Source organism: Beta vulgaris, chromosome 4, assembly GCF_026745355.1.
Source record: "Beta vulgaris subsp. vulgaris cultivar EL10 chromosome 4, EL10.2, whole genome shotgun sequence".
Lineage (NCBI taxonomy): Eukaryota > Viridiplantae > Streptophyta > Magnoliopsida > Caryophyllales > Amaranthaceae > Beta > Beta vulgaris.
In genome coordinates, this window is record NC_079205.1 from 42,896,579 (window position 1) to 42,968,277 (window position 71,699).

At 36.3% G+C, this 71,699-nt stretch overlaps 6 protein-coding genes, 2 long non-coding RNA genes and 1 pseudogene across 9 annotated transcripts; 2 read left to right on the forward strand and 7 right to left on the reverse strand.

Moving 5' to 3' along the window:
• Nucleotides 1-1,562: 1,562 nt before the first annotated feature.
• On the reverse strand, nt 1,563-2,060 carry LOC104907759 (uncharacterized). The gene has a single exon (XM_010696742.1). It carries the CDS (start codon nt 2,058-2,060, stop codon nt 1,563-1,565), a length of 498 nt encoding a protein of 165 aa, XP_010695044.1.
• A 646-nt stretch (nt 2,061-2,706) lies between these two features.
• LOC130591271 (uncharacterized) lies at nt 2,707-5,178 on the forward strand. Its single transcript, XR_008969070.1, has 2 exons — nt 2,707-3,370; nt 4,391-5,178. It is a non-coding gene; the product is annotated as an uncharacterized LOC130591271 (long non-coding RNA).
• A 961-nt stretch (nt 5,179-6,139) lies between these two features.
• On the reverse strand, nt 6,140-8,554 carry LOC130591150 (G-type lectin S-receptor-like serine/threonine-protein kinase LECRK3). Its single transcript, XM_057394080.1, has one exon. The coding sequence runs from the start codon at nt 8,552-8,554 to the stop codon at nt 6,140-6,142; it is 2,415 nt and encodes an 804-aa protein (XP_057250063.1).
• A 9,542-nt stretch (nt 8,555-18,096) lies between these two features.
• LOC104907761 (cysteine-rich receptor-like protein kinase 44) lies at nt 18,097-20,467 on the reverse strand. The gene is made up of 6 exons (XM_057394309.1): nt 20,290-20,467; nt 19,765-19,892; nt 19,470-19,680; nt 19,138-19,369; nt 18,877-19,027; nt 18,097-18,778 (listed from the first exon to the last, which is right to left on the reverse strand). Exons 1-6 carry the CDS (start codon nt 20,441-20,443, stop codon nt 18,389-18,391), a joined length of 1,266 nt encoding a protein of 421 aa, XP_057250292.1. The 5' UTR covers nt 20,444-20,467; the 3' UTR covers nt 18,097-18,388.
• Nucleotides 20,464-21,324, reverse strand: LOC130591151 (cysteine-rich receptor-like protein kinase 25). Its single transcript, XM_057394081.1, has one exon. It carries the CDS (start codon nt 21,322-21,324, stop codon nt 20,464-20,466), a length of 861 nt encoding a protein of 286 aa, XP_057250064.1.
• A 15,492-nt stretch (nt 21,325-36,816) lies between these two features.
• Nucleotides 36,817-37,534, reverse strand: LOC125496985 (uncharacterized). Its single transcript, XR_007273479.2, has 3 exons — nt 37,333-37,534; nt 37,153-37,223; nt 36,817-37,057 (listed from the first exon to the last, which is right to left on the reverse strand). It is a non-coding gene; the product is annotated as an uncharacterized LOC125496985 (long non-coding RNA).
• A 1,210-nt stretch (nt 37,535-38,744) lies between these two features.
• Nucleotides 38,745-45,452, forward strand: LOC104907755 (uncharacterized). The gene is made up of 7 exons (XM_010696739.4): nt 38,745-39,157; nt 41,764-41,941; nt 43,062-43,159; nt 43,248-43,344; nt 43,953-44,038; nt 44,157-44,243; nt 45,177-45,452. The coding sequence occupies exons 1-6, from the start codon at nt 38,945-38,947 to the stop codon at nt 44,208-44,210; spliced, it is 726 nt and encodes a 241-aa protein (XP_010695041.1). The 5' UTR covers nt 38,745-38,944; the 3' UTR covers nt 44,211-44,243; nt 45,177-45,452.
• A 2,843-nt stretch (nt 45,453-48,295) lies between these two features.
• LOC104907756 (bifunctional phosphatase IMPL2, chloroplastic) lies at nt 48,296-56,384 on the reverse strand. Of its 2 annotated transcripts, XR_008969071.1 has the most exons (10): nt 55,927-56,384; nt 55,741-55,834; nt 55,474-55,568; nt 55,339-55,388; nt 54,800-54,924; nt 52,801-52,867; nt 50,166-50,255; nt 49,964-50,069; nt 48,743-49,857; nt 48,296-48,573 (listed from the first exon to the last, which is right to left on the reverse strand). XR_008969071.1 is itself a non-coding variant. In XM_010696740.4 (9 exons), the coding sequence occupies exons 1-9, from the start codon at nt 56,099-56,101 to the stop codon at nt 49,778-49,780; spliced, it is 882 nt and encodes a 293-aa protein (XP_010695042.2). In that variant the 5' UTR covers nt 56,102-56,384; the 3' UTR covers nt 48,296-49,777. The 2 variants fall into 2 exon arrangements, 1 of the variants encoding a protein (XP_010695042.2); XM_010696740.4 differs by having other exon boundaries at nt 48,296-49,857.
• Nucleotides 56,385-70,264: 13,880 nt separating this feature from the next.
• The window catches only part of LOC125496688 (uncharacterized), a 3,149-nt pseudogene continuing 1,714 nt past the window's right edge, over nt 70,265-71,699 (reverse strand).

Consider the following 71,699-nt stretch of genomic DNA (forward strand, 5'->3'; position numbering starts at 1 on the left):
CATTTGGTATTTTGACTTCTTTGTATATCTGAACATAATATGATGACTGGGTAGGGGGTTTTCGAGTTTTGAGGTGGAGGATTTCGGGTAGGGGTTTTCGGGGTGGATGGATTTTTTGGTGTGGGTGTTATCGTGGCATGGAGGTGGCAAGGGTGGTGGTGGTGCCCATGGTGGTGATGGAGGCAGTTGGGGATGGGTACCCATGGTGGTGATGGAGGGGGCTGCTATGAAAGAAGGATGTAAGGTGGGAAGAGAGAGATTAAATGACATAAATAAATAAAATAGAAATATAACCTGTTAAACATGTTGGAGGTAAGAAGGCTTGTTTTAAGAAGATGCAGGTCAAAGGTGGGATTGTTTCCAGATTTCGAAGATGTGGGATTGTTTTCAGTGGCAAAGGTGGGATTATTAGTTTTCATTTTTTCTTTTTTATAACGCAACAAAGTTGATTAGATATTTTATCATCACTATTATGGTAAACAGAAACTTAATAGATAATATAACTTGTAACACGAGGATATATTAATATATTATTCATTTACTTGATAGGTCAATTAATGTAAGAGTTCAACTTGTGTGTCAATTTAAGAAGCATAATGAGAATCATGTGGGAGCCCAATGGTTAGAGCTCCCACCTCCCAACCTCATGGTCGGGAGTTCAACTCTCATCAACCCCATTCGGGGTGTTTGTGTGGATATCACATGAACTTGTAGATTAGTTGGTTAGAGTATCTATATCTCAAAGGAGAGGTCGTGGGTTTGAGTTTTAACACACATTTTTATTATTTGATTTCTTTAGATTATTCAATTACTATCATATATGACTTACAGATTTATTATCAATCTTACTTTTTCTTTCTTTCACCTTTCTTCCTGACTTGTTGATTTTCGATCTTGTAGCTTGCCATTTGTTTTCCTTTACACAATTTTTTTTAAAACAAACGAGTAGTTATATATATTAGATAATGATCTTACAGACATTGTTCCAAACTTGCCAAACACTAAAGTTCCTTCCACTACATATAGACAAAATTATATATAAAAACATCATCAAAATAGTTAAAGCTCCATCTTAAGTAATCAACCATCCAACGTGTATCACAATCAACCTCCTAAGCTCCTTCAACCTGTGCACCAAGCAGGTCTTTTTCAAGCTCTCCTTAACATAGTCTGGAATGAGTACATGAATTCTCGAATATTCCTTCATTTCTAGTCAAAACTATGCTAACTTGTGAGCCAGCATATTTGCTTCCCTTTTTACATGAACAAACTGGGCTTCAAAATAGGAATCAATTGCAGCTTTGAGCTCTTGTATAATCATTCCCAACTCATGCATTTCATTGTCTTCCACCTCCTTCCGCAATTGATAATGAATGATTAAGGCATCCATTTCTACCTCAATTTTTTGCAGTCCAAAGTCTTTGGCTAGCTCAATGCCCTTTCTTACCGCTAATAGTTCTGCATGTGTTGGGTCCTTAGCTTGGGTTATAAAGGAGTATCCCAAAACCAGCTGCCATCATCCTTTCTGATTACCCCTCCTCTATTGCCTTCAGTAGTTGATTTCAAACAGCCATCGGAATTGATTTTGTAGAAACCAGTCTGAGGAAGCCTCCATATGACACATTAGCTTCTATACTTTGCTTCTTCCTTTTGTCCTGAAAAGAGTTAGAGTTGGCCACCAAATCTGTTGTTAATATATTAAAAACATAAGAGTCATGCCTCATTTTCTGCTGGAGCACTGCCTCATTTCTATTTTTCCATCTATGCCAGACAGTTACCCCAAACACCATCACCCGATCTTTGTTACCTCCAGTGTTAAGCGACATCCAAGTATTCCAATCACTATTCATGAACACCTTCATACTAGGTTGGTCAATATGTCTGTTTGAGTTTAAAACCCTATTCCAAATAGCCCTAGAATTGCAACAGTCCCTAAAAACATGCATATGATCCTCCTCTTTATCAATACATCTAGCACAATTTGGATTAAGATTAGGAATTTTATCTTTTAGAATTGTAACAACTGGAAGAATTTGGTGGCAAAGATGCCACAATAACATGGTGTATTTATAGGGTAAAGCATTTTTTCCAAAGCCTCTTCTAATTAATTAAAGAGTGTTGGAAATAACTATTAGGAGGAGAAACTATTCTATAAGCACTTTTGATATCATACCTTCCAGAACTTCTTGGCCCCCAAGCTAACTTTTCGTTTTTGTTTGTGTTAGAAGGAATAGGTGTGGATATAATGAGATTGATCAAACTTTCCCGTAGATATGGTTTAATATCATCCACCCACCATTGTCCATTTCGAAATATTCTACTAACACTCCAATGTTCTAATAATCCGGAATTTTTTGCACAACACATTTTATTAGCTCCTCTTCTCCTACCCATTTATGAAATCATAATGAAGTGTCATTTCCATTCCCTATTCCATGAATTAAACCATCATGAAGAACATCCCTACCCTTTAGGATATTACTCGACAAAGGTGAATCTCCATTCTTATGAGCATAGTTCATAAAGGAAACTTTGTTAAGATATTTCGAAGTCAAAATTTTTATCCATAATTTTTGTTCACCTTTAATAAAAGCTCCAACCTAACTTGGCCATAAAGGTAATATTCCAACTTTTTAAATTCCTAAAACCCAAACCTCCCCTATGAATAGGTTCTCTGACTTTGTCCCAACTCATTCCAAGCAAATAATGTTTTTTCTCTGTGGCATTCTAAAGAATTTTTTTGCAACTTTTCTCCATGTCATCAAGTATTGAATTAGGCAGAAGTGTAGATTGCATTGCATAAAGAGGATAAATGTTTAGGACATACTTTATAAGAGTAGTTCTTTCCGCAATATTAATTAACTTAGCTGCCACCCCCTAATTTTGTCTTTTGTTTTAATTAACATTGAAACATAATCCCTTTTTTTTTTTTTAACTTATTAGACAAAATACTAACACCCAAATATTTCCCAAAAGAAATTTTAGTAAGACATTCATATTTCTTTATTAATAAAATGCCTATAAAAGGGATTTAGTTTAGGAGGAAAAACAATTTTTGATTTTTGAAATTAAAAAAAAACCCAATTCATTCCCAAATCTGTGCAACACCTCCATTATGACTCCACATTTAGCTACAGAAGCCTTTTACACAACTACTACAATGTAATTAGTGCCAATGGTGATCCAGGAGATCGGAGCACCACCGCTGCGTGCAGCACGCCTGCACCGCTCCAAGCATCCACCAATCAAGCCGCGACTTTGAGTATTTAGATACACTAGTGGTGATCGATTGGATTCAATTCATGTTAAATTGGGTGTTTCGAAAATTACGCACGCAAACTGTTTGTGAAACGAAGTTAAGCATAATGAGGTGACTCTTTTAGTCTTTTATGTCTTGTTTCTTTTTGTACGGTTAATGGAGTTCTGTATGAAGGTAGATGCTTTCATGAGTTTGTTGTGAAAATTCAATATAGTTGGTGAAACAAAGGTTGTTAATGCTTTGATAAACATTTATAGGGAAATGGGTATGCTAGATCATTGCCTGTATTTTGGTTTGATAGCATGAAAGTGCGTAACTTGGTTACTTACAATTCTGTTCTTGCTGTAAATGCTCTTAGTGTGTTATGTAACGAAGTTGCTGTGGGTGTTTATAGCTCAAGCCTCAATGATGATAGTTGGAGTTATGCCTGATCAAGCTATTCGTTGACGTGGTAAATAGGAAAGAAAATGAAAATAGAATTAGCTTCTTCGTCTTTACATAAAACAATATAAGAGTAATTTAATTGTGACAGACATGTTCACTTAAAAAAATCCTTTTGTAGCGACTATGGCTGCTTTAATGTACTGAATTTGGTATATTTAAACAGGCAAGGGTTGTGTAATAGCACGCTATTATTTCAAGCAGCTTACTAAGGAACCCTTAATCTCAATTAGGAAAATCGCAGTGGTTGTGTGAGCGAAACTAGCAAACTCAACTATTCATGTTAACTTCACTCATTTATTAGGTGCTTGAAGTCATGTTGGTTTCATTTCGGAAGGAAGGATATACTTTGAGGATATATTTAGATTTGGGGTTGACCCTAGGATAGATAAGTATTCATGCATGGTTGATCTAGTAGGCTAAGAAAGGTGCGATTAGGCTGATTAGGAGCTTGCCAATGGAACCAAATGCTGGCATATGGTATGCCTTTTTTGGTGCCTGTAAGATTCACAATTATGTAGAACTAGGAAGGAAGTAAATCACAGATACTATAATGCGATGTCGAATATATTCTGGTTCTGGTCAATGAATATATGCTTCCAGATTAGGTCTCTGATCATGAAAGGTATCGGGCTGGGAAACCTGGATGTAGTCTGATTGAACATGGGAAAATAATGTATTGCTTTGCAGTAGCCTAATAGGAGATCAGTCTCATTACTCAGCCAAATCAATCTAAGATCTATGCAAAATTGGAATAAATCATTTGGAGAAGTTCACGAAGCTGGACTACTGCCCCAAAAGAGTTTAACTTGCACAGGAGGAAGTTGAAGTACCTATGATCAATAAGCGCAGCAAGAAATTAGCACCTGCTGTTGGTTTGCTCGTGACTAGCAGTCGCATGCCAATTACAATAATAAAGAACCTCAGAATTTATGGCGACTGTTACTAGGTGATGAAACTTGTGTCATTGATTGAGAAGCCTACTATCATTGTCCGAGATCCAAAACGCTTTCATCATAATTCAAATGGGATTTGTGCTCCCAAGGATTATTGGTGAACTTATTCCTGGATTCTGCAAAAGATATGCATAGTTTTGCTATTATTGGGACGTGAAAGGTTTTCCATCAATAACTTCAATGAGGTAAGGTTGCTTTATGCTCGACTGGGGTATGTCATGTTAAAAGTTGATGTCATGGGTGTTTTGCCATCCACACACTGTCATTTCTGTGATCATGAGTGTGTAGTTCCTGTTTGAATACTCTATATTATGAATCGAGAGAGAGAAAAGAAAATACTTATGGAATTGATCTATTTAATTTCTGATCATCTGAATCTTTCTTCCTTTTTTCCTTGCATAAGTAATGTTTCGTTTCATGGTTGACGAAGATTATATTGTTTTGTACTCTTAAATCTGAAGCATTTTGGTTATGGCTCCCACCATTTCTCTTCAGCTACTTGAGGAACAAGTTTAGCTCTCACTTCTCTGGCTTTCTTTTTCTGTCTAACTTCCGCTCTGCCCTTATCACTTTCAATAAGTTAAACTTAAACAGATATGACAGAATTGGCATAGAAGTCAGCAATCTGGACCACCGGACGCAGCTAGACCATAGCATTTATCACTTCACCTGCTATGATTTTTTTTTTATATATTAGGCTACCTTTGTGTGTATGTATGTGTACGTGTGTGTGCGCATGTATGCATGTGTGTGGAGCTGATGTGAATCTAGACATTAATATGCATACTCAGTTTCGTTCAAGTATCTCTTTCCTAACTTTTCATTAACATAGACTATGATATAATGAATGTATGCACGCACGTTACATATGGTACTTTGTTCATTACAATCAGAAATCTGGACCACAGGAACACAGCTAGAACATAGCATTCATCGCTTCACCTGCTATGATTTCTTTTCTTTTATTTTGGTCTCTTATATGTGTATATGTGTGAATGCGTGTGCAAGTTTCTGACTCTGGAGCTGATGTGAATCTTGAAAGTTGAAAGTACTATGCATACTCAGATCTCAAGTGAATCTGTCTCCCCGAACTTTTCATTAAAATATACTATTAGCTCTAATGAATTGTCTTGCGACCTTGTGTTTCTTGTCCTATGTGACAAAATTGCTTTCTCTACAGCTTGCCCAGAAAAAAGCCCCATGTAGGCCTTTATGTTGGGTGTGGTTCTTTTGGGAGGGGGTTGGGGAGGAGGAGTTCTGTTGGGAATCCTGTTTTATACCAATATTTTGCATTCTTACGTAGATCGTAACTGACTATGGGTTGCTACAAATCTATTTCTGATATCACATACCAGCTTACATGTTTTACGCCATTGCTACAGCGGGGATGGAAATCTACACACAATTTTCAGACAAGATTGAGCATCATAGTCAAATGACTACATAATTTATGAAAAATATGAATGCCTTAACTATTATGGGGCTAATGTTGAAGGTGTTTGGACAATGAAAGAGCCTCCATCCATGAAGTGGAGTATGAGGCTGGACATGGAGGTTCAGAAACTTGAACGAGTCCTTCAAGCATCTCTATGACCCTCCTCATCGCAGGTCTGAGATTAGGGTCATCTTGAGTGCACCAGATAGCAATCTTCACCATACCCAGTAATCTTTGCTCGTCATTGAGAGGATCTGTATCGTCTTTGACAAGTTTCTCAATTGTTCCCATTTGATAACAGTCGAAGGCCCAGTCAGTGAGTAGGGAAACACCTTCCTCTTCATTGTTTTCAAATTGCACATTCCTCTGGCAGCAAATAATCTCTAGTAACAGAATCCCAAAGCTATAAACATCCACTTTTTCTGTGATGGGCATGTTTGTGAACCATTCAGGGGCCACATATCCTCTTGTTCCTCTTGGAGCAGCACTTGTATGGGCCTGATCCAACCTCAGAAGCTTTGCCAATCCAAAGTCTGAAATCCTGGCATTATGATTGTCGTCCAGAAGTATGTTCTGTGGTTTTATATCACAGTGGATGATCCGGGTGCTGCAGTCTTCATGCAAATAGGAGAGTCCCCGAGCAATGTCCTGAGCAATTCGCAACCTCTTCTCCCAGGCTGGCTTAGGAAGCTGGTAGAGGAAGTCAGATAGAGTTCCATTGCTCATAAACTCGTACACAAGCAACCTGTGCTCTTCTTCCTCACAAAATCCTAGGAGCTTCACCAGATTCTTGTGATTCGTGTGACCAATTGATTTCATTTCTATCTTAAATTCCTTATCCGCATCTTGTGATAGGGAGTTTAATTTTTTGACAGCAATAATAGTGTGAGAGCCTGATATGTCACTGAGAACACCTTTGTACACCACCCCAAAAGCTCCCTGCCCTAATATTTTATTGAACTTGTTTGTAGCCTCATCAAGCTCTTTGTAGCTAAAGCAATGGACGTTGTAGCTCCTGCTTATCTTGGGGTTCTTACGATATAAATTATAGGAAAATCCAGTGATAATAATACCAAGAAAAATAATGTTTGCTGACCCCGAGGTAGCTAATGATGATGTCCACACCCTTTTAGATTTCTTATACCGCCTTCCACTGTTGAACCCACCACTAGTTCTAACCTTGATGAATGCTGTTCTTTCGACAGTGCTGGCGCTCTTCCCATTTGAGAGCGGTAGCTTTTTCTTCCAACAGTCCGCAGTTTCTCCACCTTTAAAAATTGCAACTGCACAGAAGCAATCCACCAGGCAAATTTCTCTACACCAATCGATGGTAACATTCTGAAAATGCTCGTAATCTGCCAGTGGCCAGTCTACATCTTTCAGGATCTTGAAATCGAACTGATTCTTTTTTTGTGATGCTTCTTTTTCACAGCTCTGTGGAAGAAAGTTCTGGAAGCATCCACTCATCTCATCATCTAAGTCTACAAGTGCGTAACCTGGAGGACAAATGCATTGTGGTTTTCCTTCATTTCCTGACTTGCAGTAGCTGTTGTAACCACACACCCCGCTACCCATTTGCTGTACAACAGCAGTACAGATGTTATCAGGAACAAAGGACTTGATTGACCAGCCCCTGGTTGAATTAGACAACTGATTTCGGTAGACATAATGTCTTAATACACCGTCATATTCAAGTATCACCCTCTGATACAGAGCTTGGTTTTCAGATTCATCGCCGGGGAACAATTCAGCAAAAATGCTGCCATTTGTGGCTATAAGGTACAACAAGCCAGACTGGTTGAATACCACCTGGTATCCGAACCCATTAGTCTCAAAAGGCCAGTAGTTGCTGTTCAAAGTATTGAAAAGAGGATAATCTGTAGTGAATAAATTAAGATTTCCAGTGTCTTGTAGCTTGAATGTGAACCGACCACCTGAGTAGTTTTTCTCTGTATAACGAGCGAGGAGCTGCCCACCTAGGCTCAGTCTCTGAGTGGGCAAAAGAGTGTCAGTTGGCTCATCAAAGCTTTGCCAGAGTATAGCAGAAGCTTGAGAAACCAGCACAAGGTTGCCAGTGTCGAGCATGGCTGCATAGCTGATTCTTCCTATGCTGTTTCCAGTTGGCAGCTTAGATTTCCATATATGGCGCCCACTTGGGTCAGTGAGTACCAAGCCTCTATCAGTAGTTAGTTCTACTTTTGATCCACATGGTGCTGGATGGTCTCTATTGGCAGACCATGTTATGGTCTTTTCGGGGATTTGGTCGAACCATATGGCTAGGAGGAAATTTCCAGGTTCAATCTCCTGGAACCCAAAAGCAAAGTGTTTAGATGGAGATACCTGTGATGCAGTGGGTTCACCGGCTTGGAGGAATGAACCTAAGGTGATGTTCTTGTTAGTTTGAGCTGTGGCAAACGAATGAAGAAGGCAAACACAGAACATATATGAAAATAGTAATTCCATGGAAGAAATTTGCAGCTTTCCGAACTGACTTTTGGATAGTCAGGAAATTGGAATGATGATGGAGGAATAGGGAGTTTTGTAGCTCAGATTTATTGAGGCTCTTAGTGTTGGTATATATAGTGTTGCAGTCACTAGAATTGCTATTACCTCGTTGATTATTCTCATGGTAAATATTCTTTGTTGATGTTTAAAAAGCTTCCTTGCTAGGCCTTGTGTCAACTCTCATGTCGTTGAGCCCACGGCAGGATCACCGAGCTCAACCACAGGAAGTGAAAGTTTCAAAACTGCATCTTCTTGGAGACTTCTTGTGGAAAGAAAAAATGCAGGAAGGTGTCTACTTTGTTTTTGGTGCTATAATGTTTATTGAAATTTTTACTTCTGTGAGCTTGTTCTTGTTTCAAAAAAAAAACTTCAGAATCTTGATGTTAGGTTTTATTGCTAATACGGTTTTCCTTTACACAAAAAAAAAAAGAGTTTATTGTTTACTTTGATCATTTGATGACTTATTAGCTACGTTAACAGTTTTTTCGTTTGACATTTTGACTGCAATGTTTCTGTTTTTCCTTGCTCTTTTTGCAAAGCGTGGATTATGCACCAGGGTGCACCATGCTCATTGTGCACCCAAAAAAAACATATCATTTATATAAAAGAACATGAGTCTTTTTCGACAACTTTTCTACTTTAAAAAAGAACACACGACTTAAAATTAAAGAACATTTAAATCTGTATTTATAAAAGAACATAGGTTATAATGAAAAGAACATAGAGTAAATGAACATGTACGCTTAAGGTAAAAGAACATGTACCTTTTAAATTCAAATTTGAAAAAGGAATATTTAGTTGCAAAATTTAAGGAAGCAAATAATAACAATTTTAGAAGAGGGTGTACCATGCTCTACGTGCACTTGGGTCCATGTACTTATTTGCGCTCTTTTTGGCCCATGAGTCAAGCGGTAATCACTACCTCAATGTAGCTTAAGAAATGTATGCATGTAACAACTTGCATACACTGAGAAATTAATGGATGTCTAGGGTCTAATATTGAAATGATTTCAAAGGTTTTTCTTGACTTTGTTGTGTTAGCATATAATTTGACTTGATTTTCTTAACAAAGACATTTCTAAAAATAGCAATATTTCAAATTTCTTTTTACGCTATTTTAGAAATCGAAGGACGTAACCATATGAATATGGAAAATACAAAAATTCTACTCTAGCAAGAGAGGAAAATATTATGTACTCTATCTGAAATGAGCAAACAGAATTTTATACTTGATCTAGTTAATACTTGTAGGATTCTCTAGATTTTCATATTGGATGATGGATTGATGGTTGTATGTACAATTCAAAGGGAGATCTTTCTTGACTCTAGATAGTACAATACGTAGTCGACAACCCAAAAAAAATTGTCTTACAGCTTGTTTGGTAGAAAGGATTTGGAAGGAAAAGAAAGGGAGTGGAAAGAAATTTGTTACTTTCCAATGTTTGGTTCATTAAAAAAAATTAAGTGAAAGGAAATGGGAGGAATTGAAAGGAAAGACTCTTTAATAAAATTTCACTTTTCTTTCCTCCCAAAAGTGGGGGTATTAGGAAGGAAAGAGAAAATTTATACCAAACATGGGAAGTTAAGTTTTTTTTTCCTTCCTTTTCCATTCTTTTCTCTTCCCTTCCTTTCTCTTCTCTTCCTTTCCTTTACTAAAAATGAACCAAACACACTGTTAGCCTTGGTAAAATGAACTTTGCTTCTTTAAAGCAATTTAATTAAGCTCATGCCACATTGAGAACGGTAAACAAAATAATTGCAAAACATTAATCTTTTTTGAAACATCGGAAAAGAAATCATTTGCACATTATGTTCTTTATCTAGTTGTGAAGAGATTCAACATAAGCCTAAAACAAATCCACTTTCGAGTTTAGGCCAAGCAATAATGAAGTAACTCGGTATGAAAGCAAAAGCAAGAATTTTAAGTTGATTGACTCATCTTTATATTAGGATACACAAAATGACAAAAGTGAATTTTTTTTTGATCCATATGAGAAACAAAGGCAGTATTAAAGTACAAAGAAGGGGAGGGGGATTCAAACCTGTAACCTATACAGTACTTCAATCTTAAACACCAGGCCAAGATATCCTTGGTTGAAAACACTTGCCATTAATTGGTTCTTAAAATAGTGTGAAAACTTGAGTGACAAAATGATGATTCCCAGTATTAGGGATGAATATGACGGCGCATGATACGATGATGTTGTGGATATTTGAGCTGTTGTATTAATGAGTGAAATAAAATATACAACCTTAACCTAGAAAAGAGAGAGGAATACTATATATATACATGATGATAAAGTAAACCTAAATAAAAGCTGTAGGCCCAATATACAATGAATAGTTACAATAAGTATGGGCCGAAAGGAAGGAATGTGATATATTCCTTTACCCCCCGCAAGCTGGAATGGAGAATGAAAGTCAACCATTCCCAGCTTGGACATCAACTCCTGAAACTGTGAAGAAGGGAGAATCTTGGTGAAGATATCGGCGATCTGAGAACGAGTGGGGAGATAAGTGAGCTGAATGAGACCCTCAAGGACCTTTTCACGAGTGAAATGGCAATCAATGTCGATGTGTTTGGTCCGTTCGTGGAACACTGGGTTTTTGCCAATATGGATGGCGGATTGGTTATCACAGTGTAGAGTGACCGAATAAGAGAAGTAAGGCCCATCTCAGATAACAAACGGACGACCCAAGTAATTTCAGCGGCTGCATGGGCCATGGCACGGTATTCGGCTTCGGAGGAAGATTTTGAAATGGTGCTGTGTTTCTTGGATTTCCAACTAATGGGGGAGCCACCAAGGAGTAATACGTAACCGGTTAAAGATTTCCGAGTATCGGGACAGCTACCCCAGTCGGAGTCGGAAAAGGCTTGAAGGGTGAGGCTGGGATGGCGCGAAGGAGGATACCTTGGCTATGAGTATGATGAATGTAGGATAAAAGGTGATAAAGAGCAGAGAGATGAGCAGTGCGTGGTTTTTGCATGAATTGGCTTAGAGTTTGAACGGCGTAAGAGATATCGGGACGAGTGTGTGTGAGGAAATTAAGTTTGCCAATGAGGCTACGATAAACGGAAGGGTCAGGGATGAGGTTGCCATCATCTTGGCTGATTTTAAGGTTGAGGGGAAGAGGAGTAGCAGCGGGTTTGGGAGGAGGGAGATTGGGCTCAGTGAGGAGTTCATGGGTAAATTTATGTTGTGTGAGAGAAATGCCTTCGGGGAGATATGCAAGTTCGAATCCCAAAAAATATCGAGCTTTCCCAAGGTCTTTGATACTGAAGGTTGTGGCCAAAAAATGTTTGAGATGAGTTATGAGAGTAGAGTTGCTGCCGGTTATAAGAAGATCGTCGACATAGACAATGAGGATGGTGAGATCTTTGTCTTGACGGTGGATAAACATAGAGTAATCATTTTTGGACTGAGAAAAACCTTGTGAGAGAAGAGCTCCGGTGAGTTTGGCGAACCATTGACGACTCGCTTGTTTGAGACCATAAATGGATTTTTTGAGTTTACAAACCCGGTGATGAGGATTAGGGAATCCGTCCGGAGCTTTCATGTAAACTTCTTCGTGCAAATCGCCGTGAAGAAAGGCGTTGTTGACGTCGAGTTGATGAAGGTGCCAAGAACGAGCTGCGGCAATGGCAATGAGACAACGAATGGTGGTCATTTTGACCACTGGGGAGAATTTTTCAGCAAAGTCAATGCCTGGGATCTGAGAGAAGCCGCGAGCCACGAGGCGGGCCTTGTAACGGTCGATAGTGCCATCATTGCGGAACTTCAGCTTGTAAACCCAGCGACTTCCAATCGCTTTCTTACCTTTTGGGAGATCCACCAAGTCCCAAGTATCATTGTTGGAGAGAGCAGTAAGTTCAGCTTGCATGGCTTGTTGCCATGCGGGATTAGAAACAGCTTCAAAATAAGACCTGGGTTCATGGTTAGAAGCAATAGTAGAGACCAAAGCATGAAATCTATTAGGCAACTCAGAATATGGAATAAGGTTACACCAATGACCAGTGATAAGGGATGTGGAAAGAGTAGTGTCGTAATCGTGAAGGTAAGAGGGAGGTTTGGTGATGCGAGATGACCGACGAAGAGTGAGGTCAGGGAGGTGTGAGGGTGAGGAAGTAGTGGTGGATAATGGAGGTGTGAGAGGCTGAGAAGAGGGAGGAATGTTGGGAGGGGGAGAGAGTGGGGCCGAATGAGTTAAGTGAGGAGAGAGATGGGAAACCGTTGGGGAGGAGGGTGAGGTAGTGGGAGAATGTGTCTCATTAAGAGGGGGAGTGGTGTGAGTTGGCATTATGTCAGAAGGATCAGAAGAAGTGGGTATATAAATGGGATCCAATGTGAATGAGTGGGGTATGTTAGAGGTGGGTGGAAAATTGGTTAAGTGAAATGGAAATATATTTTCATGAAAAGTAATGTCACGGCTTGTGAAAAGGGACCCAGTACCAAGGTCCAAAACTTTGTAACCTTTTTGGCCATTTGGATAGCCCATAAAAACACAAGGTGTGGCCCGGGGAGAAAATTTGTGTCGGTCCTTTTTGAGAGTAGAAACATAACATAGGCACCCAAAAGAGCGTAAGTGGGAATAATCTGGGTTTTGTTTGAGGAATACTTCGAAAGGTGTTTTGTGTTTAAGGCTCTTAAGAGGAAAACGGTTTATGAGATAAGTGGCGGTGAGGATGCACTCACCCCAAAATTTAATGGGGAGGTTCGATTGAAATTGTAAGGCTCGGGCTGTTTCTAAGAGGTGACGGTGCTTGCGTTCCACAACGCCGTTTTGTTGTGGGGTGTCACGAATGCTAGTTTGATGTTCAATGCCATTTTCTCGGTAAAATTGTTTTGCATATCCTTCACATAACTCTGAGCATTATCGGTGCGAATAGTTTTAATTTTGGTATTAAATTGGGTTTGAGCATAAGCAAGAATAGATTTGATAATAGAAATAGCATTCGTTTTGGACTGCATTAAATGGGTCCAAGTGCACCTAGAAAAATCGTCCACAATCGTTAAGAAGTATTTGTGGCCCGCGTGTGTTGGATATTTGTATGGGCCCCAAGTGTCGATGTGTATTAACTCAAAAGGTGAATGGGTTTTGATACTGCTAGTAGGAAAGGGTTTTCGGGTTTGATGTGCTTGGGGACAAACATGACAAATGTGAGTATTTAATGTTCCACTTGGCATGCCAGGTATTAAATGCAGTTTATTGAAAGGGAGGTGTCCCAAACGTAGATGCCATAGCAAAAGAGAAAACTTTTCATTTCTAGGAATGTGTGAAACATTACAATATGAGTTTTGATCAGATAAAGAGGCCCCATTACAAAGTTTGTTTGCACTACTTTCCACAAAAGGCAGAACAGTACTATTAGCAACAATATTGGTATTATAAAGATCATCTTCTTTCTTCAACTGTGTATCCACATAATACAACCCATTTTTGTGTTTACCAAGAAGCATAGGCGTGCTCATTGAATGGTCCTGAATAAAACAATGTGAAGAAGAAAATGAGATTTGACAGTTTAAGTGAGAGGTGAGTTTATTTATTGAGATGAGGTTGAAGCGAAAATCGGGTACATGAAGAACATTATGCAAAATAAGATTGTGTTTTAATCTAACGCTACCAATGTGTTTAATTTCAGCTTGATGGCCATTAGCAGTGCTTATGTGATTTTGAGGGCCGGTGACTCTCTTATATGTAGTGAAATGGGAAAGGTGAGGAGTGATATGGTCGGTGGCACCGCTATCCAAAATCCATAAGGGTTGCGTAATAGAAATCATAGAGCAAAGGACTTTACCTGCTAACATGGCGGTAGATGTGCTGTCGTGGTTGTTCGATTTTGTGTTTCCATTGTTGACATTTTGCTTTTGTATCATGTCCATGAGGTGGTTGTACTGATCTTGGCTAATCATGTGTTGGTCACTCGCATTTCCGGTCTCATTTCCTTCTTGGCTTCCATGACAGTAAGCCACAACTTTCTTCCCCTTTCCATTGTTCTGACCATTGTTGTTATAAAATTTGTGGTTTGGTGGGTAACCGTTCAACTTGTAACATCTTTCCGTGGAATGTCCTGGGCATTTGCAGTGGTCACAATAGTAATTATTTTTCTTGAAAGTATTACCTCTGTAGTTTGTGAAGGTTTGTGGGTTTCTTTGGTGGTCATGAGTTTGAGTTTGGGTTTTGTGTTAAAGGAGGACTGAAATTTCTTGTTGAAAGCGGCCAATAGCTGAAGCTTCTGGGTCAATGGTAGATGAACCCGTAATTTCTCGTTGTCTCTCCTCTTCAAGAAGAGCATGATAGGCTTGGTTCACAGAAGGGAGAGGCGATTTCATGAGAAGGTTACCCCTTGTTGTGTTATACGGTTCATTTAAACCCATTAAGAAATGCATGAGATGTTGATCTTGAATGAGTTGAGAAAAAGCTTGCGCAGACCCGCAAGTACAGGTTGGTAAATCTATGGCTTCCATGTATTCATCATGAAGGTATTTGAGTTTGGTGAAATAATTTGTGATGGAGAGATTGTTTTGAGAAAAGTTGGAGATTTCTTTTTTGTATTTTATAGATTTTCGTGCCACTCATGTGAGCGTAACGAACCTCGAGCTCAGACCAAATTTCAGCAGAGGTGTTACAATACAAGAATGCTTGAGGCTATATCCTTGGTCATAGAGTGAATCAACCAAGATATTACCATGTTGTCGCATCGTTCCCACTGGTTCAAGTTGGGTGAAGTGCTACTGGGTTTCGGACATTTTTGAGTAACAAGTCCCAGTTTGTTTTTAGCTTTCAAGGATATTATGCAGGCTCTTTTCCATTGGTTATAGTTGTTGCCATCTAACGGTTCAGGTGATAGGATGTAACTTGGGTGGTCTGCGTGATGAAGAAAAAGGGTATGTGAAGGGTCTATTTTCTGGGTTTCTTCCATTTCACTGGGGAAGATGAAGATAGATAAAGAAAGAAGGAGAAGTGGGTAAAACGGAGATTAATGATAAAAAAAATGAAGGCTTTATCGAGAAACGCGCTCTGATACCATGAAAACTTGAGTGACAAAATGATGATTCCCAGTATTAGGGATGAATATGACGGCGCATGATACGATGATGTTGTGGATATTTGAGCTGTTGTATTAATGAGTGAAATAAAATATACAACCTTAACCTAGAAAAGAGAGAGGAATACTATATATATACATGATGATAAAGTAAACCTAAATAAAAGCTGTAGGCCCAATATACAATGAATAGTTACAATAAGTATGGGCCGAAAGGAAGGAATGTGATATATTCCTTTATAGTGTTTAGTAACTAGTTCTCTCTTCTCTCATAGTATACAAAGTTTTGCACTCTTGCCGTCCTATTTTCCTCGTCAAAATTTTCATTCCCTACATGGGATTAAGGGGGTAAATTATGCAAAAACCTACTATCTCACATATGCTGATATGCAAGCTGCTAAAAGTGTACTCAGGTATTTTATTTAAATGCATCCCCAAGACAAGGAATTTTGCTGGCCTCTAGATCTGCAGCACTACTAACAGACTACACTATGACTAGGAGCTCAACAACTGTCTTTTTTGTGTTGTTAATGTTGGGTGCTTCACCCATTTTATGGAAATATAAGAAACAAGGAGTTGTAACTACTAACTAGATCATCAAGAATTTAGGGCTTTAGCTTTAACTGCACATGCAGTTACTTGATTCACTAACTCGCTCAATGATCTTGGATCGAAGAAACCGAGTCCTGTGATACTTTAAGTGTGATAACAAAGCTGCACTTTCATAGCAACAAATTTAGTCCATCATGATATATAAGACTAAACATGTTGAACTAGACTGTCAATTTTTCAGGGACAAGATATAGCAGATGGAAGCATCAAAACCCCAATATAATCCTTGCCAATATCAGCTAGCTGATTTCTTTCCCAAGCCTATGAACATTTGTCAGCAATCATATATATTGTCCAAGCTTGGTGTTGCTTCCTCGCGCTCCAAGCTTGAGGGGGAGTGCCGAAGTGATGAGATATATGGGATTAATTAGATGTAATTAGTGTCCAACATTTGCTAAGTTGGTGTTTCCATTCAGTCCATATATGCAATTATGTGGTGCTGTGATCATGCATGTGGAATGATATTTGTGCTTTGCTTTGTATATAAGGTCAGGGAGGGCAACACCGCAATGTAAGACTGAATGCATTTATCCAATGTTCAGCAATAAGACAACACTTTCTAGCAATTATTTTGTATACAATAATACAAAGACTTGTTCTAGTCTTCGGAAGCAAATGCTAACAAACGTTTCAGGAACGTTGGTTAAGATAATAAGATCATTATCTGAATCTTCAACATATTTAATCACATCATGACTGACTAGTAGACCAATTTCTATATTTTCCTTTTGACAAGATATACAAATCATGACATACCATTAACAATCCAGTGACCCACTCACCTACCTTCCTTCGTCTGTTCTTCTGACCTTTTCAAACATGGCATAATCCAATCGACACGATAATGCTGTTACAACAAGCTAAATTTTACTTCTTTTTATCTGGTCATGTCAGTGCAGTATATATGTTATGGAAGAGCCAAAACTATGCTTTCAGATTATCTTATGTGTAGCTCATAAAACATAAATTAAAGAGTCAAAACTATGCTCCCCTTTATTAATGCAAGTTTATCTGATGTCAAAAAAAAAAAAAAAAAAAAAAAAAAAAAAAAAAACTATGCCCCCCCCCCCCCCCTAACTAAAACTGGATAGGTAGAAAAGGTTATTGCAAGGAGAGTTCCATATATATGCTTTTGTTGGGTACCCTATAAGTTCAATGGAATACAAACTTCTTGTTAGGAAACAAGTTGTAGTTTGATTTACTGCGGAACAAAATCAATGAAATAATAAAGGTGAGAAAACAATAAAGATGAACAAACAAAGAACACAAGGATTTACGTGGTTCAGTCAAATTTGACCTACGTCCACAGATGGAGGATTAGAGCTTGGAGAAAACCAGAGAGATTAATGCAAGGAGTCCTAAATTTACCAGAGGCTAAAAGTGTTTCTAAAGTTGTGTATATAACAATGTACACCAAGAAGCCCTCTTATAACATAAGGAACCCCGTACAAAACACTAAAAGACAACTCAAAATCGAAAAATCGAAAACCGCGTTGCCGTCCGGCGACAGCCACCCGATCGGGTGGTCGAATTATCCCAAAATACTAATGTCTCGGGCCCGATCAGGCGACGTCCGCCCGGTTGTGTTCATGACGGGCGTCCGATCGGCCGTACCCGCCCGATCCGATCGCACGGGCCTCATGAAACAGCACATGACGAATTTTTCAAGGCACAAAACTTAACACTTCTAACCTTCACAACTACTGTTATAACTTGCATCATTGGCAAGGATGTGAAACTTTATGAAAAAATCTACTCCTAGTACATGATCCTAGTACAATCTACAGCACTCAACTTGATTATATCGAAATTGATGCTCATAGCTAAGGTTGATCAGACAATAGTAATATATTGATGCAGATTATTCATGAGACATTTGTCATCAATCATACATTTTCTATAAGAAGAAACACTAGTAGTACATTTTATAGAAGAGCAACATCAGCTTTATTCAAAGAAAAACTTGTATATCTTCTCTATTAATGATCCAAGGTAGGTGTGCTAAACTTTGAGTTTGCCTTTACATTTGCTGAAGGATCAGAAGAACTAAACTCTCTTTGACTATAGGAGATTAAGATAATGCTACTTTTGCTCTCCAAAGGAATCAAGTCACTTGGAATTTCGGAAAATCATCATCTAGCTGTAGGATATGTATGGGTGAAAGAAACCTCATTAACTGATGAGGCACCAGCAGATGATAATGAAGTCTGGCCATATGTTGGATAATCTGTGTCTGAGTCATTTATCCTCGATACAAGAATTTTCTCCTTTGTTGATACACTTTGTTCATCACTAGAAATCCCCATAAAGTATGCTGGTTTTGAAGGAGAAGAGAGGATTTGTGAACAACCTTCAAGCCTAAGAACTACTTCAGTCATTGTAGGCCTGCATGCCGCTGTTTCTTGCACACAGAGTAATCCTATATGAATGCATCGCTTTATGTCTTCCGCTTGCCCACTTTCCCTTATTAGTATCGGGTCTATCACATCTCCAAGTTGTCCCAATGCCCAACATTTCCATACCTGCGCAAAGTAGTTCTCAGAAAATTGGAAAAAACAAGTACTCTATATTTATTGTTGTCAATCATGTCATTGTTGTTAGTTTATACAGAGTTGCTCACCTTGCTTAACAGGTGCTCAATCCGCTTTGGGTTGCCATATGATGCATTTTTCCTTCCACTAATAATTTCCAAGAGTAACACACCGAAGCTAAACACATCAATCTTTGTCGAAATCTTCCCAAATTTTGCATATTCCGGAGGCATGTAACCACTGCAAAATATCAAATATAGTATATTAAGAAAAATCTCTGCCATACATAAGCAAATAGTCCAGGGCTACTACAAATAAAGATAGTAAATCGTAGTTGATATGATACTCACTAGGTACCAACAATTCTTGAAGCACTTTCCTGGTCTTCAACAAACAATCCAGCTGTCCCAAAATCAGATATTTTAGGATTCATTGATTCATCTAACAAGACATTGCTAGCTTTTAGATCACGGTGAATTATCCTCAACTGAGATTCTTCATGAAGATAAATCAGTCCATGTGTTATGCCTTCAATGATATTGTAACGGATTTTCCAAGTTAGATCCTCCCGTCTGTTTGGATCTATCAAGCATCCACAAGAAATTGAAATTGAATTGACACAAAACAGTATACCATTGGGTAATGAAATAAAGTACGACAAATAAGTTGTATGGTTGAATACCAAATAAAATGTGATCTAAGCTTCCATTGAGCGCCAGTTCATAGATTAAAATACGCTCTTTAGCTCCCAAGCAAAAACCAATGAGCCTAACTAGATTTTTGTGATGAAGCCTAGCCACTAACTGTACTTCATTCTTGAATTCCGCATTTCCATGTGCAGTAGCACGAGTTAGCCTCTTAACTGCAACTAGCTGGCCATTTGAAAGCCTTCCCTATATATATATATGTTGGCATATAATACATACACTTAAAATTTTAGGTTACTCAAATCATTTAGTAGATGAGAGATGTCATACCTTGTAAACTACACCAAAACCGCCTTGTCCAAGCTTGTTGGATTCTGAGAAGTCATCTGTTGCAGCTCTTATTGCTGTAAAGCTGAACTCTAAGCATGACTCGGTGCTATCAACTCCAACTATGTCATCTGTAAGTGTATATTTCAGTGTTACTTGTTATCAGATTTAGACTGATTTTCAGAGCCAACAGTGGTCGTGAGATACGTGAATCTTGTGATCACTAAGAGAATAGTAACATGCACATTAATTTCAATTCAGAATTTTACAATGGTGTACACAATATGATTGAAACTTGCCAGGAGTTCAATGACACGAAATAATTTCTGCTCAATAGAAGAACATTTTCTGCTCCGATTCTGTAAGTTTTTTCCTACCAAAAATTCCACCTTCTTGCAGCATATAATTAATATGATTCTATCTTACTAGTCAATTTAAACTGTATTATTCCCTGCCTTATATAAGAATATAACTTTTGTTAAACAGTTCAAAACTAATGAATCCAACTACTCTATTCCACTTACTCACCTTTCTGGCCGCAACATTGCCTTCTTCTCTTCAAGAAAATCCTAATACCAACTATGAAGACTAATAGTATGACAACAGCAACCATAACTAGGACAATGGTAAACTTAGCTGTCCTTTCTGATTTACGATTTACCCTCTGCACAACAGCAACCATAGCAAGGACTTGTTCATATATTATATTCTGAAACTTCTTTTTTTAACTGATATTAGATAAGCAGCAAACAAACTTTTCCGAGAAGAGGGAGAAACCGGAGGTAATGGAGAAACAGATATTGCAGTGGCAGACTTTTCATAGAAGGGATAGAGTTCATAACGCAGAACACAATTCGCCGTAAAAATCTTAGCTCCTTGCTTTCTGTTACATTTCACAGTACTTTGATTAGCAACGGCTTTCAAGCAGTCAGTACAATCACTCTTAGACATGCTAGGAACACAAAACCCAGCTGCATAGATTGTCAGACGATCACTGAAGTTCGCTTCTTCAGCAGCAAAGTACTGAATATACTGAAATCCAAAAGGAAAAAAAGAAGGCTGAGATCCATCAAGACCAGCTTTGACAGCAAGTTTAGATGTTAAGTTAGCTACTGTATGATCAAACTGAGTTAGGTAATTCTTGGATATAGTGGTAGTATTAAACGAATAATTTAAAGGTTGGGTGGTATAACTGGTATCTGATCCTGAGTATGGGTCGTCGCATTGGATTATACAGCCTGCGTCCACTCCCCAAGCAACAACTGCGTTGTGTGCAGGACAACTGCGGACAACAGTGGAGGCGGTGGTGTTGATGCAGGTGTGACAGGCGTCAGAAGAGATAAGATCTTTACGACAGAGTCCGATACAGTAAGGTTCGTCGTAATCTCTGTAAACACCACCATTGCCCATAACATCATCAGCAAGTGTAAGGAGTTGATCATTTCGCGATGCAAAATAGGAGTTGTTGCTGGCGCAGTAGCAATGGAAGTAAGGATGATCTGCTGCTAATGTTGTTGGGTTGTAGTTTATGATGGCTAACAAGGGCAACAAAAATATCAGCATTTGTGTCACAGAGTTTGTTTTGGTGAGAATGAACCTACAGTGGAAGAAAATAGTTGTTTTTCAGCTCCTTCATTTGATCCTCAACCTGAAGAACCTAGAGTAAGAAAGAAAAATAAAAGATGGTGAAAAGTCGGCATACTCTAGCTGGGTAAAAATTCAAAAAGAGGGACCCCAGAAATCTAGAATTAGTCTCTGGAAATTTTGTGTAAGAGAACAGTCAACTTCTAGCTAAAAATTATGAACTCCATCTTGGATATTCACATACTTCTTCCGTTTTTTTTTTTACTTGTTACTTGTTACTTACACTTTGAGATTTTATACTATTCACAAATTCTACTTTGACCGTCATTTTTGTGATTTATAGTCATTTGAGATATTGTTAGATTCTCTGAGAAGATGACTTGCGAAGGTGTGCTGGTCGTGAGTCGCGACCATCATCACGGGTCGCGACGAGGCGCGTTTCTCGCGTCGCGGGCGACTCGTCGTCGCAAGTCGCGACACTAATCGCGGGTCATGAGCTAGGCTCTATTTGTTCGCGAATCGCGAGGGCGATTTACTTCGTTCGGTTTCTTCTACGACTTACGACTTACGACTTGTATTCTAGACTTCATATAAATATGTTATTTCATATTTAGGGCTTTTTACCACAAATATTAGAGAAAGATTAGTCAAACACACAATAGAGGAGATTAGAGAAAGTCTTTGAGATTCAATTGCATTCAATCGAATATTGGCTATTGTAATTGAGATCATCTCGTTCATAATGAAATAATCTTTCCCCCTGCCTTGAGGACATAGCTGTCGCATTGATAGTGAACCTCGTTAAATCTTGTGTGTTCTTATTTTTTTCTTGTGTTTATTGCTTGCTTAATCGCTTCCGTTGCAACAAACTTGGTATCCAGAGCTTGAGATTAAAATCAGTGTTAGGGTTTTGGGAAGAAGAATACGATGTACTCAAAGATTGATAAGTTTACGGGGAGGAACAATTTCGGGCTATGGCAGATAGAGATGCGTGCTTTGCTGAAGCAACAAGGCATCTGGAAACCTCTTGTCAAGAGTGATAAGAGTGGAGCGGCAGGCGGCCCTAATGAGGCCGAGTTGGAGGCGATGGAGGAGAAGGCTCACTCCACGATTTTGTTGTGCCTGGTAGACGATGTGATCAAGGAGGTTGCAGATGAAACCACTGCAGTTGGTCTATGGGCGAAGTTGGAGAGTCTCTACATGACGAAGTCACTCACCAACAAGTTGCTTTTGAAGCAACAGCTGTTTGTCTTGCGTATGCAAGGAGGTACGTCTCTTAGGGATCATCTAGATCAACTTAATACTATTTTACTTGATTTGCGTAATATAGACGTTAAGATTGAGGATGAAGATGCTGCTTTGATATTGCTTGTTTCACTTCCACATTCATATGAGAACTTTTTTGAGTCATTTGTTGTTGGGAGAGAGATTGTGACCCTAGAGGAGGTGAAGTCAGCACTTTTTATTAGGGAGTTGCGCCATAAGGTGGCAACGACCGAGAGTGGTTGGTGGTAAACTCGGCTAAGGGGAAGGGTCCTAAGAAGAAGAAAAATTCTAAGGGTAAAGGGACTAATCCTAGGAATGTATGTCACTTCTATAAAGAACTTGGCCATTAGAAAAATCAATGTCCCAAGAATCCAAAAGCTTCCAATGCTAACATTGCACAACAGGATACAAAATATGACTCCGAGGAGGACTTAGCACTAGCTGCTGTTGATGTAATACTCTGTATTCTTATTAAGTTATTAGTTATAATTTTTTAAAAGGTTTTATATACAAAAAAGGCTTTTTATTTAGGCCTTTATACACTAGTGGAAAAATGCAGAAGGGCTGCGCTGAAAATGGCATGTAGGGCTGCGCTTTTTGACAGCAATCCTTTCAACAGCAGCCCTTCACTTTTCAAGAAGGGTTGCGCCTGTTAAGTGCAACCCTTCTAAGCTTGAAGGGCTGTGCCTTTTTTACTAGCGCAGCCCTTCTCTTCTAGCTTAGAAGGGCTGCGCTTTTTCCACAAGCGCAGCCCTTCTAAGCTTGAAGGGCTGCTAGCCTCAGGAGCCCTCTAAGCAGGGTGGGCTGCGCTAGTTTCAACTAGCGCAACCCTTTTTCTTTGAAAGGCTGCGCTAGCACAAAAAGCGCAGCCCTTCTAAGAAGAAGGGCTGCGCTTTTTGTAAACTAGCGCAGCCCTTCTCTTATTTTTTTTTTTTTTAATTCCTGCACAGCTAGTGCACACACCCTTGCACCTGCACCCACCCCCCACCCCAGCCCCCACCCACTGCCCACCCCCAGCCCCCACCTCAGCCCCACCCCGCACCCACCAGCCACCCCACTGCCCACCCCCAGCCCCACCCACTGCCTCTGCCCACCCCCACCCCACCCCTGCCCACCCCCTGCCACACCCCTGCACACCCTCCAAGCCCACCCCACCCCCACCACCCCACCCCCACCCAAAACCTCCCTTGGACAAAAAAAAATGCAAATTGCAATACGATAATATATGACAAGTGGAGAAAGGTAATAATTAACTTCAAATATATTTAATAATGTAAAAAGTGTACATAGGATTGATAGAAACTATACATTCGAGCTAAATCTCATCCTATGCAATCATCGGTAATGTGGGACGCCAACTTATCCCGAACTTCATCAATTTCTTCTTTGGTGAAGTTCCTCAAACGTGGTGTGGAATTCGCATAAACCTTGCAAAACAACCAAGGAATAAACACATATAAGAATTCAATCATTTTACCGTAGTTAGTACTTCTAAAAATGACATATACCTTCCCGAAATTCAATAAAATCAAATGCAAGCCTAAAAGTCTACACACTAGTTATAATATATCTCATATAATCATGTTCAAAAAAATTTGTGGGTTAAATGACTTAATAAGTACATTTTGGGAGCGAAAAGGCCAAAATAGGCCGGAAATGGCCTTTTCGTTCCCGAAATGCAACCAACAACAAATGCAAGCCTAAGAATCTACATACTAGTTATATTATGCCTCATATAATCATGTTCAAAGAGAATTTGGGGTTAAATCACTTCATAAGTACATTTTGGGAGCGAAAAGGCCAAAATAGGCCGGAAATGGCCTTTTCGTTCCCGAAATGCAACCAACAACATATGCAAGCCTAAGAATCTACATACTAGTTATATTATGCCTCATATAATCATGTTCAAAGAGAATTTGGGGTTAAATCACTTCATAAGTACATTTTGGGAGCGAAAAGCCAAAGGCCAAAATAGGCCGGAAATGGCCTTTTCGTTCCCGAAATGCAACCAACAACATATGCAAGCCTAATAATCTACATACTAGTTATATTATGCCTCATATAATCATGTTCAAAGAAAATTTGGGGTTAAATCACTTCATAAGTACATTTTGGGAGCGAAAAGGCCAAAATAGGCCAAAATAGGCCGAAAATGGCCTTTTCGTTCCCGAAATGCAACAAACAACATATGCAAGCTTAAAAATCTACACACTAGTTATATTATGCCTCATATAATCATGTTCAAAGAGAATTTGAGGTTAAATCACTTCATAACTACATTTTGGAGCGAAAAGGCAAAATAGGCCGGAAATGCAACAAACAACAATTGGAAACCTAAAAGTTACATACCTTTCGAAGATCACCAACATCTTTGCAATAGTTGACGATATCGAGCATGAACCTCATGACGTAATACCCACACGCACGTCCACCTTCTTGTACCGGACACTAAAATTCACCAAAGATGCAATAAATGACATGTTAGATGTGTATTATGTGTTTCTATAAAAGGATGCAAAAAATTACTCATGTTACCTCGACTAAATACCAAACAGGAGGTTTTGTTGTCGAAGTCCAGATGCAGTAATCCCTTCATCACACTACATCAATACATTATTATAAGATTAGATGTACATTTAATATTTAATAAGCTAAGTGTGCATATAGTTTCGATTAGGCTACCTATTTAACAATGATTTGACTAGTAAGGACCGTATTGTTCCTTTACGCAAAGAATCAAAGTGGTAGACTTCGTTACGTGACAAACATATTGCAATCAGTGTCCAATGGTTCCTACAACAATAAAAATGTTATTATTATCGTAGAACAACAACTAATAGGTCAATTTAATTAAATAATAAAAAGTGAGTTTAAGAAGCATACGATTCAATGTAAGGAAGAAGAATGATCTTATATCCACTACGAGAACATGCGTTCAAAGAATCCTTGAGATATGCTTTCACCTCCTTTTCGTTTTGTACGCAACTGTTATCTCGTACAAAGCTTGGACATAACCAACCAAACATTGGCTGACTAGATTGCCTCAAATCATTGTATAATAGCCTGAGAATTCATATTGATAAAAATAAAACTTACTTATTATGGAAGTTATTATTAGTTGGATTGAATACTACTTAATTAAGGCATATATGTATATTTATTAATTTAATATACTAATAAAGTATTACCTCATGAATGTTTGTATATGGAAACATTCAACTCTTCCCAAGTAAGAATTCTTTAATATCACCTTAGAAATGAAGGTCGATGTTTCCTAATGTAGTGGAATTGGTGGTCCGACAACTTAATCTCAATCATTGCTTCATCGTCTGCATCGCTAACGCACTCATGTAGCCAGAAGCACGGTTGAGTAAGGCCTTGCACCACCTCCATATCCGTAATGAGTGGAGACTTTGCCGTAGACACTTACTTTCTCCACTTGGGCACGTCGGCCTCCCTGAGGTGAAGCTACCTTCTTTCCCTTCCTGTCGGCCTTCCCCGAACCCTAGTAATTAGTTAAATTAAAAGATATTACTGACAATCATATATAGGAACTATAAAAGAAAACTATGTATATAACTTATGTTAATCATTGTACCTGATCTGATAACCGCACCAATGCACGCGGCCATAGAAATAAACTGCCAAGGGCATCAGCAATAACTTACAACCAACTCCTGCATTCGGCAGCGGAAGAGGAAATGCTTCGAAACCGGGCACAATGTCTGAAACGCTGACCACATAGTGAATATCAGCGACTGGCTGGTTGTGCAATCGTACCCGGTCCCTAGGGGGCTGTCAGATCCATAAGCACGATAATGAAACTACCATGACCATCTCCTTGATTTAATAGCTCACATGGTGTCTCTTCCTTTAAAAAAAAACTCTATTCATAGTTAGTCTATGAAACAACATATTTAAGAACAATAGTTGTGATATTAAATGATTACCGTGAACTCCGGATTGGATGAGGTGCGTAGGAACAGGCTGCGTGGAACCATGCCCTGCGGAAAGCACCAAAAGTCGGTAAGCCCATCTGCGCCAAAATGGCGTTGAAATTCTGAGTCATCTCCGCTCTGAGCTCCTCCCGAATTGGGCTTTCATAGCCTCCACATCTATGGCAGCTGCTGAATTGACACTAGAGGCACTGGATTTGACGTAGAGGTGTATTGATCACCATACACCTTTCTCACCCCGAGGCGGACACCTCCTACGCCCCTCACACGTCCATACTGGTCCCGTCCTAGAGTCTCGTGTAAGGCATCAACTTGTCCTCTAGGAGTGAACTCACCAGTTGCCTCCTTTTCCTTCAAGCCAATCTGCATAAGGATAAGAGAGAAATACTCGTGAGCGCACAAGTTATATTATTATGTATACCTTATCAAAAACTTATAATATGTACTTACAATGGCATTAGCTATCTGTTTTGTTCCGGGATCAGGTATGACTCTCTGTCCCTTTGCATCAACCCCATGCATGGAACACCACCAATCGAGCGCTCTATCTGGTTGCCGCTGTGCAACTGTCGTCGTAGAGCTAGTGCCCGATGCGTGGTCGACGCAATCGTGGGGTAATGGTATACATCCACGATTCTCTCGCCTGACCATACGACTGAGAACCCAGATGGTGATAGTCTTCCTAGCTTTTGCATTCGCGCTATTTTTCTCACGAGATGCCTGAAACACACAAATATAAACAAAGGTTAGATATGTGTTATACAATAATATTGGATCTAAAAGTATTAAATCTTAGCTAGTAAAAATATTCTTACAACAGCTTTGGGGTTGTTTTTTGTGCAACAAATGCATGCCACTCCTCAGCTGTGATATGCCTCCATATCTGATATGGAAGCTTGGAGGGCGCCTCAAATGATGTGTCCGTGAAGCCTCAGAAGAAGGTGTTGCTCCCCCGTCGTAGATTTTCTTCTTCTTTGTTCCCCCGACTTTTCTCCGCTTCGTGATCCACCCCGACACTAGCTTGGCCTTGAAGTCTCGGAACCTCTGGGCAACCGCGGATAGAAACACATTCTTCTTCGCTTCATCATTTGGAATATGGAATTGATTCTACAAAGAACGCATTTCACAAATTAGTAAATATTACATAGTATATTTAACTAAAGTGTTAAGATTCTAAACGTAATTGTACGCGAATCTTACCATAGTATCTTCCCAAATCATCTTCTTCAAAGACTGGGGACCTCTTTCCATGAGTGGAGAATGGAGAGCTTATGCATGCAAATCCCAATTTGCATGACATACTTTTGACGCCATTTTCCACAAGGTTGTCCCAAATAATCGTAATCCAAAGTCATTAGGGTGGTTTCCCTAGTGACTTTGTAGGTCCCCTTCCTTTCCTCTTTTTCGTCTCCAAGTTCTTACTTGGTCTTTGTAAACCTTTTTCTTCACGGCGAGCCATAACCAATTGCCGCTTTTCCTTTTTGTAATCGAAACACTCATCATCGGTAGGGTGGGCAGCAGGGGGAGGGGGGTGTGCAGGGGGAGGGGGTGGGCAGCAGGGGAGGGGGGTGCAGCAGGGGGGGAGGGGGGTGGGCAGCAGGGGGGTACTCCTTTTACTAGGTACAACAATTAACCACATTCACGTAGACCACTTCCACATTCATATTCTTCCTCATTATCAACATCACCAATACCGAGGATACTCCTTTTACCAGGTACAACAATTGACCACTTATGATCAGCAGGATCAGTTACAAAAAATACTTGCTTGACTTGTGATGCAATTACAAATGGCTCCCCAGTTTCACGTAGACGACTAAGGTCAACAAGAGTGAAACCACAAGGATCATCGTTTCTTACACAACGTCGATTATTGTCAACCCACGTGCAACACAAGAGGCAAATATTAAAAGTACAGTAGTCCAGCTCCTATATTTCTTGTATTCGCCCATAATAGTTGCTTTCAGCATGTACAGGCGACTTATCTTTCGAGCTTGCATATTGTGTAGACGACGCCACAAGTGAAACACCACTATTTTGTTGCGATCTTGACTTCAGATCTTGACGTTCAGTCCAAAATGTATACCCATTAATATCATAACCCTCATAAGAGCGTACAGCTTCACGAGGACCAAATGTTAACCACTTGACTGTTTCAGGAACACTTTCATCCAAATCATTGAGTACTCGTTTATGAAACCAATCAATGAAAGTCTTGTTATGCATTTGCGTCAATGCCCTCACTCCTTTTCCAGGATTGCTAACACGTAATTCCTCCATATGTTCACTTAAATAAGGATGGACATCTGGTACGTGATGCAATACAAATAAGTGAGCTTGTTTACGCTTTTCTACGGAAGGTGTGATCAATTTTGAACCAATTGTACCCTAGCCCTCAAGTCTGCCCTCGTGTCGGGATGTCGGAAGTCCAACAGGATCAACACTAGCAAAATACTCAGCCACAAAATTAGCGATCTCTTCACCCACAATCCTTGAATTATACTACCTTCTGGTTGTGCAGGATTCCGAACTTTAACCTTCAAAATTCCCATATATCTCTCAAAAGGATAGCACCACCTCAAAAACACTGGACCACACAGCTTAATTTCTTGAACTAGATGGACAATGAGATGGACCATAATGTCAAAGAATGCGAGGGGGGGAATACATCTCAAATTTGCATAGAGTTTCAACTACTCTGGACTGCAAGGAATCGAGGATCGAGGGGTCTAGGACTTTGCTGCAGATTGAATGAAAAAATGAACACAGTTCTGTAATGGTGTGCCTCACATGCTTTGGAAGTATCCCACGAATTGCAATCGGTAAGAATACTTGCATCATGACATGACAATCGTGCGATTTCATACTCGATAACTTCAACTCACCATTTAAGGTAACAAAGCGCTTCATATTCGATGAGTAGCCAGTAGGGACCTTAATGCCATATAATGACTCGCAAAAAATCCGTTTCTCTGCACGCAACATCGTGTAACAAGCTGGTGGCAAATAATTCTTCTCCGAATCCTCCACCTTTTTACTTTTCTGAGTTTCATCATCAACCCTTTCCTCCCCTCTTTTTTTCTTCCTTCCGTCCCTTTTCTGAGCCCACAACTCTGGTCGAATCCCCTCTTTTTCCAGGTAAAGTCGTGACGCCTTAACATCTTTTGTCTTGCCCGGAATATTCATAAGTGTCGCGATAATAGCTTCACAAACATTCTTCTCTATGTGCATGACATCCAAACAATGTCTGACCTTTAGATCTTTCCAATATGGGAGTTTCCAAAAAATGGACTGTTTTTTCCATAATCCTGTAGGTCGATCAGCCTCACTAGCAGGTTTACCAAAGACTGTTTCAATGCCCTTCACCTGATTATAAACTTTAGTACCAGTTAATGGTCTATGAGCAACTTCTTCTTCAATCGTCCCATCGAATGCCTTCTTCTTAAACCGATAGGGATGGTCGCGGCTGAGGAGCCTTCGTGTGCACATATACACATGTTGCAGCCCTTAAGGTGTGTAGATTTCATGTCATCTAAACAAATCGGGCAAGGTTGTTTTCCTTTAGTCTTATACCCAGATAAGTTCCCATAAGTGGATAATCGTTCATAGTACAAAAAAGCATGGCACGCAGAGTGAACATCTCATTAGCATACGCATCAAATACTAACACTCCTTCGTTCCACATCTTCTGTAAATCTTCAACAAGCGGCTGAAGGTATACATATATGTCATTTCCAAGTTGTTTGGGCCCCGATATAAGAAGCGACAGCACCATGTACTTGCGTTTCATGTACAACCAAGGAGGCAAGTTGTAAACCACTAAAACTACTGGCCATGTACTATGCTGCGAGCTAAGATTGCCAAAAGGGTTCATGCCATCCGTACATAATCCAAGCCTCAGATTCCTATCCTCATTACCAAATGACTTATGCACCCTGTCGATAGTTTTCCACTCAGTCGAATCAGCCGGATGCTTGAGCAGACCGTCTTTCTTCCTACGATCTGCATGCCACCTCAAATTCTTCGCATCTCCTTTAATTGAGAACATGCGCTTAAATCTAGGTATTATGGGTAGATACCACAACACCTTGGCTGGTGGTCCTTCACTACCTCCAGCTCCGTCACGCTTGTACCTCGACAATCCACAACGTGGACACTCATGTAAATGCTCATACTCATTACGATAAAGCACACAATCGTGAGGACAAGCATGTATCCGCTCGTACTCTAAACCCAAAGGACACATCAGCTTCTTCGCATAATAATACGACTTTGGCAGTTTATTTCCATCAGGGAGCATCTCAGCTAAAACTTCCAACAACGATGTGAAACTAGAGTCCGTCCAACCAGCATTCGACTTAATGTTGAACAGTGTTACCACCGCGAAAAGTTTGGTGTACTTTGTACAACCTGGATACAACGGCTTTTCAGCAGCCTGAGACATAGACTCAAAAATACGAGGTCGTCTACACGACTGATCTTCAACCTCGTGTATCATCTCATCTACCCGATCCCCATCGTCATCTCTTCTACACGACTGATTTTCAGCCCTTTACATAGTAGGGCTGCACCTTTTTAAAAAGCGCAGCCCTTTTCAAAGTGAAGGGCTGTGCTTTTTAAAAAAGCGCAGCCCTTCTCAAAGTGTAGGGCTGCGCTTTTTAAAAAAAGCGCAGCCCTTCTGTTTTGTAGGGCTGCGCCTTTTTACAAAAGCGCAGCCCTTCATCAATAGGGCTGCGCTTTTGATAAAAGCGCAGCCCTTCTTGCGCAGCCCTTCTGTTTTTTCCCCCTAGTGATATTAAATTATGAGTTTTTCAAATAATTCTAGCCCAAATTATATATTGGGCCTAAGTTCACAAATCTAATCCAAGTAATTGGTTAATAAAAGTAATGGGAATAACAACAATCGTAGTCAATCTGAAAATGGAAAGTCTAAGAGGGTTTACTACTGCAAAAGATGTCCAAGAAACCACCCAGGGAAAGAGTGTGAAGGAAACATGGTAACTTGTCGGATCTGTAGTAAGTTAGGCCATAGAGAATATGAGTGCTTCCAGAAAGACTCAACATCAGCAAATCCTAAGTCAACCCAGAATCAGCAAGTTAGGCCTTTTTTTTTAATTTATTTAAATTCATGGGGTTTTGTCAATTTTTTTAAAAAATTATTTAAATTTATTGTGTTTTGTATGTTATTCTGTGCGTTTCAATCTAAGACCACAATGCACATGGTAGTCTGGAGTCCACCAACAAATTTGCGCTTCATATTGGCACAAGTAATTTCAGTGTGGAAAGTGAAAGTAAGGATTATTCAATTCTTATAAGTGAAATATGGCTAAACTAGAAGTAGGAGTTGAAATGTCAGTTCTATTACTAATTTAAAAGTCAGTTTTTATTTAGTTATTAATGTGAATGAAAAATTAGTAGACACGTGACTATAATGTCAGAACTTACAAGCAGATCATTTTACCGTTAAATTGTGCTTAGGCACATATTGTAGCAATTCTCGTAAAGCATGCGATTAATATAGTTTAGCGACTTTTATCTATTTGTGTCTTTTAGTTGATATGACATATTGGCTGACTGTCTATCTCACTCCCTATTTGCTTCTCCATGCATTTCAGGATTGTAACTTATAGGCGGGTATTGAAATTACAAACTTGCAACTGGTATGCCACTTGATGCATACTATATGGTGCATATATGTGTCTCAATCAAATCAATATAGCGAGCTTATTTTGTTTAGGTCTTACCCCGCATCAAGATCAACTACAAATCGAGTATTATATATGTAAAGGTATACAAGTTAAAAGCTAAAATAATTGTTGGTTATTAACAATCAAAGCAAAGGCCTAATTCATACTTTCACCCAAACCCTAAATATGAGACTACTCACTAATTATATAGAATATATAAACATAAAAATCTGAAATCTATAACTAATTTTGGGTTAAACATGATTTACAAATAATTAATAAAATAAAATAAGTAATTATGAATCTATAAACTATAAGATCAAGAATTATGGAAGAAGAGAGAATAACAAATAAAAGAATGAATAAAAACTGAAAACTTGTAAATTAAATTAATCAAAATACCTTGGAGATGTAAAAATCAACAAATCTTAACCAACTCTTCTAACTTTCAAAAGCAACCGTCTGATGAATGTTGCGGGCGCACCTTAGTAATTGGTGCGGGCGCACTAAGCCCTCTTCCCAAATCTTCCCCTTCTTCTCTCGTTTGGTGTGGACTAGGCAAGACTATGGTGCGGGCTCACCATGTCTTCAATGAGGCCCCTCATCAAGCAATCTATTATCATTTCTCCCAACTTACAACCATCATATATTGTCGCACCTACAATCAAAATACGACAATTATACGATAAACATACATGCACTAGAAATTCGATCAAAAACTATTGTTGTATAATATGAGGACTATAAGAGGGGGGTTGAATTATAGTGAGAGAATAAGCTATACTTTTTGCGGAATTAAAAGTAAACTTGGGAACAAACAATGGGAACACGAGAGATTTAGCGAGGAAAAACTTCCTAGGCCTAGTAGGAAGAAACAACCTCGACCACAAGGGATTTTAAAACAACTTTCCACTATAATAGGCCAAAACAACTCTGATTACAACCTATTACTTTTTTCTCGATTCTCAACTTAAGTCATTCAACTCAAGCTCCCAATGACAGTTCCCACAACTGACGTTCCTATCAAACTTCACTAGAAGTTCCTTTCTCTTTCTCTTGCTTCACTCAAAGCTTCTCAAACTTACTAGAGTTCACTCAAACCCTTTTTCTCAAAATTACACTTTGTAAAACAATGGAAGAGTAATAAACTCGATTAATGTAAGTATGAATTCTCTTAAGGAAAAGGCACTGACTCTTTTAGACAACTAAAACAAATTAGCTAAGTCAGACACACTTTTGTTCTAAGGTTTTAGGCGCCTATTTATAGACAATTAAGACAAGACATTTATCCACTAATTAATCCACTATCCCATGATCTCCATGACTTTAATTAATTAAACAATTTAAATTAAATATTCCTTGTTAGATAATTAACCCACTAATCCACTACTTAACTAAATAAGAGAAGCAGTAACATATTACGTGATTTTACAAACTTGAGGAATAATTAAACTTATTTAAATTAAATACTACTTGGGAGATAATTAAGTAAGCCACTAAATCCACAAACTACAAAAACATGTAGTAGTAGCTTTAGGCGTGTAATCTCATTTTTAGAAAATAAATAAATTATTTACTTTAGCTAGATTTTAGGAAAATATCTTTTAAAAATAACTTTAATAAAAACAAAAATCAGTTTTATATTTCAAAACGAAATCTTTTAAAATCGGAAAGATATTTTATTTTGAAAACAAACGGTTAGATATTATTCTAAATAAAAATCCGAAAATCAATTTTAAAATCTTTTCCTAACAACCTAAAAACAAATTCCCTAAAATAGTGGATCTTAATTAAAACAGCCCTAAAAACTCTAACTAACATATTAGGCGCACACTTAGAGTTAGGCGCACAACTTTAGAGTTATTTTAGGTGTTCCGAAATCAGTTTTAAGTCTTGTTCCCTAATCTTGTTCCTAACAATGCCAGGTCTGCTCCTGTCATGGGAACAGAACCAAGTTAATTCCTTTGAGAATTCACCACGAACTTAATTGAGCTTTCACTTAACCTTAACATGAAGATAATAAATACATCCTAATCTCCTTTTGATTCTTCATTCCATGTATGCTTGATTCTTCATCACCTCGACCATCTTTACTTCGATCTTTGATTAATTCTCCGTTTTAATCTTCAATCAAGTATTCTCTTTGCTCGAGAATGAATTACCTAGCAACAACATAAATAAAATATATTATGTCTTTTGTGGTTAAGTCATCTTCAAAACTCAAGGGTCAACAAAAAACTATTGAAAATCTCGCAAAATGGCAGTATGATCAAGTGAATTGAATAGAAGGGGAAAAAGATAAGAAAAGGGAGAAATAAGATCAAAATGAACTAAAAAGAGTCTATAAAGTACTTTAGAAACACATTTATCAGCCACTATTAGGGATAATCTTGTAGTACATTCATTTTTAAATAATCGTTACACTTTGACTTTTGACATTTTTTTAGAAGTTGATCAATTTCAAAATCTCTAATTTATTAAATAAAATTAACAATTATTTTAATTTTTTTTTACCTATTTTCGCACGCATCGCATGCGTATAGAACTAGTATTAATATATTAAAAGGCGTTCCTAAGAATGTCTATGTATCGAACACGTGACATTTGAAATGAAAAATGAGAGTTTAACCATTGATCCAGCATAACATCATTATTTAGTATTTCAAAATAAAATATAATAAGATCTTGTAATTATATTTCACTAGTTTTATATGCACACGATGTGTGCGAAAATACGTAGAAAATTATTATTTTACGGGATGTAGAAAATTATTTTTTAAGGGAATTGTTGACGGTTTTCTTTTTGTAATGCTTTTTTTTAATCTTTTTTTTTTTTACTTTTTTAATTAATTAGTGTAACAACCCCACATTTTCAAAAATCATAATTACCTTTTTCGTGTGTCATGGACACATATTTAATCTAAGTGGGGCTACCACAAGCTGCAGGTAACACTAGATTTACAACAATCATACTTAAGATAGCGCACTTTATAAACATTATTATTACAAACCATCGATTTATAATCCTTAAAAGAAACCATTCAAAATACTTATACAAATATATATATATATATATATATATATATATATATATATATATATTATATATATATATATATATATATATATATAATATATAATATATATATATATTGCGTATTTATAGCAAAATGCTTTCCAGTGAAAGATGGGGTCGACTAAGAAGCAAACAACAACAAAAAGACTTCACAAAATGTTGCTAACCCACGCGACCATGGCAAACTTAAAGAAGTAGTTTCCCCACCTCCTTTGATCTTCCTGCAACAATTACACTCCTGCCCCACCAGGACAGGTTCAAGAACAAATATCAACAGACAGTTGAGTACAAAAGTCCACCCCAAAATTCATGTTTGGTGGCTTATATGTCATGAAATCTAGTTGTGTTAAAATAAAATCAATGCATTTCACAAATAATACATTTACCAATACTGGAATCAATATTCATGTGCAAAACTTTAGAGTGATAAAAATGTATATCATGAAGATCACCATTCGAGTCATTCAACTTCCTCAAATCAAAACATTATTATACTTGGGTAAAGTGAACACGAGTAGAGAGGGGCTCCTATACAAGGGCCGACTATCTCTAAACTATTGGAGGTCGTCCCCACCGTTTAAAATTTTATGCTTGCAAGCCTTAACTAGGACATGTCCCATTCTTATTATTTGCTGGACTTCACCCACCCAGCGAGGGTTCGAAAGGAGATCACCCATCCTCCAAGGGTTGTTGTTCATACCATACCTTACTAGGTACCGGCCTTTACCCATTTCCATTTATAATCTATTTATATCTGTAGTTTAAATATATAGTACATCACTACCTCACTTGAAAGAACATATATTCATCCATAAGAAGAGGAAAAGGAGGAGTCACACTCATCCTAGTATTACCATTGTTTTAATGTACTAAACCTTACGTGAAATTCCTCGTTTAATAATTGAATTTTTCCCATGTTGATGAAAGGTAAAACTTTTTAGAAAATAGTCAAACTATGCTGGTTGTACAAAATATGCATATACCTAGGTATCTAGCTTGCTCATTTAAACCTCCTTTACAAAGTAAACTAGTTTGAACATATAAACTTTCGTCAGAAATTTCAGCATAAAAAGTAGCATTAAAATGGTTCTAACTTCCTGCTCAGGAGTCCAAATCGAGAAATTTCAGACCTATCCTCAAGAATTTTTCGTTACGAACTTTTCTTCGTGAAATAGAAAAAGGCTAAAAACCACGTTTCGGGGGTCAAAACTTCGATTTACAGTAACAGGTCACATGAAATCCGAAAACAATACTCAACACTTTATTAAAATCCTAAAAATTTCCTTTAAAGAGAACTTTTATTTTAAATTATGAGTGAAGGAAAAGACTTCTAAATCTGTAAAAGAAAGTTATCACCTAAAAGAAATAATATTATACTTTTATTTATCCACAATTTGCATAATAATACATACTTTTATCAAAACTCATTTCCATTATAATAGAGTGACTTCCTTAATTCTCCTCTTTCATGGATGAACCCAAGAGTATTTATAACTCAAAATCAATCACATGCAAGTGAAATCTTAACTCAAAATTTAACATGCATGAACTATTTTCATCAATTTGATAAAAAAAAAACATAATTGAACTACCACACATCAAAATTTCACCAAAGCTAAAGAGAGTAAATAAAGAGGGTGTTCTTATGTACCTTAATCTCCTTGATCTATCACTCAATTCGTTTTCCTAAGCTCCTTTTACCTCCAAAGACTTTAAACTCCAAGTTCCTACATAGTTTTATCAATGCATGCCATTAGTTTCATGAGCTAAGCTTACATCCAACTTTAAATATGTTCTTCTACTTCCTTTACATTTTTCTTACCTTGTATGAGGATGATTCTTCAAAATCTTCTTATTTTTCCTACAAAGATCTTTACTCCTAGACTCCTTTTTCTGCAAGATTTCAATCAAATACTAGATTAGGGTCCTTTGAAGAAAATTTTTTCCAAAGAAATGCTCATAAGGGACGAAGAGGAGAAAGGAAAAGAAAGAGGAATTGCACCTCTTATTTCTGGCGGGTGCATGCAATGGGGAAAAGGGAAGTGGGCAAAGTTATTTCAATCTAATTTAGGGGCTTTGGAAGTTGGGGTGTCACCCTAGGGTTGTTCCCTACCCATTGAGAATCCCAATCTTCTCTTTCCTCATAAGTTTAATGAGATATCCTTCATTTTATGGGTTGCTGTCCAGCAGCTCCTAACTCACTTAATCATGTGTTTGGGGCCTAAAAACCCCTTCCTAGCCCAACCAAAAGATGTACACTAGTAGCCCACACATGGTAGGGCATATTACAAGTGTTTTTAGAGTTTCCTTCCTTTATTCATGGCCCTAAAGTGATGTTACTTCCAAAGTCTCAAATCTAAGATAGAACTTGGTTTCATTTTTTTTTTCTAGAGTTTATTTTACTCCTTCCATCCTCCTAGGAACAATTTATTACCCCTTTACCATAGGTAATTGAACACTTTCACTTGTCCTTCAGTGATCATAAGAAAATTTAATTATAATAACATTACGAATATGCACATATGCTATTATTGGTACGCACATGGAGAATGATCGAGATGTTTTTTTTTTTTAAGGTTAAAATTTTTCGGGCTGTTACAATTAGGTAGTTCGCTTTTCTATTTTTACTTTTTTTTTATTCTTTAATTAAAGTAAGTAGTTACTCCTTTTTTTTTCTATTTTTTGATGTCCTACCCCTCTTGACATAAAATAGAGATTAAAATACTTACACAATTTATTTACATGATTAAACTAATAGTTTTCCAAAAAAAACTTTCATGAAACTTTTTTTTCTTAATTTGATAACAACTTATAAACTAAACTTTGAAAATAAGTCACGAATTTTACTTTACATAAAGTTGAGAGTCACCATCTAGAATTGAAAAATAAAATTTCCAGCATTTAGAATTTTGCGAAATACAGGATGATCTAGAATTTCCCAATTAATTGGTCTAAAGATAAGGATAGGAGTTAGCTCAAGTGGGTAGAGCACCCCCCCTTGGCCCTTGAGGTCAGGGGTTCGATCCTTACCCCAACATATATTTTCGTAGCATGATATGCATGCCTCACCAGCCAATGTATTGGTGTTTCCTACGGGCTAGTACTGAAATAATTTCTAGAACCAAATAATCATATTCTAATACCAATTCGAAATCTATTTTTTATTCTTTTAGATACATAATTCCTTGTATTTTTCAAATTATGTCATCAATTTTTCCTCACAATACAAAAGTTTACGAAAAGAGAGCATCATCCGAGACACTCACTAGTTAAAAAAATAAAAATAAGAACAATATTTTGTGACACTCAAAATGAAATGTAAACACTATGTTATGAGACCGAGGGAGTATAAAACCATGCTACTAAAAAACCAAAAGAAGAAGTATTAGTGTTTTTTTTTTTTTTTTTTTTTTTTTTTGAGGAGAAGAGGAAGTACTAGTCAGATAATAATTTAGCAGTTAACAGTGGCGTCGCCCGTAGAGAATTCTAGAAAGTGGTCTCCCTTTCTTCCCCAATTTCCAATTGATCAAATTCCGAAACCCTAATTGAAAATTCCCCCGTAGAAGTTGCGATTAATTGTGTTTATACTGAAGAGGTTGCGCAAGCAATTGACGATGTCGACGGTACCTTCATCATCATCAGCATCTGTTTCATCGCAGTTTACATATTCAAATGGATCCTATTTTCCGACGCCGTTTCATCTGCAACAACCCCAATACGCTGCGCCGCCGCAACCACCGATGCCCGCTTCTCTTCCCATCGCTCCCGCGTCCGCCTCCGCCTATTCCGCTTCGCCTGGGGTCTACACGCTCCCCCAGTTTCATCAGGTACTTACTTTTTCTTTAACCTATAATTATGTTTTTTTTATTACTGTGATGTTAGTTGCATTTTACCATTTTCAGTTTTAGATGAATTATCAGATTTTGTTAGTATAATGGGGAATTTTTATTTTTTTATGTAAATTGGATAAGTAGTTCAATTTTAGGTTTAAATTATTATATAGATGAATTATCAGATTTTGTCATATTTTTAGTCTTTTTTTTAAAAAACTGTTGGCGGTCGTCATTTTGTCAACTGATTCAACTCCAGTCTTGGCCCTGTCATGTCGCTGCCATCTACGCTCCTAGCCACTCTTGTTTGCTGTCGGATTTTTCATTGTAGAATTCTTGTATCAGTGGCGGAGCCAGGATTTCAAAATCGGGGGGTCACAAAAAAGATAAAAGATATTCACTATTAAAAATTTTACCACACAAAGAAACATTATTGAAGACCGGATTGTTTTCCGGTTACCTTTGATTTTTTTGATCTAGATGTATCACTCATAGTTTCCTATATTCATTATTTAATATAAATTACCACATTTCATACCAAAAATATGCATTGAGTCACATAACAATGCACTCATAAAAATGCAAAATATGCATGAATCACAGAACAATCAGACATTGAACAGCTCCACAAGCATCTCTAATCTAGTTGAACAACTTATTCACATGAAAGAACAGTATATACCAAAACTTTTATACATAAACAAATAAGCTCAACAAAAAACACAAGCACATTTCATACCAAATTTTCATCTGAGGCTTCAGAAGGCGAATCGAGGTCGATGGCAAAAAGTATTTCCATGAACAAACACCATTGAAAGACCCACATCTTTTATACGCATGATTGGTAGCTATAGCTTCACCATCACAAACACAAAAAATCCTAACCAGATGAAAACAAGTAAAAAGTAAAATCAAATTCCACGAAAAATTCTTAAACTGATGAGCTAACACAGTACAAGTACAAACAAAAACATCAATTCAATACAGAATTACACTCAATAATCTGCCATAATTTCTGATCTCCAAATTCAAACAATAAAGTTGCACACAAAACTTCACCATATGAGATTCTCTTCTAAAACACTAAAATAAAGAAATGATGAGATAAACTGCAAAAGATTAGAAATTTAGAATACGTTACCTGCTTTAGTCATTCCAATACCACTGTCAATAATAGACAGGGTCTTGTTCGCCTTGTCACGCACAAGCCTGATGAACAACTCAGGCATGAGGCATCGAGCTTACTCTTATCCGTCAAACTCTCAAACCTAATCTTATCCAACGACTAATAAAATAGAGCAAAAAAAATCGTCAACCAAACGCAGGAAAAAAAGAAAAAAAAAACAGAGAGAAAAAGAGCGAAATTGAGAAATTCGACATACATCTGAAGAGTTAGAGATGATTTGTCGAAGAAAAATCTCCTTGTTAGAGTAGAATGTGTTGATGATGAGACTCAGAAGTTTATTAATTTCTGCCTGAAATGCGAAAGTCTCAGCTTCACGGCTTCACCCATTGTTAGTCCGCCATTGATGCACCTTCAGAAAAAACCCTAGAAATTTCGCAATGAGAGAGGAGAGAGAATGTGGATTGATTGCTTTGGTGTACTGAGGTGTATTGGGAAAGGAAGGAGCGCTGAACTCCTCTTTTCTAGCGCTAACTGTTGTACTTGCTACTGGTTTTAAAAAAATTTTTCCCCCGAAAAATCTTTCAATTTTTTTTTTAATTCGCGGGGTCACGTGACCCAAACTAGCTCCGCCACTGTCTTGTATGCTTCAATGTTTCTTGTCAAAATAGGGAACAGTAAAGGTTTGTATTAGCCAAGATAATAAAGATTTAAGCAAACAGCTTCAATGATGGTTTCAGTCAGATCTTATTTTGCGGTCATAACCACAATGTAGGCCGTTTGGCAGGTTAATGAACCGAAAATCTGGTGATAGGAATTTTGTAGCAAATGCAAGGGTTGGAGTGGGGATATTGTCCATTTTGTTCTGATGGGTGAGCTACTGTAAGATAAACTTTAAGAGGAAGAAGACATGACGATATAGTGAATGTATAGTTAGCCTTTTAAAATTCAGTACATAATCAATAATAATAATCAAGATAGTGTTGTACTCTTTGAATGTATGTTGTGTCAATGCCATTATATATATCATCATAATTATCTCATCCTAATTTCCATGTTCTATACTGTAAAAATGAAATACGGCGTGGCTTCCTTTCTCTTTTTGCCTCTTTATTTATCGTAACTTCCCAGATGGAAGTTATGGATCAGTGGATGGAGAATTTATGAACTTTTTTCTCATAGTAAATTTGGTTAAGGAGTTTGAAAATTTTGTGTAGCTTAATCACTACATCTGGTAACTTTATTAGCTATTGTCTGTGACTCGTAAGTAAATTTGTCAAGTGAATAAATTTTATTGAGCAATATGAAAGGGGATTCTTACCTCGTGATTTTTTTATTTCCTTTTATTAATGAGATTAAGAACCAGATAAAATTTTGGGTTCTATTGATAGGAGCACTGGTGGAGAATTAGTTGGGTATCTTATTCATAAAGCTTTACTCCGTCATTGCAACTTTTACATTCTATTGTTTTGTTTTACAGGCACAGCAATTATTTCAAAAGGATGCACAAACTATTACACCCGAAGCTCTAGAGAGTGTCAAAGCAGCTCTTGCAAGCAGTGATATTGAACACAAAGCAGAAACAAAGAAGAAAGCAGTACCACGTAGAGCTGCTGGTCAGTCATGGGAGGATCCAACGCTTGCAGAGTGGCCAGAAAGTATGTTTTTTTTCCTCTTGCTTGGTTACACCCTGAATTTGCTTGTTTCTTGCTTACACACTACAAAACTTTGAAAAGTTAAAATACTTTCTCTCTGTTTCAAAGTCTTTGGGTTCCCAACTAGGTGGCATGCAGTTTTAGGAGGATGATAGACAAGGTAGACAGACAAATATAAAATAATATAACCCAGTCACTCGTCTTACTAGTGTTTACATTATGCAAGTTTTAAGAAATAGAGGAAATAGCGTAGAACAATTGTGGGCCATTATAGGTAGATTATTCTTTTTTCCACACACTTTGTTTGGTTTATAACCCTTAGATTAGTAATATAACTCTGCAAACAAAGGCAGGCCTTGTGCTGGGACTTGGACCTGTAATCTAATCTTTGTTTGATAGCTTAGTCATGTATATCCAGGATATGCTTGTTCACAAACTGTTATAAAAGCAAGAATTCTGCCAGCTGCAGAAAGTTCAAAATGATGTCTTATTTTTTGAATAAGTGCCCTATTAGGCAGAGGCGTTCAGACCCTCTTGTTGGCTGGTGTATTGTCTCAATTTTCCAAGGGCTGTGTATGAGTATGTAATTATCATCACCTACATTTTATTCTTCTCGTGATTTTCTTGTTGTCTTATGTCAGTAGTGTTCTTGATCCTTAATGGTAGAGATTTGTCGACTTCAGTACTGTTTCTTGTTTAGCAGTTCTCATCTCTTAGAACCATATAAGATCTGCATATTGGCAACAGCTGGGAAAATAACATGGTAGTCTGAAGCTGAGTGATGGTGAGTAAGATCCTGTAAATGCTGCCAGTGGGTAATACCAATAAGTTCTTACCGTAGCTAGTTTCTGATCATATCCAAACATTTGGTTCTTTTTATTTTTTTTCCCCGCAGGAATTTAGGATCATTCATTGCTGTCACAAGACTATCTTTTTGCAGTTTTTGCTTGATTGGGTAAATCATAGATGAGGTATTAAGAATTGTTTGTTAATAGACTAGTTCCAAGAATTCCTGAAGTTTTGAGCTCTATATTGTGTGCTCTTGTATGTCTTCTATTGACTTTTATTTCTCATGCTGCTTTTATTTGAGTCTTGTCCTCTGGCTGATAATGATACATTACAGATGACTATCGCCTATTTTGTGGTGACCTCGGAAATGAGGTGAATGATGATGTCTTGTCAAAGGCCTTTGCAAGGTTTCCATCGTTCAACATGGCCAAAGTAAGTGTTACTTTATATCTGATTTTTCCTTTTTCTACTCTTGTTTATGGAACTAACTGTTACGCCGACTGCTGCTTTATGCTCTTAGGTGGTTAGAGATAAACGGACTGGCAAGACTAAGGGATATGGTTTTGTTAGCTTTGCCAACCCTTCAGACCTTGCTGCTGCAGTGAAAGAAATGAATGGTAGGTCTTTTATTACTGCATAATTTAAAAAAAGTATAATTGCACTGAAATGTTTCTGTGTAAATGATGTTTACATGATCATTTTTCATTGTTTATGTACATTGTTCTGATTACAGAATGTACTGCTCATTGTGTGATGGCCTGCTTGAAGTTTTCATCAATGAGTTAGATTTAGTGCGTTTATGTTGGTTATTCATTGCTCCCGCTTCTTCGCTCCTTGCTATACCTGTGTGCTAGAAGGTGTAGCCATAGTGTGTGATGAGTAATTAAGCTATGCTGCCGATTTAGCAATGTATCTATCTTTTGCTCACTAGTTGGCAATGGGTTCTCCCTAATCCGTTTGATTTGTTTGGCTGTGTTCTGCTCAATGTGCCCGATTCAGGATTTGTCAGGTTTTGATTATGTTGCAATTTAAATTAGATCCAATTTTGTCTTGGAATACAGACTGATGCATTCTGCTGATGGAATCGGAGTGATCCATTGGAGGAGTATCTACTTTACTGTCTGATTTATTGCTTAGTAGTTGATTGGGATATCTTGAAACTTTGTACATTACATGAGGTGCTCTGTATTTTAAATATCCATTGCCTCATCCGTTTCATTGACAGGTAAATATGTTGGAAACCGGCCTATTAAACTACGTAAAAGCAATTGGAGGGAGAGAACAGATCAGGATGCTATGGAAAGGCAAAAGGTAATGCATCTTTTAATTGTTAGTTATCTTTCTGTCCATTGTATGTGGTATTACTAACTTTAGCTTTGGCTCCATTACTCTCGTTTGGGGCCTCTGTCTATTAATCTTTCTGTCACAGAACCAAGCCCATAAAAAGCCTAAGCAGTCTAGGAAAAGTGTACTGCACAAGTGACCATGATAAATTCACATTTGGAGTTGGTGGAACGTAAGTTGCTCATCTCCCACTTGATTATCTTGATTTTTGAATGTTGAAGTTGTCAGTCTACCTCGGTTGCAATGACATTATTTCTATAGCAGTTATTGTTTTTAAAATTAATGTAAACTATGAACATAGAGTGTGATCAATTTGTTAAGTCTTGATTCGAGTTTTAGTCAGAAATGTTTTTTTTTTTTGTTTTGTTTTAGCTTTATTGGAGACTTAACAAATAAAACTAAACTGACCTGTCCTTGATTACCCTTAAATTACATCCATTGTTATTAAAATCTCGAGTTGAACCTTATGGATCCTATGATTCTACAATTCCGGACCTGACTGATGATGATCCTATGATTCTACAATTCAGGACCTGACTGTTGATTACATTAAATTTTTTTATAACATAGAATCTTTCAACTCTACCCAGCTGAAAAGATTTTTTTAAATTTTTTTAACATAGTAAGACCTTAATATGATTCTATGATCTTGCGATTCAATATTCAACCTATTATAAATTATGAAGTAATTTTATAGTCTTTTCTCCTATTAGATTCCGTTTACATGTTACTAATTATTGTATTTAAGCTTCTAACATGAGTCTTTCGCCATGTCGTAGCATAATTAAAGCCTTTTTTTACCCTAATTTGTAGTATCTTACTATTCCATCTTTCCGTGTTCGCGACCCAAGTTTGGATTATTCTTTTGCTTACATTGATTACATCTAACCTAAGCTAAATTTTATGCAAAATTAGATGAGCCGATGTGGACATAAACCAAAATCTATCGAATCTGAATTTGATCCAACCTGAAAATTTATATGATGAATATCATTTATTTTTCATTACAAGCGAATGACCTTGAACATGACCTCATCTCCTTGTTATAACTGGACACATTTTGTTGAAGGGCTGATGAATTCTTTCATGGCTTCTTGCTTTGTAGGCAATTGGCGTTAATCGAAGTTTGGGGACCTTGGTGTCAGGATATGTTGGTGATGAGAAGAAATGGATTTGTGGTAGTATCATATAGCTTGCTTAATTTGAATGTACTATACGTCTTGCATTTGACGGTCAAGAATTTGCTTCTTACTGTAAAACATGCAGTGAAGAATCAGTCTAAAGTTGTAATTTAATCGTCAATGGTACTACTTGATTCCAGAAAATCAGAATCGTAACTAAAGAACAATTTCATGAACAGTTATTGGCGACATTCTGTATAGCTGTATGGCTGTATATATAGAGCTGCCCTCCCTCTTTCAATACTCCCCCCTCCCCCGTCCACCTTCTCTCCATGCCAGCCGCCACCATTGAGCCCCTACTGCTCTGAAAATTAACACCAGTGCGATTGATTGCCGGGAAAGCTGCCACTTTACCCAGTTATGTGGAATGTTGTATGTTTTGTAACGGTAGACAAATAATTAGTATATATCATAAATATTACTCCCTCCGTTTTTTTTAGATGTAACATTGGACTTTTCACATTTGCCGAGACACAACTTTGACCGATAATATCTCCAATTGTATAAAAGTAAAAATTATAAAAAATATATATTTGGAAAGTGTATACCGTGACGAATCAAAAAAGATCCCACATGACTATATTTTTTCTTATGTATAAATAACAATTAGTGGTTAAAGTGTATTGGATGAATAGTGTCCAAAGTCAATATGTTACATCTAAAAAAAACGGAGGGAGTAGTATTTACAATCTAGGCATAATTTTACATATAAATAAGGTTATTTTCACCAAAAAAATTTTAGATTGATACAACTTTTACTTTGGGATTCCAGATCCCAGATGAGTATTTTTTTTTATTTGCGTAACTTTCAAGTTTACGCTATGCAAATTATAATAAATTTTTCTAGAAAACTTCAAAGGGGTTCTAGAGCTATTTTATACACAAAGGTGCTCTATGCCTCTATCATCTAAGAGTATGTTTAATGGTTAGACACTTCAAGGGGGTTCAACAAATATTATATTAATTTCTCTCTTCTGTACATCATTCATATCTAATTTACTCACAAACCTTTATTTTCTCACTCCCAATTGTTAGACCAACTTCTTGGGTCATCGAATTTTCTCTCCTATTATTTACCATGTCCCACTATATTTTCTCTTTCCTTATTAATTTGATTCATCTCAATTCTTCACCATATTTATCATTTTGGAGTAATTAAGATACACTGATGATAAACTGTTATAATATTTATAGTTCTTTTATTTGTATCATAACTAATTATTTATGTTAATCAAAGTTATTTTAAAACCTTTTTCAAATTATATGAATGAAAAATTAAGTACAAAAAAATTATTTCATCTAATCAAACATTAATACATAGATGTTTTACTAGACATTATCGACTTTTCTTAAATAAAGATTGATGCACCATATTTTAAAAATATAAATAACACAACACCTTAACTAGTTTGCTTGCTGTTTTGCTCGAATTTAAGCCAAATATTTTCTACGAGTTCCAATTTGAGCCGTCTACGCATAGCTTGATCACGGACGCGATCCTTATTGTTCATGAATGTTTGCACATTTTCGATGCGATTATTACTATTATGATATAAAAGGCTCATCGGCGTTTTGTTGCCGGCTTGAGGATGAGTGAAAATATAACATAGAAAGAAAAAAAGAAAGAAAGAAATATAACATATATATTAAAATAACATATTAGTGGGATAATGTTAGATGCACAAGATATTTTAAATGTTGTAGAATCTAAATAAAACTCTTGGCGTACAAGATAAAGAGATAAAATACAAGTATACAACAATATGTTACATTTCTCATTTTTAAAATTAAATCAAGATTTTCAATTTTTGTCAAGATTTTCAATTTTTGTTTTATTATTTACCGATTAAACCTTACACATACTTCCCCTCAACCAAGCAATAGTATAAGAACAACTCTCTTACTAACATCTCAAAAAATTTAAAGCCCCAAACCTCACTTAATACGGTATGCAAACCAACATTACCAGCTATGAACAACAAAATAAGAAGTGCCATAGAACATCTAAAACTTTGTGCCGATCAAACTGTATCAGTTAATATATGACGAAAAGAGTATAAATAATACTCCTTTATTGTTGTTTTTCCTACACATACCAAGTTAGAAGGGTCAAATGGTGGGGAGAAGAGTAGAAAACATACACATATACAAGATGTATGTGTACTCTACATACACAACTGCTTTCATTGGTTGTTGTTTGTGCAGTTCAAAATCCACTAATTTGAAATGTTAGTTTGAATTTCAAATCAAAATACGAATAGTTTTTTAATAGAACATTAATTTTTTGTATGTACAAAGGATTTAATACAACCATTCTCTCAACTCCACTCTCTCTTTAAGAAAATTGTGACAAAATAATTCGCCAGAATTTTTTATGAAGGAAAAAAAGCAAGTTCGAGGAGAATATACAAAAAGTATTTTCAAAAAAAATTATCTTTATCTTTTTATAGAGTATCCATCTGTATTTTTGTATATAAGGGAAATCTATAATTCGTTTTCTTTTAGTTATATCATATTCACTTTTGACACTATTCACTAGTTTTACTGTGACCTTCTTGTATAATATATACGTAAGGAAAACTAGTCATGTGAGGTCTTGTAAGATTCGACTCAACATGTATTTTCAATATATCAACTTCTCTAATTTTTACTTATGTACAATTAGAGATATCAAAGTTTAAAGTTGTGCATTGGCACATGTGCAAACTACTATGAGTACAACTAAAAGAAAACGGAGGAAGTATGTGTGTGCATGTGTGTGTATTATATACATACATACATACATAAAGCAAATAAAGATTGTTTTCATAAAATCTCCAATGACTATAGGAATATTCATATTAAATATAAAGTATGTACATGGAATTCAACAATTATTGCATTTAAATCAATATTTTTTTATGAACAAATTTGATTAAATGGAATTCCATAAATTGATTTATAAAAGTGAATGTATAAGTTTTGAGATTAAAAGTTTACTTCTAGTGTTTTTTGAAGTAAAAATTCATTCATTAATGTCATATGACATCTATAATAGAAGACGTAAACTAAAAATATACAAATCAAATTGAAGAAACGTAATTCGAATCTAGCAAAATCACGATTGTTGAGTACAAATTGCCCATCTATATACCCATTTTCACATCGTTGTCTAATTCAGCCTTTTACGAAAGGGTCTAACGATCTGATGTAGTTTTGAGGTAGAAGTAGAGTTCATTCAACCGATTGTATGTGTAGCACTAACAGTCGTTGCAAACTTCCAATTGCGCACAAAATCCTATCAACAATCGAACCTTCAACTGGAGTCATGATCCAACCCAACTAACACACAACAAAATCAAACTAATAAACCCACCATGAAGGGGGTGATTACGGAACCATACAGGGGACTAAAACTATCACATGGGACTTGTTAAAAACAGCGGAATAGCGAAAAAAGCAAGAAAATAAACTAGAAATTGCAAACAAAAACTGATAAAGAGGGGCTTACCATGGACGAAAACCTCCATGGCAGCCCTTCTAGAGGGTAACTGTGAAAGAGGATAGAAGGAGAGGAGACGAGACAATAGCAGGGGGAGAGAAGAAACTAGGTTATTTTTCCAATGTAAATTTACTTCTACTTTGTTACTCATATCTCATTACTTTATAATTTCTCTTCTTATTTCGACCTATTCCATTTCTCTAGCCAACTTCTCCCCCAATTTTCCTGTTTCTTGTGAAAAGGAGTAAAACCAAGTGAGTATGATTTGTGATAAGCAAAAAAAAAGAAGGTAGGAAAAAGAAATACTCCCTTTGTTTATTTTTATCTTTCTCACTTACAATCTTAGCACTATTCATACATAGAGAGAATCTTCTCAATTGTTTTCAATCTATAAGAAAAAATATAGTCATGTGGGGTCTTGTTTGATTCGTCTCAATTAATACATTATTAATATTCAATCGTTATGATTTTTACTAATATATAATGAAAGATATTTAAGTTCAAAGAAGTGTATTGGAAGACGCGCACAGAGAAAGTGAGAATGATAAAAAAAAAACAGAAGGAGTACATGAAAAAACAAAGGGAGTACGTAATAAAATTTATAATTTATAGTAACTAATAAAATGATATAATTATGCAGCAAAAGGAAACACAATATAATAATAATAAAAAAAAGAAATAAACATATAAAATGATATTTAATTTATTGTTCCACTTAATGACAAAAAAAATAAAGAGAATCTGCAGAATTCTAAAAAAAGTAAGTTGATTTTCATGCTTGCTATTGCACAACTTTATCCATTAATATCTATAATTATATTTAAATTCAACACCATACATACTAAAAATTATATTCTATACTTCCTCTGTTTTTCTTATTGCACCATTTCATATTTCACATTTGCCGAGATGGTTCTTTAAATGTCAATATCTCTAATTACGTATAACATTGATTTACGGATTTACAAAGTAAGTGCATGAATAACAAAAAAAAGTCAAAACGTTGCAAGTTAAAAAAAAATACATATTTTTTTTATTTTAAGTCTAAATAATGCGAAGATATTCCAGAGCATCCTGGTGAACTCGGTCGTCTCCAGCAGCGATTATCCGGTAATATGTTGGAGCTGAAACATTACTTAATTATTATCAAATATCAACCAGTAAACATTATAAAAGTAAATATATTTTAACAAGAAAAATAAATCAAAGGAAAAAGAAAACTAAGAGAACCTGTGAAATCTGGAGAAGCTTCCCACTGAAGTTTCTGACCATCCCAATCAGTTACAATGCCTCCAGCGCCTTCTATGATTGGTATAAAAGCTAGAAAATCATATGGCTGCAGATAAATTAGTAAAGAGTCAGCAAAACAAGTGTAATAGAAAAGAGGAAAAAGAAAGACGAAGCATGCTTGTTCAAAGATATATGCACTCACACCAAGAAAAGACTGAACAACAACATCAACAAACCCAGAAGCTAAGAGTCCATATGTAAAGCACTCAGCACCGAACATCGGTTCTTGAACCTGCACAAGGGAAGAACCCAGATCATAAGACAATATTAACAATTTCATGGCAGTGATAGGTATTTTCTCAGATCAATAGATTAAACGGACATCAAACGTAAAAACAAAACTACTCCCTCTGTAACGAATTACTAGCAACATTTGGTATTATTTGTGAGAGCTAAAATATTCAATTGTTGCTAGTAATTCGTTACGGAGGGAGTGGTAAGATTGGTCTGCTTGTAAACAGTAGCTAAACAGATTAACCATTGCAATTTACAAAACCATAGAAAGGCTTCTTTTTTTCTTTTAAAGGAATAAAAAGGCATCTGGAGAGTATGGTTATCTTAAAAAGCTCAACTTACAGACTGCGTAATGCTGGAAGCAAGATACATACAACAGTTCTCTTCTTTATACTAAAACTACTTGCAATTCACCATATTCATGAAAGTCTACAGTCTTTCCATCATCATTTGAGTAACTCAAGGCCCTAATAACCCAAACTTCAAATATTCTTCAAAGTAACCCAAAAAGATTTTTCTTCAAGCACTGAAAAATTTGCAGTTCACCTGAACAAACACAAAAAGTTGAATTTCCAGTGCTGTTTGCAACTTACAGTCCAAACTTCAAAAATCAACTCGCTTTTTTCTTTTTACTACACATGAGCCTACATCACATGACCAACTCCTCACAACACTCCTTCACTTGCTACCTAGAACTCCTCGCCCAAAACAAACTAGTCTTACATGCACACAGGCTCCGTTTGGTAGGGCGTAAAACGTTTTCCCGGAAAACTGTTTTCCTCTATTTTCAGTTTTACATTGTTTGGTTGGCAAAAGAGTGTAAAACCATTTTTCCTTGGGGTAAAATTACTCTCCCAATGATGAAAAATTATTTTCCTTTCAAAATGAAGGGAAAACTATTTTCCTTATCTCTCTTGTACACTCTTTTCACTACCTCCTTACTTTCCCTTTCATTTTCCTTTCATTTCACCATTTTTCTTACATCGAACCAAACAACGGAAAACTAATTTTGGAATTGTGTTTTCCATTGTAAATTGTTTTCCATGAAAATCATTTTACACTGAAAATGTTTTACGCCCTACCAAACGGAGCCTCAATGCGTGCGATAACGTGTGACAACAAATGAAGTAAAAATAAAATTAATTGGGTAGAAAAACCGTCTTTACATTTTATTTTTACAAAAAACTGATGTTTAGTTTAAATGTCCTAATTTCCCCCTCTTTTTTCATTCAAATGAAAAAGTTAGTTATCCTCTTTTTTTCTTTTTTTTTTCTTTTTTTCTTTTTTCTATTTTTTGTTGTCTCCCATGTGTTGCCTGGTATAATAGAGATGCTTCTACCAATTCACCACCTCACCATTCCCTAATCCTTTGGTACATCCAACTCTTCCCTCCAACATTCCTCAGCCTCCCTGATAGTGGTTCTAAACACAGAGATAATCATCCACTGCACCAGCAGCCAACCTCAAAAGCTATATGAAGCGCATAGAATCACAAATCTTCAGATAATGTGGTTGAAAGGTTAGAAAGAAATGTGAGAATACCAAGTAAAAAGCATGGAGCCTGCTCAAATTTGAGGAAGATCAGAGCTGGAGGAGCTTTTCTTTTGGAAAAAAAGACAGCAAGAGCTTGTGGTAACAATATAGATTAGCGAACAAACAGACCACATAGAAGTTTCTAGAGAAACTGGCATAGTTCAAGAGATATCAACGAAAATTAGCCAAACATCTGAACATATGAGAAACACATTATTGAAGTCATTGGACAGACGTAGAGTTTTCATCAAACTATGAATACAAAAATGAAAGAACCATGCTTGATTTTAAGATATCAATCTTTGGCTTCTTTAGTGACAGTTGTTTTGTGGGGGTCGGGGGTAGCTCACTTGATATCTAATTAAACCCCCTGTCAAGACTGATCTTGTTGGGGACACACTGCAATAATTTTCATGGTATTGGCTCGGGATTGTTTGAAACTTTACATTGTTTATTTCTCTTATTGGGAGGGGTAGCAGACAAGCTTTGAGTATGGCCGGTATGGCAATCCTACTTCAGATGTTCCGGGAGAGAAGATTAGGTATGTAGTTTAACCAATATGCTGAGCCCTTCTGCTAATTTAGGTTGTAGAATATGCGTCTGATTGTTTAAGACGTGGCAGTCCAACAAAAGGAGCTACATCCACTACGTTTCTGGCATCTGGAATATGTCCACGTATCATCTGGTGGACATATTCTGACTTCTACTGATTGCTACCACGAGTTTAAAATGCTTATTGAGAATTTCCTCCCCAAAATGGGGATCAAGATAAAAAAAAATGTTATCCTCTTTTATCTTCTCAGTTCTTTCGTTTGGAAGAACCCTTCATTTCATAATTGAGTATGACCTTTCGCCACCCTCTGCTTATATATATACGTTTGTGATAAGTAAATCAGGACTCAGGAGGTCAATATAGCTTTAGAGATTCTAGTAGATCACTGTTTATTAGAATTAAGGAAATGTTAGTGATATCTAATTATTAGATCAACCATGAATACTCAGCTACACACCTTTGCTGTGACACGGTGGAAGGCCTCTTGCTCTTCATCGCTAAAATGAAATGGGCTGGATGCGTATCTGAAAAGTAAAACATTCAAAAAGAGGAAGTAAGTCACAAAAAAAAACAAAACAAAAAGCGAAAAAGAGGAATCAGCAAATCATGCAAAAGTTAAACATCACCAAGTTCTAGGAATCTGTTTTGAAACATGGGACAAAAGACTTCCCATCTCAAAGCAACAGATCCAAAAATTAGACAACAATATAGACTCTTTCCCACAATAAAAGGAATGCACTTTCAGAAAAATTAAGGACACCTAGTAATAAAAAGTCTCATTTAAAAATTAAGGAGAAGACTGATCATTTAAAACCAGTGTAACATAATTCCCTAATCTCCCCTCGAACTGCAATCCGAAAAAAGCAAATTATTGTCGGTGTTCGCCTATTCTTTGCCCATTTTGAGCGGACCGCAAACTGAAAAAGCAAATTGTATAGCAAATTATGTTACACTGTTCAAAACTTAGGAGAACATGCACATCCTAATTTAGACCCTTGTATTTCGTAAAGAAACAACCAAATTCTAGAAAGCAAGCAAGATCAAGTTCAGTGATTTTTGTTCTCAATTCTGTCTTTCTTGTAAATATTTGAAGATCACTAGTGTTTATGACTTATGAGATTGTCCATTTTTAAAATAATCCAAATAAGAGGGACAAGAAGCAAGCAAAGCAAGGTGGCATAACAATCAGGGGCGGATCCAGGATTCGTGAAGAGGGGTAGCATAATTTTACAATACTATCGTAGTTTTTAGCTAAGCAAAATAACTTTTGAATGAGCTTCATATTTCTATGTCTCAACGAGCTTCAAAGAAAGTTTGTTCATTGAGAGTGTTCACATTCCAAAACCTCCATCAATTATATTATCCAATGATTGTTAAAAAATAAACATTTTACCACCTGAAAATTCATTTGGCTAAAATTCAGCAAGCCGAAACAATTTTTCTTGGTTATATGATGCAAAAGAATTAGGAAGTTATTCATTAGCAACCTTTCACTAATAAATTCAGTAACATATCATTCCCAAATCTAAAATGAACCATTTCTTTACTAATAATTCATTCCTAACAATTTATTAATATCCTACAATTCATTAACAATCTTACCTGTAATAAACGGCGAATCTTACCTACTGGTTTGAAGTTTACTAATAAGAATGGCGCAAATCCTTTACCATTCACCAGACGAAAATCGAAGTCGAAGAGGCAAAGACTATTTAGTTGCTGGTAAGTGAAGCGAAAAGGAGAGACGAGGTACTAGAGAGACATGAGTAGAGGATCTGAGCGTTTGAGAGAGTGAGAAGAAGAAGGAATAACGGCGCGACGCAAGAGTGAAACGCGTTTAGGTTAGCTTAGGTTTTGTTTTTCGAATTTTTTTTTTTTCAAAAAAACAGGGGTAGCACGTGCTACCCCTTGTTACTACGTGGCTCCGCCACTGATAACAATCTCGAAAAAACTGAGCATCATGGCTCAGTAACTAATTTGTTCCATAAAAGAAAAAATTGACTTGCAGTCACTAAGGAAAACATAATCAACCTTCATGACTATATTAAGTGTTAAATTAAGTAGGAGAATTGCCTTATAATTCATCGTTAGGGTAGGTTTAGGGCACGTGTCAGAAACAGTTTCAAAAAGCAGTTTGATGGACAGAATTCCATTCAATTTAAAGCACTGTACAGGGATCAAATGGCGATCATTCTTAGCAAATTATCTGTTTATTAGCCTAAGTATGGCTTCAGTTTCATTTGGGAAAGACCTCAGACGAAAGTGGTGTTCAAGAATCTCTACGAAGACTCCAATAGCACAACTGGTCGAATTTGTAATAATTATGTGAGTTTTTTCCTCTGGAGAACACCTTTGTCCTCTTGCTATAGTGCTCTTTATGATCCATGTGAGAAATGGCTCAACCTACAAACCTACTTCTGTTAAGATTTTGTGTGATTGTGCAGATGGATACTCACAGAGTTGCTCGCGACAGATGATGACAAGGACGGGTCTGTACAGGACGACCATCCATTGTAGTTCTTCTTCCATGCACTCCGACCCATCTTCTCTGCAGTATTGGCTGGTCAATTATTCCCAAAATCTGAAAATTTTCACAACAAAAACTGAGTTCAAAAAATGGTGAATCCAGATATCATTCATAGTGTTCTTGGAATCATTGGTATGTTAATCATCTGATCTTTCTCTGAATTTTCGTTGAATTTTGCATTTTAGGGGTTGATTATTTTTTTCTTGCTGCTATTATTACTGAATTTATCAGCATTGTTATTGGTTATGTTGGAAAGTTTGTTGAAGAATGTATCTTGGTTTTATGATTTGGGTGCTTTGTTGGTGTAAACTAAATGAAAATATAATGGTTCTATGAGACAAAATTGTTGGGAAATTTAGGAACTCATAAGATAGATTTTATTGGGGTTGTTTCTTTTATATAATTTAGAAACCGAAAAACACAAAAAAAGAACAAGAAAAAAAAAAGAAAAAAGGAAAGGAGTCATACCGGCTTACTCTTATATAGAAGAGCAATGAGCGTGCCAAACAAAGGAACTCCTGTAAGCATTATAACAGGCCATCAGAAACAATCAATTTGAAGGACAATTCTAGGGGAAAAAAAAGAGTATTATCATAATCTTACCGTTTTTGAAGCTGGTAGTCCCGTCAATCGGGTCTAGAACCCAGACATAATCAGCATTCCTCGCTTCTGGAAACCAACCTCTTTCTTCGCCAAAGCTAAGGCAATTCGAGTTTACGTCAGTTGAAACAAAGTAAACTAGCCTTACATGCACGCAATGCGTGCGATAATGTGTGATAGCATATGAAGTAGAAAATAAAATTAATTGGGTATAGAAAAATTGTCTTTAAACTAAAATCTAAAAATTATGTTTTAAAAGCGATCACTCACACTAAATGATTAGGGAAGTTGCGTAAAATCACCGATATCATAGCATCCTCGGCAGCTATATCGGCAGATGTTGCTTGCTCAACTATGCATCCATCTGATAGGCAAAATTCGTACAATGAAACTAGAAATTTATGGGTAAAAAGTAAAAACAGAGAAAATTAAGAAAAGGAAAACAGGAAAACTAACCTTCGTCGCATTTATCAAAGGTTTGGATCAAGTGAGGTTTTCCAAAGAACTGCTTCACCACATCACCAGCAGCATCGGCGGCTTCGTTGGCAACACGAATGAAATCGTCAAGAAGTTCGTGCTTAATATCAACGTCGTGGTTCGCCAAAGCCAAAGGCTTGCAAAGGTCACACATCTTCGAGAGGAAGAGGAGGAAGAAGGAAGGAGAACAGGGGTTTTAATTTTGCAAATATCACGAGTCTTCCTTCGTTATGATTATACTAGCCTTATATAGTTATGTGTAGAGGTGAAAGTTACTGGATAGAAACTCAAAGTTATCCTAATTTAAATCGAATTTCGGGAGATCTCCTACTGACTTGGTAATGGAAGACATTAGTATGCTTGGGGATAGTTTTTCTAGCTTTTCTATTTCGCATGTTAAGCGAGGAGCGAATACGGTAGCTCATTTTATTGCGAGACTCTACCCTACTGATGGGGTGCAACATGTTTTTGTAAATGATTTTCCGCAAGGTGTCTTAGCCTTGGCGGAGTTGGATGTCAATTAAAATGATTGGTTACTGTTTCAAAAAAAAAAAAAAATCGAATTAGTAAATGAGATTGGATTTTATTTGGATTTGGATTGAATTTTTTGAAAAAAAAATAATTAATTTTCGGATTTATTTGGATTACTTCAATTATCAAATACTTCATTTTGATTTTTCGTACCTAAATTATTTCATCAATAAAATAATATTTTAAAATTTTAGATAATTTAGATCAGATCTAATCTAGTGTCTGAAAATTTGGGTTGGATTGTTTCGGATTCAAACTCTGATTAATTTGGATTTGGATTGAAAAATTGAAATCTAAATTTTATCCAGATTTGATTGAATTAAACCCAATTCCAAATCGTATACAGAACTTTCATCCCTCGTAATGCGTGTGAAAACTATATAAAATTTTGCATTAACATTTAAAGTATAATAGATGACATTATTTTTACAGGAAGAAGAGGTAGAATAGTGGAGGAGAGAATAGGATAACTAAGGGTGCATTCTATTCAACTTATTGGCCCTGAACTTATTGGACCTTATCTGAACTGAACTTATTGAACCTGAACTGAACTTATTGGAACTTATTAAACCTGATTGGACCTGATTCAACTTATTGGACCTGGTTGAACCTGATTGGAACTTATTGGACCTTATTGAAACTTATTGACCTTATTGAAACTTATTAGACCTTATTGACCCTGATTGAAACTTATTAGACCTTATTGGACCTGATTGAAACTTATTATACCTTATTGGACCTGATTGAAACTTATTTAACCTTATTAGACAAAAAGATTGACCATGAATAACATAAATATTACCACTAACGTAAATACTACCCCTCAAAATTTTTTATGGAGTAATAATTATTATAATTCGTCCTTTAAAAATTAATGATTATTAATTATCTCTTATGATAATTAATTTAACAAAAAAATTTACTATTTATATATTTGCCTATACATAACTTTCACCACTAATATATCTAATAGACTTGTTTTGATTTTACTCCATCCGTCCCAAAATATAGTCTTGTTATCTCTAGTTATTTAAAGACGAATTGCAAAATATTGTAATTATAATTATTATTCTTATTGTTAACCTTAATTATTTGACCATGATTATAATATTATTTAATAGCAATATGAATAATCAAATGATAGACAATAATACATGTATAATACTATACATTGTGGTACTTTAATAAAAAATTCTAATAATAACATAATCAGCTAATAGTAATATGAATAATAAAATAATAGACATAAGACAAATAAATAATAAAATAATAGACATAATACAAATAAATAATAAAATAATAGACACTAATAATACAAGTATAATACTATATAATCATTGTGGTACTTTAATTAAAATTCTAATAATAACATAATCAGCTAATAGTGATATGAAATTATGAATAATAAAATAATGGACAATAATACAAATATTTATTAAACATTGACTATTTGGACGGTTGGACCTTATTAGACCTGATTGGAACTTATTGGACCTTATTAGACCTTATTAGACCTGATTGGAATTTATTGCACCTGATTGGAACTTATTGCACCTGATTGGAACTTATTGGACCTTATTGGAACTTATTGCCCTTATTAGACCTTATTGCAACTTATCTGAACTTATCTGAACTTATTGGACCTGAAACTTAATTTTTTAAGTTGAACAGAACGAACCCTAAGGGTGCGTTCTATTCAACTTATTGGACCTTATCTGAACTGAACTTATTGAACCTAAACTGAACTTATTGGAACTTATTAAACCTGATTGGACCTGATTCAACTTATTGGACCTGATTGAACCTGATTGAACCTGATTGGAATTTATTAGACCTTATTGGTACTTATTGACCTTATTGAAACTTATTAGATCTTATTGGCCCTGATTGAAACTTATTAGACCTTATTGAACCTGATTGAAACTTATTAGACCTAATTGGACCTGATTGAAACTTATTTGACCTTATTAGACAAAAACATTGACCATAAATAACATAAATATTACCACTAACGTAAATACTACCCCTCAAAATTTTTGATGGAGTAATAATTATTATAATTCGTCCTTTAAAAAATAATGATTATTAATTATCTCTTATGATAATTAATTTAACAAAAAAATTTACTATTTATATATTTGCCTATACATAACTTTCACCACTAATATATCTAATAGTCTTGTTTTGATTTTATAAGACACTAGTACAAAATCAAAAGTTAATTAACATTTATTGCTAACAAGTTAAAATTGGCACATATAAAAAATTCTCACTTCACTACTTTCATTAATGTGAAGGTAAGTAGATAGCATTAACTCCTTCCTTCATTGTTATTAGTAACGAAAACATGTTATCTCTAGTTATTTAAAGACGAATTGCAAAATATTGTAACTATAATTATCATTATTATTATTGTTAACCTTAATTATTTGACCACAATTATAATATTATTTAATAGCAATATGAATAATCAAATAATAGACAATAATACAAGTATAATACTATACATTGTGGTACTTTAATAAAAAATTCTAATCATAACATAATAAGCTAATAGTAATATGAATAATAAAATAATAAACATAATACAAATAAATAATAAAATAATAGACATAATACAAATAAATAATAAGATAATAGACACTAATACAAGTATAATACTATATAATCATTGTGGTACTTTAATTAAAATTCTAATAATAACATAATTAGCTAATAGTGATATGAAATTATGAATAACAAAATAATGGACAATAATACAAATTTTTATAAACATTGATTATTTGGACCGTATTTGAACTTATTGAATCTTATTAGACCTGATTGGAACTTATTGCACTTGATTGGAACTTATTGCACCTGATTGGAACTTATTGCACCTGATTGGAACTTATTGCCCTTATTAGACCTTATTGCAACTTATCTGAACTTATCTGAACTTATCTTAAAAAATTAAGTTTCAGGTCCAATAAGTTCAGATAAGTTGCAATAAGGTTTAATAAGGGCAATAAGTTCCAATAAGTTCCAATCAGGTGCAATAAGTTCCAATCAGGTGCAATAAGTTCCAATCAGGTGCAATAAGTTCCAATCATGTGCAATAAGTTCCAATCAGGTCTAATAAGGTCCAATAAGTTCCAATCAGGTTTAATAAGGTCCAAATAGTCAATTTTTAATAAACATTTGTATTATTGTCCATTATTTTGTTATTCATAATTTCATATCACTATTAGCTGATTATGTTATTATTAGAATTTTAATTAAATTACCACAATGATTATATAGTATTATACTTGTATTAGTGTCTATTATTTTATTACTTATTTGTATTATGTCTATTATTTTATTATTTATTTATATTATGTCTATTATTTTATTATTCATATTACTATTAGCTGATTATGTTATTATTATAATTTTTTAATTAAAGTACCACAATGTATATTATTATACTTGTATTATTGTTTATTATATGATTATTCATATTGCTATTAAATAATAGTATAATTATGGTCAAATAATTAAGGTTAACAATAATAATAATAATTATAATATTTTGCAATAATAATTATAATTACATTATTTTATTGTTTATTTGTATTATGTCTATTATTTTATTATTCATATTAAAATTTTTGCTTTTCTACTAGTGTTTTATAAAATCAAAACAAGACTATTAGATATATTAGTGGTGAAAGTTATGTATAGGCAAATATATAAATAATAAATTTTTTTGTTAAATTAATTATCGTAAGAGATAATTAATAATCATTATTTTTTAAAGGACGAATTATAATAATTATTACTCCATAAAAAAATTTGAGGGGTAGTATTTACGTTAGTGGTAATATTTATGTTATTAATGATCAATTTTTTTGTCTAATAAGGTCAAATAAGTTTCAGTCAGGTCCAATAAGGTCTAATAAGTTTCAATCAGGTCCAATAAGGTCTAATAAGTTTCAATCAGGGCCAATAAGGTCTAATAAGTTTCAATAAGGTCAATAAGTTCCAATAAGGTCCAATAAGTTCCAATCAGGTTCAATCAGGTCCAATAAGTTGAATCAGGTCCAATCAGGTTTAATAAGTTCCAATAAGTTCAGTTTAGGTTCAATAAGTTCAGTTCAGATAAGGTCCAATAAGTTCAGGGCCAATAAGTTGAATAGAACGCACCCTAAGTGTAATGATGGTGTATTATGATAGAATATGTAAGGGAGATCGTACATATTATGATGCACGTCTTTTCATGGTATATTAGAGCAATTCCATTGGCAAGCAACAACCCCATATTGCTAGTCGTGTGATCATGTCACTTTGACTCAAATTTTAGGCCCCTTTTGGAGAAGCTAGATGGCGGGTTAAAAAATATTAGTTATAAGCTAAATAAATGACACATCAGCTTTTCAAATAACTACCAATTTGAGCTACAAACTCCACCCACGGCAAGCAACAACTACTTTTATCTTGAATGGTCTCATTTGCTTACCAACCTTCTATCCTTGACTATCTTTTGTAATTTATCAAATAGGTTCCAATACTTTTTTGAGCAAGCTATATAGCTTGTTTGAGCAACATTGCTCAACCATATTACTTGTTTCACCCCACGATGGAGCTAGTAGCTCAAAACTTTTACATATTGCAAGCAAGTTCTCCTACTCAACCACTAGAGATGCTCTTGTGCTTTTCGTGAGGCTAATAGTTCTTCATTATTCATGAGGCTTCTTCAGTTTTAAAAAAGATGTTCGTATTGTTTTGCATACAAGTAACACTAGTAGAAAAAAGTCCATCTGATGCGGTCAAAATCGGACTTACTGATGTGGTTTTGGTCCGAATCAAATGGACTCGCAGCAGATCCCATTTATTTACTGATCCGGTCCAAAACCGGATCAGTAAATTATTTACTGATGCGGTTTTACTTTAAAACCGCATCAGATTGCCAAAATTTTTGTCTAAAAAATAGTTGCACCTGCCACCTGCAGGTCTGCAACCTTTTTCATACACAACACTCACGCTTACTTTCATACACAAGTCACAACACAATCACAATAACAGTATATATAATGAAAAACATATTTGTATTAAAAAAATCTTTTATACATATATATACCATAACAATACATATATATACCTCTGAAAAAATGGAAACATATTTCCAGTTCAACAATGAAAACAGACGAAAGTTACAAAAAAAAACGAAAAAAATGACAGTAAATGAACGAAAATTGAAAATGACAGTAAAATCAAACTAGATCTAACTAAAAGAACATAAATTACAGAAAATGAATGAAAATTGAAAAAAAAAAAACGAACTAAATCTAACTAAAAACATAAATTACATAAAATGAACGAAAATTTAAAAAATAAAAAAAATAAAAACGAACTACGAACGAAAATTATAAAACAAAAAATCTAACTAGATCTGGATTTACAAGAAGATTTGCGAAATTATAAAAACAAAAGAGGAGAAGACGAAAAATATAAAAACGAACTAGAATCCGTCGAAGGATGAAGATTCTGGCGGTCGGCACTGATGAAGACGAACGAGATGTGGAAGAATGACGACGAGTTTGTGGTTGGTGCTGCCCGTCGAAGCTCCGAGACTCTCACTTGATAGCTCCGAGATGGAAGAACGACGACGGAGAGAAGCTCCGAGACTCTTGCTTGATAGCCGAGCAATTACCGATGCTAAAGAAGGAGGAAGGCGGAAGGAGGAAAGAGGAAGGAGGACAGAGGGTTAGAGAGAGACGCGTTGGGAGGACTGAAATGAGAAAGAGACATGAGATTTAGGTTTAGAGAAGAGAGAGAAATGAGAGAGGGTTAGAAATGAGAGGGGGTTAGATTGAACAATCCGTCTTGCATGGACCCGGTTCACACTAAAAATAGTGTGGACCAGGCTAGGCACGTGACCAGTTAAGAAGTACTCACTTATACACTATATCAAAAATAGATACACTATATCAAAAATAGATACACTATATGATACATAGGTATACTATATCAAAAATAGATACACTATATCATAACTACGTACACTATATCATACAGAGGCACACTATATCATAACTAGGTATACTATATCCTATAGGAACACTATATCATAACTAGGTACACAATATCCTATAGGAAAATATTTACTTAAACGCATTACAGAAACATATACTATATCAAAAATAGATACACTATATCAAAAATAGATATACTATATTATACATAGGTACACTATATCATTTTAACATACACTATATCATTTTAACATACACTATATCATTTCAACATATACTATATCATTTTAACATATACTATATCATTTTAACATACACTATAACATATCAATATACACTATCCTAAACTCACGTGATATGGATCGGGTGCACACTAATTAGTGTGCACCAGGTTCATATTAGTTTTTTAAAGTATAAAACTTGTAGAAGTATTCATTTGCAACAACCCAAAAAAAAAAAAAAAATTCCTTCATGTAAAACGTTTTGATTTTACACTATTTACTCAGATCTGTTTGACCATATTTAGGAATTGGACATGAAAAAAAAATTATGGTCGTTTGAAATTTTGTTAGATTACTCGATATATAGTTTCAAAATATTTAACTTTTTAAAATTTTGCTTTTTTATAAGGAAATTTTTTGACATATTGAGTGTGAAGGGATCCCAACTTGTCAAAGGTGAGAATCGACCCCAAAAGCTCTTTCAATCAAGAGATCGATATCTAGCCTTTAGCCATGAACTATCCTTCACTCTCATTTTAAAATTTTTATCTATAAAGAAGGGTGTTGTTATTTACCGCCTATATATATATACATCTTTTAAAAATTTATATTATCTTAAAACTATTTTGATATAGGACACTCTGCTTGCGGTTCCACCATGGTGGAACCGAAGGAAATGGTATGTTCCACTGCATGGTCTGGTTTCATGTGAACAGTGAAAAAAAATATATGGGACGAACCAGCGGGGAGGAAGGAGGTGGTGGTGGTGTAGAGGAGAGAGGTGCAGCGAGTTAAGAAAAAGAGGAGCAGGGTGGTGCGAGGGAGGAGAGAGAAGTAGAGGGAAGGGTGGTAGGGCATAGGAGAAAGACTTCTAACAACGGTCAATGATTTGCTACCACCAATTCCATCTCCTTATCATCAAGTCGTACATGTCATGCCTCTTATTTATTTTCTATGTATTATTTTTAATTTTATATGCACCTTTGAATTCATTGTTCTTTCTATCTATAAGATTCTTGACATTTTGCAATTCCATTAGTTTTTGAATTTTTTTTTTTTGGTGGGAATGGTTCAATTTGAAGTTTCAAACTGAGTTTGGATTCCAGGCTTTATACAATTGTGGCTGTTCATGTCAAAGACGGGCAAGAAGGTCGGGTTCCAGCGAACCGCCCAAGATGGGCAGGGAAGGAGAACGGAGAAGAAGGGTTGAGGAAGAAGAATAAGGAGGGAGGTGGTCGCAATGGTGGCGGACCTGGCAATAGTGGTGGTGGGGTGTAGTGATGGTGGTTATTATAGGTTAGAAAAAAAGAAAGAAGAATGAGTAGAGGAAGAAAGGAGAAAAAGAATATGTTATAAAAAATACGAGCGATGTTAGTAAATTACGGACGGTAGATAGCATCACACTTACATGTGAGAAAAAGAAATGGATGAGGTATATTCATAAATTATAAGTTATAGCATGGGATCTTAGGAGCAAACTTGGTGTAAAATATGGGAGGTTTTGGAAAGAGGGTAAAAGATGTGATTTATAATGCATGTGTTATAACTCAGAAAACCAGTTATAAATCTTGAGTTTCTCACGTATATATTATCAATATGTTATACTGCAAAAATCCAACATAAATTCTTATATGACACGGGTACGCAATAAGTTACTATGAGACGGGGATAAAATTTTGCTCTTACAAGTGACCTTTTAAAGTAGAAAGTTATCTGTCATATATGGGAAACTTTTTTACCCTAATCTGGTCAATTTCACTTATATGAAAGTAACTCATTTAAATTATTTGTTTGTCAGTGTTCCTTTTGATTTAAGAATGAAGAAGTCTTACAATAAATTTATTATATATGGCGTATAAAATTTTAATTGAAAATCCAATTTTTATTTTTAGGTTGTTACATGTGGCACTATTAATCGAGCCATAATTTATGTACATGATTTTAGGGATCTAGAGTTTATATATCAACATTTATTCTAGAAAATATAATAATTTTTTTCCAAATAATTCATTTACCGGAATAAAATTTATAAGGATTTATCATATTTGGTGCTGATCACGGGTCATTTGCAAAAAATATTTTAAAAATAACACATTTGCATGCAATTTGAATCTTCGTCACATATATGTCACATTAGTTAAACAATATTATCGGGGAACTCTTTAGATTTCAATAAGAGGAAAAAAAAGGCAGTTATTAAGTTTAATAGAGTTAGTTGCTAATTAGGTGACCAGTTAAACAAGTATACAAAAGTAATATGATGAGACTTTTTGGTGACAGATCATTGAAATTTCTCTTTCTTGTGCTATTTCTCTCTTAAATTATACAATCTCCCATAATCTCCGGTGCATGTAGTGTTTGTCTGGTGGATGATGGTCACCAGGTAGTTTGGCGCACGACAGCGGTGTTGCAAGACAACAAGAGTGAGGGGTTGAACGGGGCTATTGAAAGCGGGTGCAGAAGTGGTTGTATAATTGAGTACTAGTTATTAGCGCAACTTTTGGATTTATATGAGCCTATAATTGAATCAATGGATAGAGTGGAGGCTTTTTTGTTCAACTTTTTCTAAAAATAAGTTGGTCCCTGTATACACAAAATTTCGAGTCGAAATAAATAAGACGAGAAATAAAGTAACAAAGAAATTATATTTCAATAAATGTATTGAGTACAATCTCTGTAAACAGTTTATAATGAAAAATAAACTAAGTCCTCTGATTCTGTTTCGTAGCTTGAGAGTGACACGTGTTGATGTCGACGTGGAGTTGAATGTAGACTGACCTGTTGTCAACGTCAATTTAAGTTTGAGTGTGGGATGACGTTTTGTCGACGTCAACCTGAGTTTGAGTTTTGTTTGGGTATATTCGAATGAGGGTTGACAAAGCTTGAATCTCAGTCGAATATATTTGGGTGTATTTAAATAGTCGGCACAGTTTTGATGTGCTTGTTGACTAATTGCAGAGAGAATTCTAAGAGAATTTTATGAGCTCTTGAGAATAATGATTTTTCCGTCCCCTCAACTGAGAGATGTGAGGTCTATTTATAGGGAATGGAGATCCCTTCATGGACTTGGTAATTTATGGGTTTGGGCCCGTTTATGACTTGGAAGTCTTTTTACCTTTGCCACTTGACCACCTTATTTGGACTAATAATCTGGGCTAGCCCAATACTTTATAACCCAAATTGTATTTGTTTAATCTAATTTGGATATGTAATTTGAGTGGGCTAAATTAATTAAATTGGGCTAATCATATTTATTTTAGCTCAATGATAATTAATTTATTTTCATGTAAAACACTAATAAATTTTTAGTGTCTACAAATTGCCCCCTCGAGACCATGTCATGTTCACGATTTGAAGTGTTTAATTGTGACGGGGTCTCGACAAAGTTGAGTTTGACATGATAATTGTTTGACAATCACCGTGCTGTTTGATAAATTTTTTTCCAATAGAGTGTTGAATTTTTTACAACTCTATCAAGTCTTGAACTTGAGAGTTCCGATCTCATCTCGGTTAGGATTTTTTTTTTTTTTTTTTTTTGTTATCAAGTAAAACAAATCTTATCACATATTGATATAAATTAACCAAACCTCGTCGGCTAACTCCACGAATCCAACGTGGAACTTCCATTGATTGAGGATACCAGTGAGTTATGAGTATCAAGTTGTCAAGCAAATCAAGAATTCAAGACTACATACAGGTGAGTTGATTTTTTTTTTTCTTAATTTTGTTTCCAAGTAATCTCAACATATATCCATACGTGGCTGTTGGACATAGCCTTCCTTGATATATTATGCTGCAACTTTGATTTTTTTTTTTCTTTCTTTTTGTTTGTCTTATGAATTCTCACGCTTGATGATCATACATGGAATTGCTTTTGTGATTTTTTTTTTTTTTTTTTTTTGTAATTCATGCCGCACCACAGTTTTGCTTTTTGTTTCTTTTGTGATGATTTTTTTTTTCGAGCGACACCCATATATCCTTAGCCTTATGAATTGGGGTGTATAAATCAACCATGCGATCAAAAAGATGGTACAGTATGTAGCCCTTGCATAGAACTTCGTCTTCTTCGCGCTTCTTACGATCGGCCATGATTTGTTCCGAGTCTGTCACTTGGTTCAAGAAATGGTTTCAGATTACTGTCCAGAACATAGAATATCTTTAAAGCAATTAATAGAAATTTCATCTTCTCCTTCTAACGAGTGAAATTCGTCCCATCCACGCGGTCGAGTTTTCCAATGTCACCAACAAAATTCAGAGTTTTCTCCATTGCGGAAATTAATTATTATACCTTAGGATTGTTAGAAAAATTATAAACAGTATGCTTAAGGACATGTTTACCCCTTTTAAACGTCTTTAAGGTATAATTAGCCCCCACTATAAACAGATTGCTATTGGGTTATGGCGTTTCCGTAGAAGGAGAGCAAGGCAACATTCTGCTATGTTTCATAAAAGTTTTGGCCCTTTTGTTTTTTTTTTTTTTTTTTCAACAGTTTGGATTTTTGACATATTTTGTTTGACTTGCAGTACATCATATTTTGTGAGATCCTGAACTTCTAGATTTACTTTGAAGTTTTGCAGACGCCCAAAACTAGTGAGGTGATGAGTTTTTTTAAAACCCTTTTAGTCTAAAATATTGTGTTTGCATTGTTTGCACAATATCACTTTTTTTGTGCATGTGTACCCGTGTTTTTTTTTTTTTTTTTTGTGTATGACAGGTTCACTTGAAGACGAAGACGAAGGCGGGGATTCCGTCGTGATGGGCCACATGTCTTTAGCACTGTGAGCCTGTCAGGGGTGTTATTCATATGTCTTTAGCACTGCGACACTGACACCTCCAGACAGCCTTGAAGACGAAGACGAAGGCAGGGATTCCGTCGTGATGGGCCACATGTCTTTAGCACTGTGAGCCTGTCAGGGGTGTTATTCATATGTCTTTAGCACTGCGACACTGACACCTCCAGACAGTCCCTTGAAGACGAAGACGAAGGCAGGGATTCCGTCGTGATGGGCCACATGTCTTTAGCACTGTGAGCCTGTCAGGGGTGTTATTCATATGTCTTTAGCACTGCGACACTGACACCTCCAGACAGTCCCTTGAAGACAAAGACGAAGGCAGGGATTCCGTCGTGATGGGCCACATCTTTAGCACTGTGAGCCTGTCAGGGGTGTTATTCATATGTCTTTAGCACTGCGACACTGACACCTCCAGACAGTCTCTTGAAGACGAAGACGAAGGCAGGGATTCCGTCGTGATGGGCCACATGTCTTTAGCACTGTAAGCCTATCAGGGGTGTTATTCATATGTCTTTAGCACTGCGACACTGACACCTCCAGACAGTCCCTTGAAGACAAAGACGAAGGCAGGGATTCCGTCGTGATGGGCCACATGTCTTTAGCACTGTGAGCCTGTCAGGGGTGTTATTCATATGTCTTTAGCACTGCGACACTGACACCTCCAGACAATCCCTTGAAGACAGTCAATCTCACCCTCGAGGTATGTTGTCTAACCCATGATTTTTTGTTTTGTTAAATGATTGTTCGTTAACCCAAAAATTGCTTTTGTTTTGATGTCGTCCTTCACTGTTTGCATTCTTGTGGGCTAGGAGTTAGAACTTTTTTTGGTGTGTGTGCAATTTAAACTCTTACTTGGGAGTTCAAATTTTCTTTGTCTTTTGCTTGGATATGCAGTTTACACTCTTGCTTAGGAGTTAGATTTTTTGGTGTGCAGTTTAGACTCTTGCTTGGGAGTTAGAATTTTTTGGTGTGCAGTTTAGACTCTTGCTTGGGAGTTAGAATTTTTTTTTTTTGGTGTGCCGTTTAGACTCTTGCTTGGGAGTTAGAATTTTTTTTTTCTTTTCTTGGTGTGCAGTTTAGACTCTTGCTTGGGAGTTAGAATTTGTTGGTGTGCAGTTTAGACTCTTGCGGGCCAGGAGTATTACAATTTTTGTTTTTTTTTTATTTCGCCGTTCACAGTTTAGACTCTTGCGGGCTAGGAGTATTAAATTTTTTTTTTGTTTCGCCGTTCACAGTTTATACTCTTGCGGGCCAGGAGTATTACAATTTTTTTGTTTTTATTTCGCCGTTCACAGTTTATACTCTTGCGGGCCAGGAGTATTACAATTTTTTGAATCTTTTACTCGAGTAATTTTTATGTTACCCTAGCTGCCTACGTACTTGTAAAATATCAACAAATTGCTTTTACAAGCTCAAGCCAACGTAGTTCAAATGCAACTTTATTTCTTTCAACATATGCAGTTTATCCTCTTGCTTAGGAGTTAACGATGCTCTTACTTTTCATGAGTAGTAGCGCTTCAGAAACTTGCCGTTGATAGGCCCCACCCGTAATCCGTCAGCGTCAACAATTTTATAGGCCCCATTAGTGTACACCTCTTTGACAACGTATGGACCATCCCATTTAGAACTGAATTTACTTCCCGTCTTGCGAGAAATAATGATGGGTCTCTTAATTGCTAGGACCATGTCTCCAACTTGAAAGGAGCGAGGTCGAACTTTCTTATTGAAAGCGCGTGACAGGCGAGCTTGGTAGCACTCAGATTTTTGTTGTGCTTGGAGTCTTTTTTCGTCAAGCGCCTCCAACTCAGCAAGTCGGAGTTTATCATTTTCATCAGACGTCAAGCCTTCCTGTATGGCAATTCGCAATGATGGAATTTGAAGTTCCAGGGGGAGAACTGCCTCAACGCCATACACCAACGAGTATGGGGTTGATTGTGTTGCTGATTTATATGTCGTTCTGTATGCCCATAAAGCTTCCCCTATTCTTTCATGCCAATCACGTTTGGACTTGGCGACCACTTTGCTCAATAAACTACAAAGTGTCTTGTTGAACGCTTCAGCTAAACCATTTGCAGGTGCATTGTACATTGATGATCTATGTTGTGTGAATTTAAACTTCTCACATAAGTTTTTCATCAACTTATTGTAAAATGGTGTTCCATTGTCCGTGACAATTCGTTGGGGTACACCATATCTGTAGATGATGTGAGTACGAATGAAGTCAACAACATTTTCTTTTTTCACTTCACGTAGGGGATGGCTTCTGCCCACTTAGAAAAATAATCAGTCGCTGCCAAAATATATGCTTGTCCAGCAGATGACTTTGGTGTAATTGGGCCAACTACATCGAGTCCCCATGCTTCAAATGGCCAGGATGCGACTGTGGGGTGCAATGGCTCTGGAGGTTGATGAATGAAGTTAGCGTGAAATTGGCAGGCTTCACATTTCTTTGCATAGTCCATGCTATCTTGTACCATGGTTGGCCAATAGTAACCCATTCTTTTAATACGGTCGTGTAGTTTTGGACCAGACTGATGAGCGCCACAGACTCCAGAGTGAGCTTCCTCCATGGTTTATTGTTCTTCTTCATCTCCAAGACATCTTAACCAAAGACCATGAAAGGATCGTCGATAGAGAGTCCCCTTATAATATATAAATCGTGAGGCTCGACGACGAATCTCTGTCTTATGTTTTGGATCACTTGGCAATTTTTCATGTTCCAAATAATCGATAATTGGTTGACGCCAATCTTCTTTGTCATTTGATAGACAGAGATTATGTCGACTTCTTCAGCATATTCATCAACACCATCGTCATCAGGAGTAACAACCCATTGTTTGCAAACGGGTACATACATTTTTCTTCTGCCCCCAGTGCCAAAGTGGCTGCAAGCCCAGCTAGCGCGTCAGCCATCTTGTTGGCACTCCTTGGAACATGTTCTAACTTGACGGTATCGAGTTTGTCAAGCAATTGTGATGCTTGCCTTTGACAAGGGATTAAATCATTCTTTTTTACTTCATATTCACCTGATAGTTGTTTTAGGACCAATTGGGAGTCCCCGTGAATGTCTAAATCTCTAAGTCCCATTTCGATTGCCATTTGGAGGCCTATTATGAGTGCTTGGTACTCAGCCATATTATTGGAGCACAGTTGAGTTAGCATAAAAGAGTATGGCAGTATACACTTTTCTGGAGAAATGAAGACAACTCCAGCTCCCGCACCGTCATGACGAGCGGCACCGTCAAAGTACATTTTCCAAGGTGGGAGTATTTCAATGAAAAACACGTCTTCACCTGGCAAATCATCTGATATCTCCCATTCTGCAGGGACTGGGTGGTCCGCGAAAAAATCTGCTATCGCTTGCCCCTTGACAGCCTTTTGCGGAACATACACAATGTCATATTGTTTCAGAAGCATAGCCCACTTTGCAAGTCTGCCAGACAACACGGGCCTTGAGAGAATGTATTTTATTGGGTCAGACCTTGAGATGACATGAACTGTATGTGCTTGCATGTAATGTCTTAATTTTTGGATTGCAAAAATCAAAGCAAGGCAAATTTTTTCAATGGGGGAGTAATTCAATTCAGCACCCACCAAAGTTCGGCTTAAATAATAAAGAGCTGTCTCCTTACGATCTTCTTGCTCTTGAGCACACATTGCCCCCAGGGATCGCTCCTGCGCCGCGATATAAAGGATGAGTGGTTTCCCTTTTATTGGTGCCCCAAGACGGGGGAGAAGACAAATACTTCTTGATACTTTCAAGGCCTTTTTACATGAGTCATCCCATTTGAATGGGGCATCCTTTTTCATGAGATGACTAAAAGGATGACATCTGCCTGCCAAATTCGAAATAAACCTTCGAATGTAAGCGAGACGCCCTTGGAGGCCACGCAACTCCTTGAGGTTCTTAGGTTCAGGCATCTCTTGGATGGCCTTAATCTTTGCTTGATCAATTTCAATGCCCCTGTGCCTGACAATGAAGCCTAGAAACTTTCCTGAGGTGACGCCGAAAGCGCACTTGAGAGGGTTCATCTTTAATTTCCATTTTCGCAATCTTTCGAAGACTTGACGAAGGTCATGTAAATGATTCTCCTTCTTCTTAGACTTTACCACCAAGTCGTCTACGTAGCATTCCACAATTTGATGCATCATATCTTCGAAAATTTTCTGCATTGCACGCTGATACGTAGCTCCGGCATTTTTCAAGCCG

Excerpts from the sequence above, each read along its gene's own strand:
- LOC104907759 (XM_010696742.1), bottom strand. The coding sequence starts at position 2,060 with ATGTTATTGTGGCATCTTTGCCACCAAATTCTTCCAGTTGTTACAATT.
- LOC130591150 (XM_057394080.1), bottom strand. The coding sequence starts at position 8,554 with ATGGAATTACTATTTTCATATATGTTCTGTGTTTGCCTTCTTCATTCG.
- LOC104907761 (XM_057394309.1), bottom strand. The coding sequence starts at position 20,443 with ATGGTTGCTGTTGTGCAGAGGGTAAATCGTAAATCAGAAAGGACAGCT. Across the intron at positions 19,370-19,469 it reads CTTAGATCACATTTTATTTG|ATCCAAACAGACGGGAGGAT; the intron begins GTATTCAACCAT and ends GATGCTTGATAG. Across the intron at positions 18,779-18,876 it reads TTGAGCACCTGTTAAGCAAG|GTATGGAAATGTTGGGCATT; the intron begins GTGAGCAACTCT and ends TACTTTGCGCAG.
- LOC130591151 (XM_057394081.1), bottom strand. The coding sequence starts at position 21,324 with ATGCTGATATTTTTGTTGCCCTTGTTAGCCATCATAAACTACAACCCA.
- LOC104907755 (XM_010696739.4), top strand. The coding sequence starts at position 38,945 with ATGTCGACGGTACCTTCATCATCATCAGCATCTGTTTCATCGCAGTTT. Across the intron at positions 39,158-41,763 it reads CGCTCCCCCAGTTTCATCAG|GCACAGCAATTATTTCAAAA; the intron begins GTACTTACTTTT and ends TTTGTTTTACAG. Across the intron at positions 43,160-43,247 it reads CATCGTTCAACATGGCCAAA|GTGGTTAGAGATAAACGGAC; the intron begins GTAAGTGTTACT and ends TTATGCTCTTAG.
- LOC104907756 (XM_010696740.4), bottom strand. The coding sequence starts at position 56,101 with ATGTGTGACCTTTGCAAGCCTTTGGCTTTGGCGAACCACGACGTTGAT. Across the intron at positions 55,569-55,740 it reads AACTTCCCTAATCATTTAGT|CTTTGGCGAAGAAAGAGGTT; the intron begins GTGAGTGATCGC and ends GAATTGCCTTAG. Across the intron at positions 50,256-52,800 it reads TCCACCGTGTCACAGCAAAG|GTTCAAGAACCGATGTTCGG; the intron begins GTGTGTAGCTGA and ends TCCCTTGTGCAG.